At 38.6% G+C, this 72,089-nt stretch overlaps 3 protein-coding genes across 7 annotated transcripts in view; 2 read left to right on the top strand and 1 right to left on the bottom strand.

The window, feature by feature from the left end:
* Positions 1-18,815: 18,815 nt before the first annotated feature.
* On the top strand, positions 18,816-20,180 carry LOC127652360 (uncharacterized). Its single transcript, XM_052138470.1, has 6 exons — positions 18,816-19,083; positions 19,164-19,282; positions 19,383-19,505; positions 19,585-19,650; positions 19,878-19,964; positions 20,097-20,180. Exons 1-6 carry the CDS (start codon positions 18,816-18,818, stop codon positions 20,178-20,180), a joined length of 747 nt encoding a protein of 248 aa, XP_051994430.1.
* A 16,588-nt stretch (positions 20,181-36,768) lies between these two features.
* Positions 36,769-55,411, top strand: LOC127652599 (cytokine receptor common subunit beta-like). 5 transcript variants are annotated; one of them, XM_052138837.1, is made up of 14 exons: positions 36,769-36,841; positions 38,446-38,619; positions 41,414-41,552; positions 43,587-43,759; positions 43,846-43,994; positions 46,087-46,234; positions 46,363-46,489; positions 46,605-46,756; positions 48,515-48,642; positions 48,762-48,936; positions 51,768-51,864; positions 51,948-52,017; positions 52,359-52,456; positions 54,096-55,411. In XM_052138837.1, the coding sequence occupies exons 2-14, from the start codon at positions 38,520-38,522 to the stop codon at positions 54,622-54,624; spliced, it is 2,085 nt and encodes a 694-aa protein (XP_051994797.1). In that variant the 5' UTR covers positions 36,769-36,841; positions 38,446-38,519; the 3' UTR covers positions 54,625-55,411. The 5 variants fall into 5 exon arrangements, with proteins under 5 accessions (XP_051994797.1, XP_051994796.1, XP_051994794.1 ...); XM_052138836.1 differs by lacking the exon at positions 36,769-36,841 and adding an exon at positions 37,854-38,066; XM_052138834.1 differs by lacking the exon at positions 36,769-36,841 and having other exon boundaries at positions 38,394-38,619; positions 52,362-52,456.
* A 14,592-nt stretch (positions 55,412-70,003) lies between these two features.
* LOC127652609 (platelet-derived growth factor subunit B-like) overlaps positions 70,004-72,089 on the bottom strand; it is a 24,552-nt gene continuing 22,466 nt past the window's right edge. The window contains exons 6-7 of the mRNA XM_052138852.1: positions 71,414-71,559; positions 70,004-71,241 (exon numbers count right to left, since the gene is read on the bottom strand). The gene's annotated coding sequence lies outside the window, so the exon portion shown is untranslated. The remainder of the gene's footprint in view (positions 71,242-71,413; positions 71,560-72,089) is intronic.

Raw genomic sequence — 72,089 nt, 5'->3', positions numbered from 1 at the left:
ACTGTAGAGGGTGAAATGCCCCAAATCTTGCAATTTGTCTTTGGAGAACATTGTTCTCCAAGTGCTGGTTTATAAGTCTTGAACGATCCTTGCTCTTGAAGGTCTAGGCTTTTTGGAGGTTCCTTATACAATATTATGACACAATTGCCTCACCTGATTAACATCTGTTTCACATCACCTTGTTATTTCAACTCGTCAAAGTGTCATTAGTCTTAAATTGCCCGTCTCAACTTTTTTGGAGCGTGTTGCAATCATCTGATTTTACATTTCTGTACATTAAAAAAACAACAACAATGAAATTCACAAGATAAAAACGTCCTATAATGTGTAGTTGTAGAGCTTTCAATATAGCAAAGGGTGAATATAATTTACAAATCACTCCTTTTTATTTTTATTAGCATTCTTCATACTGCCTCAACTTTTTTCGGAATTGGGGTTGTAAATGTAGTTGATTATAAAATGCAAATGTTACCCGCCGGCGGGAATGCTATATTGCTGAAGAAGTTTATGATTAAAACATTAAAGTCTGCATATACATGTAAGGCATATGAGGCATCATTTGAAAGCTTAGATTCTGAACTTTTCAGAAATAACCATCAATTCTTTATGTTACTTAAAATAACAAAATAAGGCCTCAAAACAATTGCGTTGAAAATTAGCACCCCCTAGAGGTAATGGGGTAGAAATATTTATATGAAAATATATCTGCTGCACATATGTTAATAATGATTCCACTGTAACAGTTTACAGATCTTAGCATGTTAAGCCATAGTTCATACAATATAATGTAATTACATTACCTGCCGACTTTAGCATAGATATTGTTATGCAATGTAATAACGATGGATTGCATTAATCCATATGTTTAAATATGTTCTCATAAACAAGAGTAAAAGCTGTATACAAACACACTGTGACGTGCCATGTACTGTATTATTATGCTTAAGGTAGTCACATGAAACCACCACATCGATAGTAACCTGTTACGTCACCGTTCGTCTCTCAGGTCAGTGGAAAAGCGTGGCCGGTTTACGATCCAGATCACTGCAGATTGCTCGGCTGTGAACCAGCAGAGCACAGGCTCAGCACGAGAAACATTGCAATTTCGGTGGTAATTGGCTATCAGAGGCAGAGATATTCGATGAAACAATGGGGGTAATTTATTTTAAAGAATTAAAAGAACTGTTTCATGTCTATCCTTGCATTTTTTTATCTGGTCGAGGTTGATAAAGGTTTTAGAAAGTAATTAATAATAAGTAATGCAATTACTTTTCAGACAGAGTCATTAGTACAGTAATCTAATTACACTGTAATTAGAAGATGTAATTAGTAGTTAGTAATTACTTACTTTTTAATTTGAAAGTTCTGTTGCTTTGAACAGCAAAAACAGAAGTTCAAAACTGTTTTAGAAGTACAAAATAAACTTTTTGCATATCAATCATCATGTTATATAACTTTGTTTTATATCTTTTTATTTTCTATTTATCTGTCATTGTGGCTCTCTTTAAAATTTTTGACCTGTCATTTGTTCAACAGATCCAATGTTCTATGGAAATTACTTATTGTTAGAACAGAACAAAAAATTGCTTTTGTATCTCTTTGTACATTTTTTCATAAAACATGGCAGTGGCAGACTGGGACTAAAACGTGGCCCTGGACTTTCTGGACCATAGTGGCCCACCAAACCCAGCCCACAAAACACCACACCATAACACAACAGTTCATTGATTTCATTTTACGGCTCAATTTCAAATTTTATTTTGAAAAAATTAATCACCTTTGAACTTTTTTTAGAAGTGCAAATAAACTATTGTCTTAGCTAATATGAGGTTGTGGAAACAACAAGTATAAATACAGCTGCAAGCAGTGATGATGGGCATAAGCACCATGGGTCCATTTCCACCTGATGGCTTTCAGAAAGCAATACAAGGTTGACACATGCATTTGGCATTTGACATTATTCTAAACAATTTTGAAGCAATTTGGGTAAATATAAGAGTAATATTTTAAAGTCTGTTGTAAGAGCTACACTTCCTTCTGCCAGGTGGTGGCACTATGACCCAAAATAGTCACATCCATGTGATTAGCCACCAAGACTAAACATACATATACATTTTAATCTAAATCACACATTGCACATAGAAGATATAAGACACTTCCTATTTCCCATTTTTCACCATTAATTTAATACCTCCCCATGGCAACACCATTCGATATATAAAAATGATAATAAATTTTTTTTTTCACTAATTAACATCTTAAATTTCTGCCATTATGTTGTCTAAATGTTGTGACAATCTCATGAATCCCATAGGAGGAGTATTTAAAAGTTCAGGGACTGCAATATTAAAAAACAACTAAATGGACAACTTCCTGTTGGGCGGAGATAATAAATGTATTATGAAAGTTGTTATGTTGCTTGATGATAACTAAAAATGTACCAATTGTGGTGACGGTAGGTGAAAATGGGGGTGCTACAGAGGCTGTCATACAAGCCAATTTTAAACGGGGTGCTTGGGCCTTAATAATCCTTAGAAGAACAACAGTGACTCTGTACTTTCAGTGCTTGAGCCCTAATAACAATATATTATTATAATAACAATATATTATTATATATGTATATATAGCAATACAAGATCATAAAATGTGGTTTAAAATAATTAGATGAAGTAACTGTCACACCATCTGTGCAACATCTGTGAAATAAAATGTTCCTAAGTGTCTCAACAGGGACATTACAATTATGCATTCATAAAAATACATGCATGAAAAGACAAGAAAAAGTAACTGAACGAGGAACATGTCTAGTAGAGCAAGGATTAAGGAGCCTGAACATTTTCCCACTTTCAGTATTAAACAGCTACTTAACATAAAACAAAAAATGATCATGAAATTAATTATCATGAAATATTTATTTGAGTTGAAGTAATTATATTATGTGAGCAGAAAAATACCACAGATTTATATGAGACAAAGGAAATTGGTTGCTTAGGACAATAGTCGATTATACAGTTTCATGGTAATTATACAAAATTATGATTCATTATATAAATGTTATTTAACCACATTATGATACGATTGATCATATCAAGCATTCTAGAAAGCCATGTAGAAAATAAATAATAAATGATTGTATCTCTGTGTGTGTGTGTGTGTGTGTGTGTGTGTGTGTGTGTGTGTGTGTGTGTGTGTGTGTGTGTGTGTGTGTGTGTGTGTGTGTGTGTGTGTGTGTGTGTGTGTGTGTGTAGCAGTTAGCGTGCTGGCGCTTATGAACCTGGCGACCCGAAGTTCGATTCCCGCTCATGGCTAACACCAATGACGATTATCTGAACCGGTCCCGGGCCTCCCCTAGGTCGACTCAGCCTAAAATGAGTACCTGGTGCGGTGTGTAAAACATCGCCACTGGGGAGACAAAGGCGGTCGGGCGTGGTGCTGGCCACCCACCCCCTCGTGTACCGTTCCAGCCTTCAGAGGTGCTCGCTAACAGCACTTGCCCCTACAGTCTGTTCAGGCTAAATGGGGGATCTTTGTCTTGTGTGTCTGTGTGTCGAATGGTTTGTGATGGGCCACAACTGTGTCTAAGCAAAAATGCTTTTAGGCTGATGGCCAACAGGTCCCAGATCAGCTAAACTTCCGTTCAAAATCACATCAACCTGTCGATGTTTCACAATCAAATATATTGTGGGAAGTACCACAATAAACCACATTACCAAATTACACTGAAATCACAGCTAAAGATCAAATCAGATATTTGGCAACATGCCCTCTTTTGCTTGAAACCACCATTGCACAAACTTGCGAGCAATGCCTGGTTTAGTGGTTTAGCAATTACAGTAGCCTACCCAAGAAGATATTATTCAGCTTAAAAAAAATACAGAAAATGAAATACACATTTTTATTTAAAGTGATTCAAAAACATCTAAAGAATAAAGTAGATTTTTTTATTTAAAAATTACTTTATTTTACAGTGTCCTTGTTACTGTGTAATTACTCAAGTAAGTATAGAGTAATATTAATTAACAGCATGTCCTTTTGTACTATTGGTTTAGGTTTAGTGTAAGGGTTTGGATTAGGGTTAGTTACTTGTAATTATGCATAGTTGACTGTAATTGATATAGTCAATGCATGTAATATGTATAACAATGACACTGTAAAATAAAGTGTTACTGACCTTTGACATCATAATGTGTATTTGGTACTATGCAGCATTGTGCATATCAGAGTATGTGAGCAGAGTGGAAGTGGAGTCAGGAGTCGGCATGATTTTGCCTGGAGTTAGGAGCGTCATTGTTTTCTCTTGCTCCAAGAACGCTCCACTAATGCTCCATCACGGGCAAAACACCTGTTAACGAACCTTAATGCAATAATTCACCGCGTGTTAAGCAGTGTTAAACACTATTGGAATGAAGGAAAGATGGAATTTCTGATATACCCAGAAAGACTGTGATAATAAAAATACTAATTTAAAATGTAGCAGCACTTGGTAATGTTCGACCTCCAGCGTGAAGGTTTCTTTTATATTAATGTGTCCCCCCACTTTTCAGTTTGTTCCTACGCCCTTGGTGGGGGAATGTGCATGTACACCTCTAAGGAAATGCTCATCCTTTATTCCTGTATTTTTCCAGTATATGCAAGAAAGAGCTTACAGATTTACCAAGGAACAACCTCCTAAAACTCACTTTATCTTTTTCTCAGTATGCTTTGGGATTAAGAAGGGAATTCGTTGATTTAGTGTTACACACATTACGCTGATACACCTGATTTTCAGGTGTTGGCTTCATTAACATAATCACCGGCCAGGCAGAGGGAGACAGAGCATTCATTAGCGTAGAAAAAAATATGAGCTCCATATGACAGAGAATCAGAGAGAGAGAGTTGGTATGTCTGTCACCGCTCCATCATTCTGAATCGGCAAGTGTATCATCCCTCCGACTGAAAAGTGTGAGATCTCTGCAAAGCAGTCAGTAAGTGTGACACCCTCGGCAAAATGTTTTAGTTATTTGGAGTTGGCTAGTGACGCCAGCTAAACTTGTCTAAATAAGACTAATGTAGGCTTGTTGATTTGTGTAATTACTTTGTGTGAAAAGGAGAAAAAAAATCCCACAGACTTACACTGAAGGATGGACCAAAGTTACAGTATATGTCTAGGGTCAACAATATCACAGAGATTTGGGAATGAGCTCTTTTGACAACCTCCTAGAACACTCCAGAACACGGCAACACTTTATGTGTTTCAAACCAGCTCGTTGGGATGAATATCAAAGTATAGAGGGAATGCAGTATCCTGTAGACATCCCAAAGGATTTGTAGTCCATTTCAGCCTGCTGAAGAGTCAATTATGCAGCTCTAGCATAAAGGACATTGGCAACGTAATTCCCACTGGTTCACAACCCCCCCCCCCCACACACACGTATACACACGCATACACACACACACACTCACACACACGTATACACACACGCATACACACACACACACACACACACTCACACACACACACACACACAAACTCACACACACTCTATCTCTCTCTCTCTCTCTCTCTCTCTCTCTCTCACACACACACACACACACACACACAAACCACTCATAAAAGGATTTTTGCTGCTTGTTTAATTTACTTCATTAAAATGAAATTAAGCAACACAGTTCTAGAAATTTTTTGTCATAACTGCATTTCATTGCGTTCTATCCATTTAAATTTGTAAAATGGAAGTTTACTTAATCCATTTAAGTTGGAACTACATGAATACTTTTAATGTAGCATTGATGAAACTGGACAGGGGATTTCAATTACCCTGCAAGTTTTGAATGGGACTCGATATAAATGGAAGCGTAATTGTTACAATTAAGTGTAATTTTATACGTTATTGTGCAAGATGCATATAAATGAGGATACTTGTTAGTGTTTAATTTTTTGTTATGTTGAGATTTAGAAGAGTTTTTGTTATGCTGGCATTTTAGGGGTTACCATTACGGTGAAGAGTGGACCTTGAGATAACTATGAGGACAGGTAAATTTCAAACATAAAATGTGTTGCTTGCTTTATTAAATGCTATGCTAACCATAGCATACTTACTCAACTATGCTCAATATTGCTTTCACCCAGCATGTATTTAGCATTCTAACATTCCCTTATACTAGACAGTAAAAAATGAGATAATTTTTTGAGTTACATTGACATGTCTAATTTTGTTGGGTTAATCCAATTTAACTAGGCTTTTTCTACAGAAAGTGTTTGTGTTGAGATTACATTGTAATTTTAAGTTGAAGAAAACGAATTCCAAACACGTCCACACTTGAATCAAGTTCAGTGAAAGAGCTATTATTTGAGTGTACATCTCTCAGTTCAACATCACATTAGGGATGGGCGATACCAATATTTTCAAGTCCAATATCGTCGATACCGATTCTCTGTTTCATTCAATTGAAAACTGTTTGCAAGAATAATGTAGTCTATGAGAATGCTGCAAAGAATCTCCAATCATCTCGTGAGGTACTGCGAGTTTAGTTCGCTCTTACGCATTGTGAACGCAACTCTGCAGGTTCAGTAATATATACAGGTATCTTAATATTAAATAAACAAAGACACTTCTGTAGTAGACAGAACTGGGCCCTCATTAAATTATGGAATAATTGTTAAAAAATAAATAAAATAGGCATATTTGTGGAAAAAATATATAATATTTGAGTTACATAAAAGCTTTTTATTTGTTTTCTTCCTAATTGTCCTTGAAATAGTGGTCAAGAACCCCCGCCCACCCCCAAAACAAAAATGGTTTGGCCACTGATCAAAATTTGATGTTGTCATTTGATTTGAAGTTCAGTAGGCTAACGTTACGATCAAAATGTCCGGTCAGCACAAGTCTGGTGCTCAGAAGAGAAAAGAAAAGAGAAGAAGGGAAGAAGAAAATAGAGGCCTTCGAGATGTCCTAAACAAATATTTTAAAAAAGGTGGTGACGGAGAAGCTGGAACTAACGTTAGTAAAGTCAACGTAGAGCAAGGTAAGAAACAGCGCAGCCAACGTTTATGAGTGTTGACAAAGACCCGGTACTTCGGTACCAAGTCGGTACTAATTTTGTTTTAAACGTCACGCCACGGTACCAGGTTTTCTCAAACCCGGTGTTGTGCCTAATTCCGACTGCCCGGCTAAAGTCTACCCCCCTCAGCGTGCACGCGCACAGTACCGCTGTGCTTCCACTAGATGGCAGTAAAATGTGAGAATTTCTTCTTCCCCCAAGCCATCCGAAAGATCAGTTTGGATGATAAGTTATACATTTTCCAGTAGATGGCAGCACAGACTCTGAAATTTAATTCAAAGGATTTCAAACGTCATTGCCCTACGTCATTGCCCTACGTCCTTTTGATCCTTATGGAAATAGTGTTTCTACACAACAAGTCGATTCTAGGTCTCTTTTGTCTGCTATTTGGACGTTAAATCACTAGCCTACTGGTAGAAAGTTCTGTAATTGGCTCTTGGTGGAAATAAATAATATAGACTATTTTTATTTCTACTGCACCTTTCAGATTTTAAGCACATTTTTTTTAACAAATGAATAAGAGAAATCTACATAAATTAATAACATAAACAACATAAACATACAAGAATATCATATATAGATATAGATATACACACTGTGTACTGACACAAGCAACACTGTTTGTCTCATAACATATTCTATTTACTTAAAAAGTTTTTCTTCTTGGTTGTTTTTAAAATGTTTTAGCATACAGTAAGTGCACACACAAATCCCATGTCAGCCCAAATAATAATGCAATTTCTTTATATTATTTGAGCAGGCAAGACATAGAAACACAACAAAAGGAAAAAAGAGCATTTAACATGCACAATTAGAAAACAAACATGACAAAAAAATAAATATCTTTTTTAAAAATCATAAAGAAATTAAACCCACCTAGATTCTACCTCCCTCATTATTCTGCATGGATGACCAAATAGTCAAATAGGTACAGTGCATTGACACAAGAGAAACTCTATGTCTCAGAACACTTTTGATTCCATTGACCTAAACACCTATATTATTCAGGGGGTATTATCTAGGCAGCACTATTGTTTACATCTCTGCCTAGATTCTACCTCCCTCATTATTCTGCATGGATGCTCAAAAAGTCATACAAATAGGTACAGTGCATTGACACAAGAGGCACTTTATGTCTCATAACACTTTTGATTCTATTGACTTAAACACCTATATAATTCAGGGGTATTATCTAGGCAGCACTATTGTATACACCTCTGCCTAGATTCTACCTCCCTCATTATTCTGCATAGATGCTCAAAAAGTCATACAAATAGGTACAGTGCATTGACAAAAGAGGCACTTTATGTCTCATAACACTATTGATTCCATTGACTTAAACTCCTATATTATTCAGGGGGGTATTATCTAGGCAGCAATACTGTTTACACCTCTGCCTAGATTCTACCTCCCTCATTATTCTGCATGGATGCTCAAAAAGTCATACAAATAGGTAAAATGCATTGACACAAGAGGCACTTTATGTCTCATAACACTTTTGATTCTATTGACTTAAACACCTATATAATTCAGGGGGGTATTATTTAGGCAGGGCAATTTTTACACCTCTGCCTAGATTCCACCTCCCTTATTATTCTGCATGGATGCTCAAAAAGTCAAACAAATAGGTAAATGCATTGACACAAGAGGCACTTTATGTCTCATAACACTTTTGATTCTATTGACTTAAACACCTATATAATACAGGGGGGTATTATTTAGGCAGGGCAATTTTTACACCTCTGCCTAGATTCTACCTCCCTCATTATTCTGCATGGATGCTCAAAAAGTCATACAAATAGGTAAAATGCATTGACACAAGAGGCACTTTATGTCTCATAACACTTTTGATTCTATTGACTTAAACACCTATACTATTCAGGGGGGTATTATCTAGGCAGCACTATTGTTTACACCTCTGCCTGGATTCTATCTCCCTCATTATTCTGCATGGATGCTCAAATAGGTAAAATGCATTGACACAAGAGGCACTTTATGTCTCATAACACTTTTGATTCTATTGACTTAAACACCTATATAATTCAGTGGGGTATTATTTAGGCAGGGCAATTTTTACACCTCTGCCTAGATTCTACCTCCCTCATTATTCTGCATGGATGCTCAAAAAGTCATACAAATAGGTAAAATGCATTGACACAAGAGGCACTCTATGTCTCATAACACTATTGATTCCGTTGACTTAAACACCTAGATTATTCAGGGGGGTATTATCTAGGCAGCACTATTGTATACACCTCTGCCTAGATTCTACCTCCCTCATTATTCTGCATGGATGCTCAAAAAGTCATACAAATAAGAGGCACTCTATGTCTCATAACACTACTGATTCCATTGACTTAAACACCTATATTATTCAGGGGGGTATTATCTAGGCAGCACTATTGTATACACCTCTGCCTAGATTCTACCTCCCTCATTATTCTGCATGGATGCTCAAAAAGTCAAACAAATAGGTAAAATGCATTGACACAAGAGGCACTTTATGTCTCATAACACTTTTGATTCTATTGACTTAAACACCTATATAATTCAGGGGGGTATTATTTAGGCAGGGCAAATTTTACACCTCTGCCTAGATTCTACCTCCCTCATTATTCTGCATGGATGCTCAAAAAGTCATACAAATAGGTAAAATGCATTGACACAAGAGGCACTTTATGTCTCATAACACTTTTGATTCTATTGACTTAAACACCTATATAATTCAGGGGGGTATTATTTAGGCAGGGCAATTTTTACACCTCTGCCTAGATTCTACCTCCCTCATTATTCTGCATGGATGCTCAAAAAGCCATACAAATAGGTTAAATGCATTGACACAAGAGGCACTTTATGTCTCATAACACTTTTGATTCTATTGACTTAAACACCTATATAATACAGGGGGGTATTATTTAGGCAGGGCAATTTTTACACCTCTGCCTAGATTCTACCTCCCTCATTATTCTGCATGGATGCTCAAAAAGTCATACAAATAGGTAAAATGCATTGACACAAGAGGCACTTTATGTCTCATAACACTTTTGATTCTATTGACTTAAACACCTATACTATTCAGGGGGGTATTAGCTAGGCAGCACTATTGTTTACACCTCTGCCTGGATTCTACCTCCCTCATTATTCTGCATAGATGCTCAAAAAGTCAAACAAATAGGTAAAATGCACTGACACAAGAGGCACTCTATGTCTCATAACACTATTGATTCCATTGACTTAAAAACCCATATTATTCAGGGGGGTATTATCTAGGCAGCACTATTGTATACACCTCTGCCTAGATTCTACCTCCCTCATTATTCTGCATGGATGCTCAAAAAGTCATACAAATAGGTAAAATGCATTGACACAAGAGGCACTTTTTGTCTCATAACACTTTTGATTCTATTGACTTAAAAACCTATATTATTCAGGGGGGTATTATCTAGGCAGCACTATTGTGTACATCTCTGCCTAGATTCTACCTCCCTCATTATTCTGCATGGATGCTCAAAAAGTCATACAAATAGGTAAAATGCATTGACACAAGAAGCACTTTATGTCTCATAACACTTTTGATTCTATTGACTTAAACACCTATATAATTCAGGGGGGTATTATTTAGGTAGGGCAATTTTTACACCTCTGCCTAGATTCTACCTCCCTCATTATTCTGCATGGATGCTCAAAAAGTCATACAAATAGGTAAAATGCATTGACACAAGAGGCACTTTATGTCTCATAACACTATTGATTCCATTGACTTAAACACCTATATTATTCAGGGGGGTATTTTCTAGGCAGCACTATTGTATACACCTCTGCCTAGATTCTACCTCCCTCATTATTCTGCATGGATGCTCAAAAAGTCATACAAATAGGTAAAATGCATTGACACAAGAGGCACTCTATGTCTCATAACACTATTGATTCCATTGACTTAAACACCTATATTATTCAGGGGGGTATTATCTAGGCAGCACTATTGTATACACCTCTGCCTAGATTCTACCTCCCTCATTATTCTGCATGGATGCTCAAAAAGTCATACAAATAAGAGGCACTCTATGTCTCATAACACTATTGATTCCATTGACTTAAACACCTATATTATTCAGGGGGGTATTATCTAGGCAGCACTATTGTATACACCTCTGCCTAGATTCTACCTCCCTCATTATTCTGCATGGATGCTCAAAAAGTCAAACAAATAGGTAAAATGCATTGACACAAGAGGCACTTTATGTCTCATAACACTTTTGATTCTATTGACTTAAACACCTATATAATTCAGGGGGGTATTATTTAGGCAGGGCAATTTTTACACCTCTGCCTAGATTCTACCTCCCTCATTATTCTGCATGGATGCTCAAAAAGTCATACAAATAGGTTAAATGCATTGACACAAGAGGCACTTTATGTCTCATAACACTTTTGATTCTATTGACTTAAACACCTATATAATACAGGGGGGTATTATTTAGGCAGGGCAATTTTACACCTCTGCCTAGATTCTACCTCCCTCATTATTCTGCATGGATGCTCAAAAAGTCATACAAATAGGTAAAATGCATTGACACAAGAGGCACTTTATGTCTCATAACACTTTTGATTCTATTGACTTAAACACCTATATTATTCAGGGGGTATTATCTAGGCAGCACTATTGTTTACACCTCTGCCTGGATTCTACCTCCCTCATTATTCTGCATAGATGCTCAAAAAGTCAAACAAATAGGTAAAATGCATTGACACAAGAGGCACTCTATGTCTCATAACACTATTGATTCCATTGACTTAAAAACCCATATTATTCAGGGGGGTATTATCTAGGCAGCACTATTGTATACACCTCTGCCTAGATTCTACCTCCCTCATTATTCTGCATGGATGCTCAAAAAGTCATACAAATAGGTAAAATGCATTGACACAAGAGGCACTTTTTGTCTCATAACACTATTGATTCCATTGACTTAAACACCTATATTATTCAGGGGGGTATTTTCTAGGCAGCACTATTGTATACACCTCTGCCTAGATTCTACCTCCCTCATTATTCTGCATGTATGCTCAAAAAGTCATACAAATAGGTAAAATGCATTGACACAAGAGGCACTCTATGTCTCATAACACTATTGATTCCATTGACTTAAACACCTATATTATTCAGGGGGGTATTATCTAGGCAGCACTATTGTATACACCTCTGCCTAGATTCTACCTCCCTCATTATTCTGCATGGATGCTCAAAAAGTCATACAAATAAGAGGCACTCTATGTCTCATAACAGTATTGATTCCATTGACTTAAACACCTATATTATTCAGGGGGGTATTATCTAGGCAGCACTATTGTATACACCTCTGCCTAGATTCTACCTCCCTCATTATTCTGCATGGATGCTCAAAAAGTCATACAAATAGGTAAAATGCATTGACACAAGAGGCACTTTATGTCTCATAACACTTTTGATTCTATTGACTTAAACACCTATACTATTCAGGGGGGTATTATCTAGGCAGCACTATTGTTTACACCTCTGCCTGGATTCTACCTCCCTCATTATTCTGCATAGATGCTCAAAAAGTCAAACAAATAGGTAAAATGCATTGACACAAGAGGCACTCTATGTCTCATAACACTATTGATTCCATTGACTTAAACACCCATATTATTCAGGGGGGTATTATCTAGGCAGCACTATTGTATACACCTCTGCCTAGATTCTACCTCCCTCATTATTCTGCATGGATGCTCAAAAGTCATACAAATAGGTAAAATGCATTGACACAAGAGGCACTTTTTGTCTCATAACACTTTTGATTCTATTGACTTAAAAACCTATATTATTCAGGGGGTATTATCTAGGCAGCACTATTGTTTACTTCTCTGCCTAGATTCTACCTCCCTCATTATTCTGCATGGATGCTCAAAAAGTCATACAAATAGGTAAAATGCATTGACACAAGAGGCACTTTATGTCTCATAACACTATTGATTCCATTGACTTAAACACCCATATTATTCAGGGGGGTATTATCTAGGCAGCACTATTGTATACACCTCTGCCTAGATTCTACCTCCCTCATTATTCTGCATGGATGCTCAAAAAGTCATACAAATAGGTACAGTGCATTGACACAAGAGGCACTTTATGTCTCATAACACTTTTGATTCTATTGACTTAAACACCTATACTATTCAGGGGGGTATTATCTAGGCAGCACTATTGTTTACACCTCTGCCTGGATTCTACCTCCCTCATTATTCTGCATAGATGCTCAAAAAGTCAAACAAATAGGTAAAATGCATTGACACAAGAGGCACTCTATGTCTCATAACACTATTGATTCCATTGACTTAAACACCCATATTATTCAGGGGGGTATTATCTAGGCAGCACTATTGTATACACCTCTGCCTAGATTCTACCTCCCTCATTATTCTGCATAGATGCTCAAAAAGTCATACAAATAGGTACAGTGCATTGACACAAGAAGCACTGTATGTCCCATAACAAATGTGATTCTATTGACTTAAACACCTACATTATTCAGGGGGCAATAATCTAGGCAGGAACATTTAATAATTAGAAGGGTATTTTGATATAAAGGGATTTATGATGACATTTCTATTGTCCCCATAATTTAAATTGCTTAAACATACTAAATTATGTTTGATTGAAAATGTCAAAAATGCAGAAAGTTTCTTGTGAGGGTTATGGTATAGAATCTAGAGTTTGTACAGTATAAAAATCATTAAGTCAATGGAAATTCCACATAATGATAGGTAGACTAACGTTTGTTTGTTTGTTTGTTTGTTTGTTTGTTTGTTTGTTTGTGTGTGTGTGTGTGTGTGTGTGTGTGTGTGCTTGTGTGTGTGTGTGTTTATATGCATTTTATGTGCGTACACTGTTCATGAAAACCTACATGTTAATTGAATTTTATAATTTAATCTCTATATTTATTTTTTATCATCCCTCTAATAATTTAAACTCATGTATGAGCTTTTATTATACACCGTTTAGTTACGTTTAAAATTACTAGCCTTTTTAGCTGAGATTTTTAAATTTGATGTTTATTTTGTATTTTAATTAAGATATTAAATTATTACTCTTCATTGTGAAATTATATCACTACATAAATGTATTATGTAGAGATAAACAATAAATAAGAAAATACATTGGTAGTGATATAATATTTGATACTATTAACGTGTGTTCAATCTTTTTATTTTGTCCAATAATAGCAACATTAAAGTAATTCTCATAATTATGTATTGGATGATGATTCTGCATACTACACTTTTATTTCAATAACACTTGAAAGGCAAATTATGTCATTTTATTTTTCAACAACTAGCCTACAGCAAAACAATTGCTTAATCTGCAGAATTGGAAGCCTCATGTTTTGTCCATGTGCCGATGAAGTAGAAAATCGGCCAATCAGGACTCGTTTTAGGGTGCGAATAGCCGTGTGCAGAAGAGGGGGTGCTGAGTGGCAAAAAAAAAAAGATAATCTTGTAGCAGAGCACAAGTATTGTCCATGCCCCGATCATGCAGGAGATCGGCCAATCAGTACTCGGCATCAGGTGCGATGACGTGTGCAAAAGAGGAGGTGCTATTCGGTACACTGAAGAATCCCATGAAGGTAATCATACAGTTGAATAATTAGGCTAATATCTTTAAGAATGACAAATTGTGAACGAAATTCCAGAAATGTACTTCAGATGTAACATATTTCGTTTTAGAAACAAGTGTTTTTTCTCTCTCTTTTAATCGCAGGTTAATGTTCATGTGTAGAACGAGAAGAAATCGAATACCCCTCGAAATTGTCACTTTTTGAGGTAAAAAAAGTTTGAGGTAAATATTTTTCAATTGTCACTTATTTATATTCAAATATGTTCCTAATCAAACTGATGAGGGTTTCTTCAAACACATAATTGAATAAAGCTAAAGTTATTTGGTAAAAATACATTTAATGAAACATTTGTGCATGTACAGGTAGGCATTTTGTAAACGGTGTGTTTGAAGGTTATTAAATGTTAAGTAATCTGTCTTATCAAAAACTTTGTCAACCAACCCTAATCATACGTTTTCTGCACATGATATTAGTCCACTATTATTTGTAAATCTTATATCTAAATAATAATTATACCAATAACTTTTAACTAAAATTTAAATTGTTATAATCTTTCTCTGGTTTGTTATATTCACCTTAATAGATTTTAATATTTAAATACCCTGACAGAATCACTGTAGAGCAAGAAACTGAGCATTTATTTAGATGTTACATTTCTGTAAAATTAAATAGAAAATAACAAAGAATTAAATCTGTTCCAACCAACCTCAATCTCTCTTACTCAGTCAATTTAAATGTTTTTGTCTATAGAATATGGATCCCGCATCATACCATGGTATTGTGACCTACAAAACAGGTGGTGGTTACCCTCAGGCATTGTCCAAGGATCAAAAGTCAAATTTTCGAAAAAAAGTTGCTCTTTATGGCATTGAAGGTGAGTAAACAACTCTGTTAAAACTGTATTATTATTTTCTAAACTATTTACAGAATAACAATATAGCAACATATTGGGATAACATTTTTATTAAAGGCTACATTAGTCTTTCATGAAGGCCTACTATTTTAATATAATCAATCAATTTACCAGGTTTATTCAAAGGACCTGATGGAGATGTTAAGTTTACCATCGCACTAATGCAAAATTTAGCATGATTATTTATAAAATTGATTGTGGTACTAATTCTAGATTGTACAGTACAATCAAACATATTTAACAATTTAGGGAATCTAGTTTCATGACTCTTGGGGGGAAAAAAACATTATTTTTTACTTACAAAAACAGGATAAAAAGAAAAGAGTATTACATAAACTTTTAACATTATATAGCATAAAGTTACACTTTAAGATTATTTTTATTCATAAAAAATTAATTTATAGGTAAATATTGAATTGCACAGATTCAATATTTTGTCATTAGAAATTAAGTTATAATTGCAATTGGTCATAAAATTAGCCACTTTTTCTTAAACATAGCTAAATATTATATGTAGATGTCTGGAATCAGCACTGCCGTCTCCCAATTTGTTCATAAATATGACCTGCCAAACAGAGTATACTGAGTAGTGTTGTATTGGAGTAAAGTGGTAACACAGCGAACAGTGCCCAACTCATGCAAGTTTAAACCGTTATTATCAGTTTAATATGTGAAAAAGAATTTCAAAAACAAAAATGTATGTAAAATAAGTGACCATAATAAAGGCTTCTTCTTCACATACTACTACTAATAATAATATTTAATTTATTACACTTATCTTGCAGATGGAGAGCTCTACTATACTACATATAAAGGCACTTCACGTAAACTCAAAGTGAAGGTTGTTTGTGGTGCAGAGGATGCAAACAATCTTTCTTTGGAGTTCCATGCAAGCAACATTTGTGCACACTGTGGACAGAAAAAAACCAAAGATGCCATATCAAAAAGATCTTACTGGCCAGGGATGTCAATAGATCTTGACAAATGGGTAAATACACTATTAATTCGTTTTATAAAAATTAATAACATTTTTATTCTATCTTGTAAATGTAAACTGTTCTCCTTTTTATTCAGGTGGCTGAATGTGTGTCATGTCAGACTGCCAAAGCATCAATTAAAGAAGAAGTACAATTTACACCTATACATGTAAACTGTCTCTCTCTGTTTCTTTCTTTCTGTCTGCACCACCAGCAATTGCCATTCATAATGCTCTAATAAATGATATATACATTTCATATTCCTTTCAAGGTTACACAGCCCTTTGAACTTTTGGGTATGGATCTGATTGGGAAACTCTCACTCACAGACAGTGGCCATCAGTACATATGTGTAATGATTGATTACTTGACCAAATGGCCACAGGCATATCCACTTCAATCTAAGTCGGAAGAGGAGGTCACAAACTGCATTATTAAGTTTTTTTATCAGTTTGAGGCACCAAAACGTGTGCTCACAGATCAAGGGAGGGAGTTTGTTAATCAGGTAAGTTGAACTTGTACACTGCTCTACAATAACAGCATATAAAAGTGGTAAATGCAACTACAAATTGTTTTTTATTTTTAAATAATTGTACCAGAATTAATCATACTATTTTGTTTGTAATGACAGATCAACAAAAATGTGTCCAGAATTCTCGGAATCAAAAGGAGTTTGTGTTCACCTTATCATCCGCAGACAAATGGTCTTGTTGAAAGAATGAATGGGACAATACAGAGGTACTGTACTGTAATAATACATCCGATTTTATACATCGGTACTTTGCTGTATTTGTCATTTGAACCAAAATGAAACTAATGTTATATTTACACTATGGATGTAAAATAATTGTAATGTATTAAAAATGTTATAGGGCTCTCTGTAAATTAGTTTCAAAAAAACCAAAGCAATGGGATAAACATCTTGATGCTGTAATGTTCGGATTGAGGACCAAAAATCAGATGACCACAAAGTTTTCCCCCTTTTATATGATGTTTGGTCGTGAGGCACGATACCCATCTGAGGTCCCTGAATATTATAAGGTGGGCATGTGTTGTTTTTGTTGTTTTGTTTCTTTGTCTTGCATTCAGTGTGAAATTATCTACATGAACTTGAAATGCAGATATTTAAAATTAGAAATCAAGTAAATAAATGTACTATTTTCAGATCGACAACACTGTTGAAGCTGTCATGGGGATTGAAGAAATGACTGAGAGTGTCCTAAAACTTGATGAAGTTATTCAAACTGCCCTGACCCACACTGCTCAGGTCCAGAAACAAATGAACAAAAAAGACAAAAAATCACAAAAAATTAAATTCTCTGTGGGTGACAGGGTGTGGAGGTTGAATGTTCGAAGCCAGCAGAGAAAAGGAGGAAAACTGGATCCAGATTTTCTAGGCCCTTACACCGTTAAAACTATAGAAGGGAAGAGTGCTGATCTGGCAGATGAGAGAGGGTCATTTTTAAAAAAATAAATATTGACCACATGAGGCTGTATATTGAGGAGACTCCACGCATTCCTCACAAGATTGTCTCTGGGATGTCCACAGCAACACCTGCATCACAAAACATCTCTGCTGCATCACCTGCAAATGTGTTATCACCCACCACCTCAGCATCATCAGTGCCATCACCCACCACAGCAGCATTATCAGTGCCATCACCCACCACCATAGCATCATCAGTGCCGTCACCCACCACAGCAGCATCATCAATGCCATCACCCACCACCACAGCATCATCAGTGCCATCACCCACCACCTCAGCATCATCAGTGCCATTACCCACCACCACAGCATTATCAGTGCCATCACCCACCACCACAGCATTATCAGTGCCATCACCCACCACCACAGCATTATCAGTGCCATCACCCACCATCACAGCATCATCAGTGCCAACACCCACCACCACAGCATTATCAGTGCCATCACCCACCACCACAGCATCATCAGTGCTATCACCCACCACCTCAGCATCATCAGTGCCATCACCCACCACCACAGCATTATCAGTGCCATCACCCACCACCACACCATTATCAGTGCCATCACCCACCACCACAGCATTATCAGTGCCATCACACACCACCACAGCATCATCAGTGCCATCACCCACCATCACAGCATCATCAGTGCCAACACCCACCACCACAGCATTATCAGTGCCATCACCCACCACCACAGCATCATCAGTGCCATCACCCTCCACCACAGCATTATCAGTGCCATCACCCACCACCTCTGACATGGCTGCAATATCTTTCACCACTGCTGCATCTGTGTCATCCCCTACCAACTCTGTAGCATCTGCAACACCTGTACATTCAGTTGCAACCTTGCCATCACCCACCATCTCTGCCACAGCACAATCACCTATAACCTTAGCAAAATCTGTGCCTTCTCACTTCAGCTTAAAAGCAGTTGTGGTATCAACCACCACCACCACAGCAACAGCAGTACAGGACAACCTCAACAACAGTACCTCAGCAACAGGGTTAACAGTTGTTAACCAATGTAAGTTAGAAATCTTATTTGGTCACATATGCTGACTGATAGTGCTTTAAAATGTTTATTTTTGACATCCATCATTACAGGTATCCAAGAGGCTTGGTCAGGAAAAAATGTCTATGTGTTGCTGTCCAGAATTGGACCATACAAAATCTTCTTTGCAGACATTAATAAAACTGCTCCAAATAATGAGCTTGAAAGTGAGGTAAAAGTTTCTTAAATGTCAGTGATTTAAATCATAGACAAGGATCATCATAGTATCAAATGTTGGCTTTAACTGTAAATCTCTCATTGTCTTTCTTAAGGTCATAAATGCATACATGTCTCTTCTTGTAAAGAGATTCAATACACATTCAGAAGTACAAGCATTCCAAATTGACACATTTGAAATGACAAAAATCTGGAATGGAAAAAGATCAAAACTAAAGGTTAGTTTATTCAGGTTAATGTATGTTGCAATTTTGAAATGTAGTACAGAAATGTTATAATACTCTTTCTGAATTTCAGGTTGATCCCACAATGTACAAATATCTCATTGGCATTGTGAATGACCATCACCACTGGACAGTTGTGGTAAAAACAAAACATTTGTCTTTACATGTAAATAAGACACTTGCAAGATTTCATATTATAATACAGATATTGAATTATTAATAAGATTATATAACCTTTTATAGTTTTTCTAAAACCATGTGATGTACATTGAATTTACTTTTAATGAATATAATTTTTTTCTTTAACATAATATAAGTGTAACAAAGTATCCTTATCTCCTACATTTTTTTTTCTACATTTAAAAGATTATGCTACCATCCCAAAGGAGGGCTTTGTTCCTTGATCCCATGGGAGAAATTTCTAAATCTAAAAAGGTGTCAGGATGTATCAAGGTATCAGAAGTTGTTAGACTACAAAATGTGCTTTTAATGTGCTCAATTGATTTAAAATAAATAAATAAGTTGTGTTTCAATGACAGAATAATGATGATTATTATTTGTTAAGGGCTTTTTTGCAACACAAAGGATGCCATGTGTCAAGGTGGTCTTGCCGAACGCTGTCTCACCCAAAGCAAAAAGATGGCACATCATGTGGTGTCTTTGCTTTGAAAGTAAGTGATGTAAAATATATTTTTATGCTATCCTACTAAACTGACAATGTCCTCAAGCATGATCTTGGAAAACACAATGAAGACGATTTATGGAAAATATGGTTGATGTGTAACATATGTTTGATTTCTCTATATTATAAAATATATTTATTGCTTATTTTATTGCTTTGCTCTTTTTCAGTTTGCAGAATGTGTACTCAGAGAGGAGCCAATTGTTTTTCTTAATACAGCAGAGGGAGTGGAAGAATTGAGGAAAGCAATAGCTGTCACTCTTCTACAAAACAGTGGTATGTTTAAAGTAATGCATTTACATAATATTTGTTATAACACTTTGATTTTCAAGTCTGCATAGGATTCTTTAGAAAACATAACTTGCAAATTGTAATTTTAAAAGGATGCAAAATTTAAATTCAAAATTTTTTTTAGATGACCTGAGCCAGCTGTGCCATGCCTGTGGAGAAGAAAGTGGAGATTATAACTGGGTAAGTAGTTACAAACTCTTCAGTGTTTATCTTTAGGTCTCAATCACTGAAGGTCTGGTGGTCCCTTATTTTTGATGGGATTATATTTTATTATTAACAGTATTATTGTTATTATTAGGGTTTATTAATTAATTTTTATTTTCATAGTTTTGGGTGCTTAGCATGCTTAAAGAATTAAGAAAGTTGGAACACATATCTAGTTAACACATTGGGGGTGGGGGGCTTTTCAGTGCCACTTTTTAACTAAAGTAGTGGGGTCAGTTTCACTTACTTTGTACATAGATTGTTCTCATCAAGCTGGACAACATTCAACAGGATTCATGTGACTGGCAACACATTTCGGCAACATTATGCCAATACATTGTAGATGCTAAATTGTGAACAGATATTTGATATATTGAAAAGTGCTGCGATGGCAAGGCAAAATACCTTAATAGCTTAGAATATATACCTTAATAGCTTAGAATATATATGCTATATATATATATATATATATATATATATATATATATATATATATATATATATATATATATGTATATATATAAGCATCCCAGGGTGATACCGCAATAAGTTGTTTGAGAAAATGTCAAGAGTACATTTCTGCAAATTCTAGGCAAAGGGTGGCCACTTTGAAGATGCTAAAATATAACACCACTTTTATTTTGTTTGGATTTTGTTTAGTCACAACATAATTCCCATAGTTCTATTTATGTTATTCCATAGTTTTGATGACTTACTATTATTCTAAAATGTGAAAAATTATAGTAAGTGTTTCAAAACTTAAAAAGAACCCATGGTGCTTGGGACCATCACAGCTGTATTTCAGTATTGTTCACTCATTTCATCTAGAGCAATTTTACCAACTCTGTCCTTTTTATTGCTGAAAGATAATAAGTTCTTGCTTAATTTTAGATTGCCTGTGACTCATGCAACCGTTGGTACCACCAATCATGCGTCGAGGGGAAATCAAATGTGAATTTTCTGTGTCCTGCCTGTTAAAATTCTGATGACATGAGGAACACATACAAAGAGGCTTGTGTAAATTACATTAAAAAAAATACTTTTTTTTTGGTTGTTTCTTGTTAATTTAATTCCCTTGTTTTTTATGTAAAATAAACATATCTATTTATTTAATAAGTTACATTGTACATTGTTCAAACACTGGCTGCTAATTGTAAATTAGGATATTTATACATATTTTGTTTCTTCTGATGTTTATTTAATTGGAATGCTTGGGTAGAAAATACCCTCTACAGGGCCATTGGCTAAATTTGTTTGTTTGTATTTCTCTCTCTCTGTCACTTTTCCTCTAACTCTCGTGCCATGCTCACTCTACTTCCTTTACAACCCTATTCTCTCTCTCTCTCTCTCTCTTCAATATATTTATCTGTGAAATTTGTTTATTATTTATTTGTATATTGTTAATATTTATTATGTTATTTCCTTCAAACACTGAATGCTATTGTTAATTAAATAATTCTACGTGTTGATAAGTATTCTGTTTCTCCTGAAAGTGGGATAATGTTAAATATTTGGGCATAAAATAAGTGTTTAAGTTAATAGAATCCAGTGTGTTATGAGACATAAAGTGCTTCTTGTGTCAATGCACTGTACCTATTTGTATGACTTTTTGAGCATCCATGCAGAATAATGAGGGAGGTAGAATCTAGGCAGAGGTGTAAACAATAGTGCTGCCTAGATAATACCCCCCTGAATAGTATAGGTGTTTAAGTCAATAGAATCAAAAGTGTTATGAGACATAGAGTGCCTCTTGTGTCAATGCACTGTACCTATTTGTATGACTTTTTGAGCATCCATGCAGAATAATGAGGGAGGTAGAATCTAGGCAGAGATGTAAACAATAGTGCTGCCTAGATAATACCCCCCTGAATAATATAGGTGTTTAGGTCAATGGAATCAAAAGTGTTCTGAGACATAGAGTTTCTCTTGTGTCAATGCACTGTACCTATTTGACTATTTGGTCATCCATGCAGAATAATGAGGGAGGTAGAATCTAGGTGGGTTTAATTTCTTTATGATTTTTAAAAAATATATTTATTTTTTTGTCATGTTTGTTTTCTAATTGTGCATGTTAAATGCTCTTTTTTCCTTTTGTTGTGTTTCTATGTCTTGCCTGCTCAAATAATATAAAGAAATTGCATTATTATTTGGGCTGACATGGGATTTGTGTGTGCACTTACTGTATGCTAAAACATTTTAAAAACAACCAAGAAGAAAAACTTTTGAAGTAAATAGAATATGTTATGAGACAAACAGTGTTGCTTGTGTCAGTACACAGTGTGTATATCTATATCTATATATGATATTCTTGTATGTTTATGTTGTTTATGTTATTAATTTATGTAGATTTCTCTTATTCATTTGTTAAAAAAATGTGCTTAAAATCTGAAAGGTGCAGTAGAAATAAAAATAGTCTATATTATTTATTTCCACCAAGAGCCAATTACAGAACTTTCTACCAGTAGGCTAGTGATTTAACGTCCAAATAGCAGACAAAAGAGACCTAGAATCGACTTGTTGTGTAGAAACACTATTTCCATAAGGATCAAAAGGACGTAGGGCAATGACGTTTGAAATCCTTTGAATTAAATTTCAGAGTCTGTGCTGCCATCTACTGGAAAATGTATAACTTATCATCCAAACTGATCTTTCGGATGGCTTGGGGGAAGACGAAATTCTCACATTTTACTGCCATCTAGTGGAAGCACAGCGGTACTGTGCGCGTGCACGCTGAGGGGGGTAGACTTTAGCCGGGCAGTCGGAATTAGGCACAACACCTGTTCTTGATGCGCGTGCATGCCCGAAGCGCGTGCAGTTGCGTCCTCTTCATAAAAGTGCTGAGACATTGCGACCGGCGGTGCTGCTGATGTGGTGCTGTAAATCCACTTGTTGATAAGAAAGGAGGAAAGAGACACATATGGAAATATTTTGGATATTAGCTCATAATAGCGACGCGGCGCGCTCGTTTTTACAGGCGCGCAAGTTCATTGTTGCATAGCAACGACAGACGCCACGGGAGAGCACGCGCTTGTGGAAAGGAGAAAGCGGTGCGAACTGCGCTCTCCATGATGACGAGGAAGTATTAGCAACGAATTAATTGATTTCTAGCCCTTGCATTAGCTTTACTACTAGATATATTTATGGAGATGAGAAATAAAAAGCCGGCTGAAATGCGTCACTGTTGGCATCGGTGAACAGATAATGGGCCAGATCCGAGTCTATTTTTGCTGCGCTGCTCATGCTTAATTAAAAGTGAAAGCACACTTTTGATGGACAAAAAATAAATATGATTTCACACAAAAAGTGCCCAAAATGCACAGATTTTGCATGTCTAGTATGTTTTAACAAGAACTGCAGTATCTGGGCATGGGGGGGCCCATCTAAGATTATCTTGTCCCGGGCCCAGGCAAGACTGTCAGCTGGCCTGCTTTCAGCATTTATGAAGGTTAAGATGAGTGGAAGAAGAAACAGTTTCCATCCTGCACAAGTATTTGCTAATATTGCCTAATCCTTTATTTTCAATTTGAAGCTTATGAATATTGTTCGTGTTAACCAAATAATAATATCCCTATTTAAAAAAAAAAAAAAAAAATCATTTAAAATCAATATTTTGGTGTGAGGATTGATATTTTGGATACAACAGTATCGGAAGTATTGATACTTTAGGATCAATCCGCCCATCCCTACATCACAGTCAGTGGCTTAGGCTACTGCAGAACAGGAAATTACATACAGCAACACAACAGACTGTTTTTGTTGAACATAAATCCTACTCACTGAAAGCTGCATATGGATATATGCGTTCCATGGCAAGCCTCAAGGGGATAAATACACAATAACACACATTCGCAAACGACTTGGTTACTAACGTAACCTCGGTTCCCTGAGAGGAGGGAACGAGTATTGCGTAAGTAGCTTACGCTATGGGAAAACTAAGTTTCTCGAGAAATATTGAAGTCTTTATGTAAAACGCATTGCAGCTGCACAGCAGACAGCAATAAGCGAGGCAGCTCGGTCATTGGCTGTGCTGCAGCAAATGACGGGGCGACTCTGAACGCGCGACCAATGGGCCCGCCAAGACTCAGAGCCCGCCAAGATGGCCGTGGCTTAGGGCTATATATTAGGCGCCCCGTCATGAGAGTTCTTTAGGTTCAATCGACTGAAGCGAACTGACCAAGCACTAGCACGGCAGCTTACGCAATACTCGCTCCCTCCTCTCAGGGAACCGAGGTTACGTTAGTAACCGAGTCGTTCCCTATCGAGAGGTCTCTCCTATTGCGTAAGTAGCTTACGCTATGGGAACACCATGCAAATGGAGAGGACGCATGTGCAACAATCCTAGCTGGAGTACAGCTGATGCCGAGGCCATGAGGCCGAGCATTCTTTGAAATCGTTTGACAGGGGCACGCGCGCCCGTCCTGAATGATGTTGCAAGGCGTCGAATAGAGAGCGTGCGCTCTGATGAGAGGCGCGCTGTCATCTGCACTGAGTCTAGCACTATTCCCAGAAAAGAGATATTCTGGCTGGGGGATAGCACGCTCTTTGCAAAATTGATTCTCAGACCCAGGCATTCTAGATGGCTGATAATCCAAAATCTGTGCGTCGTTAACTGACCCTCTGATTGTGCTATGATTAGCCAATCGTCGAGGTAATTCAGTATTCGCGACTCCCGCTGTCTCAGGGGAAAGTGCCGCGTCCATACATTTTGTGAATGTACGGGGGCCAATGATAGGCCGAATGGTAGTACTGTGTACTGGTATGACTGTCCCTCGAAAGCTTAATCTCAGAAAAGGCCTGTGATGAGGCGCTATCGAATGTGAAAGTAAGCGTCTTTCAAATCCACTGATAGAAACCAATCCCCGGGGTGAACTTGCGCGAGGATATGTTTGGTTGTTAACATTCTGAACGAGCGAATCATTAAAGCTTTGTTCAGATGTCTGAGATCTAGGATGGGGCGGAGGCCACCGTCCTTTTTCGGGAAGAGAAAATAGCGGCTATAAAAACCCGCCTCGCTCATAGAGGGAGGAACAGTTTCTATAGCGCCCTTCTCTATCAGTTTGAGCACCTCGGTGCGTAGAACATGTGACACATCTTTCCTCACTTTCATCTCGACCACCGCTGAAAAGCGGGGTGGTCTGTGAGCGAACTGAAGTGAGTAACCGTGTTTTATTATGTTCAAAACCCATTTCGGCATGTCGGGGATTTTTTCTCAGGCTTTTGCTCGCACAGATATGGGCTGAATGCTGGCTGGGGGTGTGCCGCAGTGACGTATGGGCCCCACCGGCAAATTGTCTTGTGCTAACACTGAGTTTACAGCTCTCAGAGGCGCAGGTGTGCGCTGAGCAGCCGTGTTGAGTGCCGAGTGTAGGGGTGCGTGTGAGAGTACAGGCACGCGCGCTATCTCCGAAATGCTTGCAGCATGAGTCGTAGAAATGCTTTCATAAAGCTTCCCGCTCTTAGCGGGGAGTCTCTTGGCTTGCGCATCACATCTGTGATGTTTGCGGCATGAGACAGAGAACTGTTTGAAACTGTATGGGCAGCGCTTATGGGTGGGGGTGCATATACTGTAGTAGGCACACGCGCCACTTTCATAAAGCCTTCCGCTCGCGGCGGGGGTTTTTTTGGCTATGCATACAGTGTTTGTGTGTAGGGGTGCATGCATGGCAGCAGGCACGCGCGCTACTTTTATAGTATTTCCCGCTTTTACTGGGGAAGTGTTTATAACTGTGGGAACAGTGCTTGTGTGTAGTGGTGCATACATGACAATAGGCACACGATCTACATTTATGGAGGGTCCAGCTGAGCTGGGGAAGTATTCGGCACTGTTTGGACAGTATTGATATGTGGGAATGCGCACTTTAGTGTGGACACGTGACCCCTTAGTGACACAGGCAGAAAATGTGATTTCTGTGTGTTGCTGTTAAAACGGCGTTTGATTGCAGGTGAGCGAGTTCTGTGACTGGCCCATTGACTGCTGTACAGACATTTCCAGACGCTGAAAGGGGACTGGGTAATGTTTTACACGTTTTGGAGACGGGAGGCGCCACCCTGGCTCGCTGCTGCTGCTGAGGCGGTCTCTGGCGGCTCTGTGACGAGCTGGAGCGCTTGGGCAGGAAGTGACGCATAGCCTGCGAATCCTTCCGAGCTTCAGTGAAGCGTTCAGTGAACTCTCTTACCGTTTTAAACAGGATGCGGACGATCTCTGAGTCCATGCTTGTGCCCGTGCTCGTGTCCGCTAATGTCGACGGCGCGGGGTCGAAGGCCGAGCCCGGCCAGTCGTCGGATGCAGCGTCAATGGAAAGGCTGTCATCCTTTTCACCGTCGTCCCCTGACGCGCCGAACGAGACGAGACCCACCGCTCTGTTGGAGGGTGCTGGTCCGCCTGCGTTGAAATGGACTGGCGGCGGGAGTTCTCGGTAGTGGTGAAGCACGCGGGGACTGGCCCGGCGTGACGTCACTGAAGTCCGCGTGCTCTGGCGGCCTCCGTGAGCGGCGCTTTTTCTTGCGCGGCTCGAACAGAGGGGATGGCAGCACGGTGGTAGCAGGCTCGTTCGCCGGCAAAGCGAGCGCGCAGCTCGGAGAGGCCCAGGGAGTCACATTCGGGGCATCCGCCTCAAGTGAGAGCAGCTTCTGCGTGGTCAGGTCCCAGACAGCGAGTGCAAATGATGTGACGATCCCCGTCAGGAAGAGGGCCTCTGCACGAGGCGCAGGCTGAAGGCATTTGCAACAACGCCTTGAAAAATTACTCTTTTACTCAATCAAAAAGCGTCGCAGAGGCGAGCGCTTGCAGTAAAAGGATATAGCGATGCGCGCCGGATGGCGTAGCAGAAGGCTTCGAAGGCGGCTGAAGGTGCCGGCGTCCTCTTAGCGGCCCTGCTGTAGGCTTTTCGACGGCGGGCGAAAGACTCCAACAATCCGGAGGATCCAGCGAAGAGAAGGTCTTTGCTGAAGGAGATTAAATCTAAAGAACTCTCATGACGGGGCGCTTAATATATAGCCCTAAGCCACGGCCATCTTGGCGGGCTCTGAGCGCGCGAGCTTACTTACGCAATAGGAGAGACCTCTCGATAGGGAACGACTCGGTTACTAACGTAACCTCGGTTCCCTGAGAGGAGGGAGCGAGTATTGCGTAAGCTGCCGTGCTAGTGCTTGTTCAGTTCGCTTCAGTCGATTGAACCTAAAGAACTCTCATGACGGGGCGCCTAATATATAGCCCTAAGACACGGCCATCTTGGCGGGCTCTGAGCGCGTGAGCGCTGTGCAGCTGCAATGCGTTTTACATAAAGACTTCAATATTTCTCGAGAAACTGAGTTTTCCCATAGCATAAGCTACTTACGCAATAGGAGAGACCTCTCGATAGGGAAGCAAAGTTACATAATGAATCACATCCTAAATCACTCTTACAATTGTTTATATTCACGCGGGACTCCTGTTGTTATTTCTTTGAGCTCCATATAACAGGGAATCAGAGAGAGAGAGTTGCTATGTCTGACACCCCTCCACCATTCTGAATCGGCAAGTGTATCATACCTCCGACTGAAAAGTGTGAGATCTCTGCAAAGCAGTCGGTAAAGGCACTTTTCCCCTGCACGTTACGGTTCGAATCGCCTCAACTCTACTCGCTATACTTTTCTTAAACACAAGACAAACTGACTTAAACAATAACACAACCGCTAGCTGTTAGCTACTAGCTCATTGTGCTGCATAAAGCAGTTGTTGCATGGTGATTTTACACAAGTGAAACAGTTAAATTGGCCTTTTCATTTTAGAAGCAAGCTTCCAGTAGCTGGTCAACTAAATAAAGTGAAGGTTTCAAGCAGTGTAGAGTTAACATTTCAAAATGTACCAAAATGTATGTGCTAATACTTCAATGGTCCTTTGACCAGATAATTTTCATCAGTTAATTGTGAATATAAAAAGATTAACTGAAGGAAATATGTTGTCACAGGATGTAGACTCATCTGACAGAAAGAGTATTACATCACACAGAAATTGCAATTCCAAAGAATTGGACACTGACAGGAAACTGTGAGATATGTGTGATATGCGTGTATTCACTTGTGTTTTTAGAATGTGTTGTGTGAAACTCACACAAGTGGCAGAAAGAATATGATTAAAACAAATTTTTGTGAAAAGAATTAAAACATTTAAATGTGTTTAACTAAAATACAGTTAGCTAAAATTATAGGGATAGTTCACCCAAAAATAAAAATTCTCTTATCATTTACTCACCCTCATGCCATCCAGAACACATCCGTAGATTTTTAGAAAAATATCTCATATCTGTAGGTCCATACAAAGCAAGTGAATGTTGACCAGAAATTTGAATCTCCAAAAATCACATAAAGGCAGCATAAAAGTAATCAATATGACTCCACTGGTTAAATCTATGTCTTCAGAAGCTAAATGATATGTGTGGGTTAGAAACAGATTAATGTTTATGTACTTTTATAAATCTCCACTTTCACTTTCAGAATGTGATATTGAAAGTGAAAGTGAAAGTTGAGATTTATAGTAAAAATGGGACTTAAATATTGATCTGTTTATCAACATATCACTTCTGAAGACATGGATTTGACCACTGGAGTCTTATGGATTACTTTTATGCTGCATTTATGTTATATTTAGGGATTCAAATGTCTGGTCACCATTCCCTTGCATTGTAAGGACCTCAGAGCTGAGATATTCATCTAAAAATCAGCTTTTGTGTTCTGCAGAAGAAAGAAACTCACACATCTGGGAGGGCATGATGGTGAGTTAATGATGAGTTTTTTTCATTTTTAGGTGAATTACACTTTAAAAAGTTAGTATAAAGAATATAACTCAACTTCAAAGGTGTGTATATATAAGTATCGTGCGGTGTGCCTCAGGGCTCCATTTTAGGCCCTCTTCTCTTTCCGCTATACATGCTCCCCTTGGGTGATATTTTTCTTACTATTGCTATGCTGATGACACACAATTTTATCTACCCTTAAAATGGACTGTGGTTGTCCTTTTGAAGTGCAATGTGACTGTTGTGAGGATATTAAATCTTGGATGGAAAATAACTGTTTGCAATTAAACGAAAGTGACAATAACATTTTGATTTTAGCCCTCCATCTGCCTTGCAATTGGGTTCTTTTTCCTCTAGCATTCAATCGCAAGTGAGAAATCTTGGGGTTATTTTTGATTCTTCATTCATTTTTGATAAACAAATTAGTGCAGTGGTAAAGGAAAGTTTCTTTCATCTCTGTACATCAGTCTGCCTCAAACTGCTATTTCTCATCTTCAAATTGTTCAAAATGCGGCAGCTAGACTTCTTACCGGCACAAAAAAGACTGATCATATTTCTCTCATTTTAACAACTTTACATTGGCTTCCCGTTAATTATTGAATTAATGGGAAGCCAAATGGATAAAATTGTTATCTATGTGTAAAAGGCTTTATCTGGTGTCGCACCAAAGTACATCAGTGACCTTTTGAATCCTTACTATCCCCAAAGAGCACTTAGATTGTGCAATCAGTTTCTCTTATCTGTCCCTCATTGTTGCTGTAAAACTAAGGATGGTCGGGCCTTCTCTGTAGCTCCCAAACTTTGGAATAGCCTGCCCTTACACGTGAGGTCTGATCCTTCACTCACTTGTTTTAAATCTGCTCTTAAATATTATCTGTATTCTCTATTTTTTGATAATTCTTAGCTTAAGTGTTTTATGTTTAAGTTACACAGACTTTATTCTGTTTATATTTTGTATACCCCATGTTGTTTTTTAATGTTGTCACTTTTGCAATTTGCACCTGGATTTTTTTTTCTTCTTTTATATGTTTTATAATTTACTGTACAGCACTTTGTTGCAACTCTAGAAATAATGTGCTCTAGAAATAAATCTTGACTTGACTTAATAAGTATTGTACTATACACATATTATGATAGGCCAGGCTTAAAATTCAACACATAATTATACAATACGTAACATCCCTTCTCTGTCTTTTTATCCACCCATCTATTATATGTTTTCTACATAGTCAGCTTCAAATGTTCCTTCATCAGGAAATCTGATTTTAAATTATAAATGGGGATGTCAAGGAAATATTCTCAACAGAACTCTAGGTGGCACTATAGATGCAAACTTTCATTCACCAATTATTTTCAATCAATTTCTAGTTACTTATAATTCTTGTGCAGTGGAGGTGGTGTAGTGGTCTAAGCACATAACTGGTAATCTGGTAATCAGAAGGATACTGGTTCGAACCCCACAGCCACCACCATTGTGTCCTTGAGCAAGTCACTTAACTCCAGGTTGCTCCAGGGGGATTGTCCCTGTAATAAGTGTACTGTAAGTCACTTTGGATAAAAGCGTCTGCCAAATGCATAAATGTAAATAAATGTACCTTCAATTTATGAGGCATAGTGTGATTCATACAGTGTATGTTTAGGGCTCTCTCAGAGGAAAACACATCAATTACTCCAAAAACGATTCCTGTAAAACACACAAGTGAGGTGAACGTCATTTTCATGCCAAAGCACCTTCAGCTACCAGACCATAATGAGTCACTGTCTGGTTTTAGTATTTAGAATAGCACAACTCAAAATAAGCATTATGGAAATCAAACAAAGGGCTTAGCAGTGGAAAAATTAGGTACTGAGACGAGTGAATATAAGGAAGTTCTAAGCTTGTTGTGGCTTTTCGTTTCACACTGAAAAGCACTTGTCACCAGGAAGTCGAGTTTAAAAAAAGTCACAAGAAAGTCGATTAGTGCATGCAGACATGCACAACTTCTTGTTGTAAATCTGTCTTATAAAAAAATAAAAGGCTTGAAAATGTGAAATGGGGAGTGAATGAGGCTAGATTAAACATTTAGAGCGTGTGACCTTCAACCATTTACTTCTGGACTGAGTCATACATTCAAATTTCCTCCTCTGGGGTAGTACATTTCTAACATGGTGTGAAATTCAATGGAGTCAATCTAAAAAGATAAAATTAGAAATAAGGGAACCTAGGTATCAATTGTGCGTGACTATGCAAACATTCAGACCTCGATTCTGAGAAAGTCAGACTTTTTTGATCTGTAAGTGAATTCAACATCACAGGAGTAAATAAGCAAAGGAGCAAAAGGAGTAAATAAAATAACAATTACTGTCTACATGACTAGGCTCCTGTGGCTAATGCTAACATTTAGCTAATGACCAAGCTAACCATTTGATACCTATCTTGTGGAAACATCGCCAAAACCCAAAACCAGTAAACCCTAACGTTGCAATACATCCAGTCAAAATAGAATATACCAAAAAAAAGTTTTTAAAAAACAAATATGACGGTGTCCAATCTTGGATACAAACACACACAGAATCAGCTTTATTATCAACCTTGAATATGGTATCTGGTATAAGACTTCTCCAGCTATATCAGCGATTAAAAAATACTAATTTATTTAGCTTTCAATTGCAGACTTGTAACATATGTCATCATATTATTATCAACAATTGTTATTTTTATAAATAAATTTTTACAGAGCGCATATAGTTTTACCTTATATAGCATTTTCCCATCGTTTTATCATCCACTGTTGCACAGGCAGACAATTGTGGGAACTATCACTGAATGAGAGATCAGGCCTTGAAACTGACAGTCCTCATCTCCATCTAAACCATCTTGTTTCATCTCTGCAAAACAATAAAAGCATTATTGTCTCTTTTCTTGTCAGAGAGCATTCTCTCTTTCTTAGTGGTTTATAGTAAATAGACACACAGATATCACATTCAATGTGATTCATAAAATATTATGCAGATACACAAACTGTATCGTCATGCTCTCTGTAATGTAAGAAGCAGACTTTATAACTGTCTCTTCAATACAACAAACAGCAACAAGTGAATGATCGATGTACTTTTTACTGTAAATGATCCTGCATTAGAATATTATTCTGCCCATAACACTAAATTCTGGTATTTTTCTTTACGTTAGTTACATTGCGGTCAATGACAACAAAAATGTCTTATGCCTGTAGAAAATGCAATGGTTTGCTTTCTTCCACATTGCAAAATAAGCAATATGGGCATGAACATAATTATTATATCCTTTATTTAACCAGGAAGATCCCATTGAGATAATACAATCTCTTCTTCCAGGGAGTCCTGTTGCAAAGAATAAAGGCAAATTGATCTGTTCTTTTGAACAGAGTACTGTGCATGTGCTCTGCACATCTGTTATAACCGCTTGCCCCCCTCCCCACCAACATGTCTCTTATCTTCACACAATCTTTCTTCTTCTCATCTTGTTTTCATTTCTTTCTTTTTGACAGGTGGTTTCAGCGATAGACACGCACTTAAGAACAGCTAGATCTAAATAAAGACAGACTTTAATTGGTCCAGAGTCTAGAAAATTATAAAAATTTATTAAAAAAATGAAACGTCAAAAATGAATAATTTAATAATAAGCTTTAACAGTTGACCTTACTTTACCATCCATCAATCTACAATATCCATCCATCTACAGTATCCATCCATCCATCCATCCATCCATCCATCTACAATAGCCATCCATCTACAGTATCCATCCATCCATCAACAGTATCCATCCATCCATCCACAGCATCCATCCATCTACAGTATCCATCCATCCATTCATCTACAATAGCCATCCATCTACAGTATCCATCCATCCATTCATCTACAATAGCCATCCATCTACAGTATCCATCCATCCATCCACAGCATCATCCATCCATCCACAGCATCCATCCATTCATCCATCCACAGCATCTATCATCCACAGCATCCATCCATCCATCTACAGTATCCATCCATCCATCTACAGTATCCATCTATCCATCCATTTACAATAGCCATCCATCTACAGTATCCATCCATCCATCCACAGCATCCATCCATCCATCTACAGTATCCATCCATCCATCTACAATAGCCATCCATCTACAGTATCCATCCATCCATCCACAGCATCCATCCATCCATCTACAATAGCATCCATCTACAGTATCCATCCATACATACATACATACATAATATCTGGATACATCTACATTATTCACTGTTGACTGGTGATTGACAGCATTCTGTACAGATCTACATTCCTACATTTCTCGAATTTTCATAAAACCTGAGCTCAAGCATTGAAAATTTTTTGCTCTGTGGTCAGGAAATGTTGCAGTTACATATCAGTCTAATGTAAGTGAACTCTTTATTTTGTGATCTTATTAATACATCATGCCGGAATATCAGCATGCATGATAACAGACTAACTAATGCATTGGGTGGTTTAATTAAGGTCCAGATCCATACTAATATGTATTTGTTTGAAAATGCATCTAAAATGCATTGGTTTTGGCCTTCCGTCTACACTGAGATTACATTTTTGACAGCAAAAACTGAGCTTTTCAAAAACACTCTGCCAAGTGGATGAATTTGAAAATGCAGTCTTCGCACTGTTGTGTGGACAGGGATAACAGAGATATCTGAAAACGATGATGTATTTGTTGTCATGTAACGCAGTCATGCAATCCATTCAATCCAAAATAATCAAAATGGCAGCCTGTGTTGTAGTGGTGTTGTTGTGCCTGATATTCACTTTGATAGCGTTGTTAAAGATAAATGTTACTTTGTACAGTTTTCACATTACATTCCTTCAAAGGAGAAGGAAAAGTTTACTCGGAATTGCTGTCGGCCACGGAACACAAGAACAATTGCATTTCAGACAGTACATGGAATGGCGATGTTTCTACAGAGCATGCACTGTAATTGAGATTTAAGTGTTATTATACGTTTCAGTGTGGACAAGCTTCTTTTGGATAACACTTTCAAATGTATCCGGATTAGTGTCTATGTAGCCTAAGAATCTTTATAGCTAAAACTTTATTCGCATTAAGATGATTGAAGTTGTAGCCAAATTACATGCTTGTTTCAGGTTACTAAAAAGCAGGCCTACAAGGAATCTTGCTTCTGAAAGAAAGTTCTGCAGGTTTCCACAGAGCCTGAACCTGTCATTCAGAACATTCTACAAATCCCCCGCCCCATGTATCTTGATTTGTAGAATACTGTGGCTGATTTGATTATGTATGTAGTGTTCAATAAAAGTTATCAATAAAAGTACTCTTAGCTCCCTCTACCAACATAATTTCCAACCTGCCCTCAGTTGCCAAGAGATTTCCTGTGGTTGCTGGAAATATTAGGGAAATAGTCATTTGAAAATTTTTCCATGCAACAAATAAATGTTCTATAGGAAGTTCAGTCAAGTCAACTCTTGGAAACATTTAGCATGTTAATGTAGTAATGATGGGATATTGGTCTTAGCGGTATAGATCTGCTACGCTGCTGCTGCTGCTGCTGCTGCTGCTGTAGAGCAAGTACGGAGACTTGCTACTGTTAGAAAATACACTACATACTGAGTTAAGCATGTGGACCTGCTGCTGCTGCACAATTAGACAAGCATGTAAGGCATGCTGCTGCACAAATACATTTACATTTATGCATTTGGCAGATGCTTTTATCCAAAGTGACTTACAGTGCACTTATTACAGGGACAATCCCCCCGGAGCAACCTGGAGTTAAGTGCCTTGCTCAAGGACACAATGGTAGTGGCTGTGGGGCTCGAACCAGTAACCTTCTGATTAACAGATAGACATTACAAACAATCCCCATGTAGCAGATCTAGACAATTGTAGCTGGGGTGGAGGTGGGTTTCAGAGAAAAACTGTTGCAGCGTGCTGCATAAAACTGGCTAATCTGCAAATCTGACCAATTTAAATGTTACACAAAAAGAGACGCAAGTTGATTGGCTATCCAAATACATGTCAAAGGACTAATCAGCTTACACCCACATGAGCTGATTGGCTTAACATATCACATTAACCAATTGTCTAACAGATAGCAAGTTCAAGGAACCTATTAGCTTGCGCCACATAGAGTTGCATGGCTGAACTTTGGTCATTTTTTTGGGGAGGTGCTTGTCAATTTAGTCCTGTCAATCACATTACAAGTGCATGTAGTGGCTGCTTACCTCAAATCTTCAGGCATCACCTTCATTAGTAATCTTAAGTAACTTAAATTAAGTAATCAGGAGTGCTCAAGCCCCTCCGTAACAATCTGTTTACCATGTCCACTTCAAGGACTACTGTAGGTAGACATGTGAACTTGTGAAAAAGGTAAATTACTTAAATTAATTTACATAAGAGCTGAGTATAATTCAAGCACACAAACACACACGTGACGAGCGAGATAGAGAGAGAGAGAGAGAGAGAGAGAGAGAGAGAGGGGGGGGGACAAGCAGAGAAAGAGAAAGAGAAAGAGAGAACTTTCACTCTGACACTTCCAGGTTATCCTGATATTTCCTGGAATGTACTCAGCACAGTGTTTGTGTCATTTTATGAGAGAATTCATGGGTGTGTCAAAGTGTTTATGTGGTGTTGCAAGTGAGTTTGGGTGTGTAAGTGAGTGTGATTTTGCTTGTATATGTGTAATTATTGGTGTGAATTTTTATAGAGATATGCTTGTGTCCCTTTCTGAACCAGGACTGTCAATTCTATTCTTTATATTAAAGGGATATTTCACCCAATAATGCAAACATGTCGTAATTTACTCATGATGTCCCAAACCCATATGAATTTTAGGCAGAATGTTAGTGTCAGTCAGCATTCACTTTCATTTCATCTTTTTTCCATACAATGGAAAAGTGAATGGTGTCTGAGGCTAACAATCAGCCGAACATCTCCTTTTGTGTTCCACGGAAGAAAGAATGTCATATTGCTTTGGAACAGCATAAGGGTGAGTAAGTGATTGCAAAATGATTACTATAAGGCTTGGTGATATTCATGCTAATTGTGATATTGAATACAGAATAGAAACTATGTGGCCAACAACTCTTTAACAATGGTAAACTCAATCTTAGAAAGAACGTTTTTGATGACCAAGCAACTAATGTTTTTACTCAAGTGAGAAAAAGGAACTTCTGGTTTTGAAGTTCTTCGAGTAAATGATCTCATGTGTACATGTTTACTATTTAGAACACACCCTTAATCACGCAGACACATAAATGCACACAAGGGAAGAACTGTATATTTATTTGAAGTTGATTGCTTAAGACACACAAACACACAATTTTTGTCCAAGCACAGAGGAATGGAATATTAACTAGCCTGTATTTAATGATGAAAATAAAGGTAAGGATATTTAGATACTATTTATACTTGCATATTCATATGAGGTATTATAATAACTCAAATTCCGGCTCAGCAGTGAGCTGCTGAATTTCACAAAAGATTACTAGGAAGTGGCATTCATATACAATCAAATGATCATTAAATAATCATTAAATAATGATGTGATTAAAGGAGAAAACGAATGTGTTAATAAGATAAAGTATGCAGTGTTATTAAAACAAAATTTGATTAATTTCAATGAAAAACTTTAATTAAATATATAAAGATATATATATATATATATATATATAGAAAAAAATATATATATATATATATATATATATATATATATATATATATATATATATATATATATATATATATATTTTTTATATATATATATATATCATTACACTGAGGTTAAAAACCATTGATCATACAGTGAAATAATAAGATCTACAATTTAGAAATAATCTGATCTGTATATTGATCAAAGATCATTTCAAGATCTTAACAAAGGAAAATGTAAACTGAAGATGTTAAAATTAAAACATTTTAAAATACATGTTTTTAAGACATGCACAGGTGAAGGCCACCAAGATTTGTCATGGGTAAAACATAATTTATGTCACTACCGGAAAAAATTGTAAAGTAAAAAGTATTTTAGTTTTTTTCCCTTTGAGTGAGTTCACTCACCAACAGCACGGGCACACTTTACCGCAAAACAAAATAGCAGTCCTACCTCACAAAACACTGATTGAAAGGTAAAACAATATAATCTAAAATACTAAACTCAAAATTAAAAACTAAACAAATGTTAAAGTTTGACAAGTTTAGTTTAACACTGCTCTCTCTCTCTCTCTCTCTCTCTCTCTCTCTCTCTCTCTCTCTCTCTCTCTCTCCCTTACGCCCCTCACTCTCTTTTAAGATCAGGGAAATCCCTCTCCTTACAGTTTCCTGGCAGTTACGAGAAACATAGTGCAACATTCTGTATCTGTGTTTACACTGTATAGCTCCACTAGTGGGTCACGGAAGGACAGTCAGGTTTACCCTATCGCTTCATGTATCTTTACTGTACGAGACGTACTTTCATTCTTTCAACCTATTCATGAAGATCTGGAGCCTTTATCATGATGTGCACCGGTTCCGTGACGTGTTTCTTTAATAAAAGATGGCTTTTAAACTTTTAATTCAAAGATGGATGTTTTTTCACATGGATTTGAAGGGCATGCTTTTCTCACACAAGGTAAGCAATATATGTACTTTTTGGCATTTTAAGGATTTTGTGCATATTTTTTATTTAGATGCTTTCTATTGTGTTTTCAATATTACTTTTAAGTGTTTTCTCTTATTATTAGGTTGAATATGAATTTATTTCAAATCCAAAAGTATGTGTATTGTTTTGTGCGCACGTGTGCGAAGTAAACAAAAGGAAGGAAGTTTTGTGTTTAAAAGCAGAGCAAACTTCTCATAACCACACATGTCTGAGATGCCTTTAAGTTGACTTCAGTAGGCCTATATGTGTGTTTGAGGGAGCTCCATTTTTAGCTGAATATGCTTAAATAAACTGAAAATGCATGTTATCACATTTTTTCTCAAAATGTATGTTGTTTCTAAATATTCAGATATCTTGGGGGTAACTGGAAGAACTACCAGTAAGAAGCGTTTCGCCGGTCTCCGGTCTTGTATCTCAGCCACAATGTTCTCCACCTGGACGCTTTATATGAGTGTACTTGCTCTGCTTTTCAAAATCACCAGCGCTGACCAGTGTCGTCTTCATGATGTCACATCTGGGAGTGGTAAGAGAGAAAGATAACACTCAGATATTACTGTGTTCTGTTGTACCCTGTATGAATCAGGACTGTGTCCACCAGATAAACCATTATTAGTGGTTTTTCTAATCATGTTATGGCTTTCGTCTTGTACCGACACATATAAATGTTATAATCCAACACTTTACTAAACAGACATTTGTAAATCAGGGAATGATTGTAGGTCTCATTCTCACTTCTAACTAAAATCAAGAGTCTTGCAGAGTCTGAGAATGAAACATTTTCATTTTTAACAATATTGTAAGTCTAAGTGTCTCTGGAAGTTCCTGCTTGTGGTAAGATACCTGTGTGACAGTGGTGCTCTTGGAAAAAGCTTTGAAACTAAGGCTTTTGAATCAAGTGTGTGGTTGTTGTTTTAAAGAGGACAGATTCATCATCACACATCATTTCGGTCTTTTTCTTTAGTGTAATCTACAGGCATCTGTTGCTATATTATAAAAGTTAGGCTATGTATTTAGATTTTTATGGATTGCAATTGTAGTGTTTTATTACTGTAAACAATTATTTGAGGGTGGATTTGTTTGTCTATTGCGTTGAAAATATTGGACTAGCAAGGCGAGCAGTGCAACACTGTATAATATTAATCTGCATTAGACCTTTTTTCACATGTTGTGATAACGAGATTAAAAATGCTAAATAAGGCGGAATCGCATCAGATTCCGCCTTATTTAGCATCTTAAAATAAAAATATATATATATTATAAATTTTTTAAATATTGAGTGTAAATTTATCAAATTTTTCTTTGTGTTATATTACCCTGGAATTAGATTTGAAAAACGAATTACCACAGCTGCAAGGTTTTTCTGTTACTGTGAGAGTAGGCCTACATTTGGCATCTTCTCCCATTTTACCGTCTTAATCCATCGCTCTCTATTTTTTTCCTCTTCTGGAAAGTCATTCAAACGTTTATTTTGCTCTTGAAGCAAATGGGTACGTGAAAATAATATTTGCTGTGATCTCTCATTCGCTTCCATTCACCGATGTCGAAGTTTACCCTGCAATCGTTTACTTCTGCTTAAACTGGCGTATGAAAAAGGTCTATTTAGTAAAGTCTATTAGTCTGAAATATTTAACTACAATGTCAAATGTCTTCCTCAATTTTAAGTTTTCTTTAGATCTCTCTTATCGGTTCATTGCTGTTGCATGCTTGCTGTAACAGGAAACATATTTATTAGAAGGTTTAATATTATAAAATTTAAGCTGAAGTAGGTCATTTCTGCAACACAAGGGCACCCGAATGGAATGGCAAACATTTTAACATTTTTAAAACAGATTTCCAAAAACGACCCTCGTCAGTCAAACAGTCCTGAGTCCTGACCAGATCTAAGTGGGTAGCTCAAAACAAACACAGAGACTGTGTTTACGGTTTTTGAGAGAGAAAAATTAATATATGAATAGCTTACTTATAGTTATCTCTGCATATTAAGCTGGGATAGAAGAAAGTATTTTTACACTGAAAATTCAGCTTTATTACTGAACTCCGACGAGTCCATTTTTACTAAAGTCAGTTCTGTTTTGAGTTGAGGGATGTGCCAATTCGCTTTCCAAACTTGCGTTGGTGTGAAAAGAGTGATAATTCAAAGGTTATTATCCAAAAATATTTTACACAAATCGGAATAAAGTAGTCCAGAGGGCTGTGTAATAATATGTTTATTTGCTTGAAACCATCAACATGTATCTAATGGTGCGTTGTGGACAGATCTTAAAGGGATAGTTCACCCAAAATGAAAATTCTCTCATCATTTACTCACCCTCATGCCATCCCAGATGTGTGAATGGTAAATGGTGGCCAGAACTTTGAAGCCCCAAAAAGCACATTAAGCATTAAATCAGCATAAAAGTAATCCATACGACTCCAGTGGTTAAATCCATATCTTAGGGAGGAATATGATATGTTTGGATGCGAAACAGATCAATAATTAAGTCCTTTTTTTTTATTTTTTTTTTTTTACTTTAAATCTACTTTCGAACAGTCCTCCTATGCACATTCATGATATGACCTAGTTCTTTTTCTTGTGTTTCTTGGAGAGTTGCAGTTTTCGTGCATATTGCCACTTAATGGGCAGGGAGGAAAAAGACAAAAAGGGAGGGATAAAGAACAGACAAAGAATAAATAAATTGCATTTGCAAAACCACCCAGTAGGTGGCGATATGTACGAAGAATGCAAATCATCAAAAACTAAAGAAGACCTCTTGTGAACACGCATTGAAGGGCAGGTCCAAAAAAAAGGATTTAAAATTGACATGTTTCTCACCTATACCTATCATATCTTTTCTACCTGATTTAACCACCTGAGTCTTACAGATTACATTTATGCTGCCTTTTTGTGCTATTTGGAGCTTCAAATTTCTGGCCACCATTCAATTGCATTTAATGGCCCAACAGAGCTGAGATATTCTTCTAAAAATCTTAATGTCCTGAAGAAGAAAAGTGTTCTTTAAGGGTTTCCTTTAAAGGAATAGTTCCCCCAAAAATCAACTCAAAAACTCAAGACAAATTGAGAAGTTATGTAGGATGATAGACTTAGTCACCATTCCCTTTCACTGTCTGACAACAGATCCAATGAAAGTGAATGGTGACTGAAGCAGTCATTCTGGGTAACATCTCCTTTTGTGTTAGATGGAAGAAAGTCATATGGGTTTGGAACAGCATAAAGGTGAGTAAATAATGTCACGATTTTGGTGTGAACTATCCCTTTAATTATAACTGTTAATGTCAAATATGTACCTTTGGCCTATAATACTGACCTCTTGTTTAAGGGTCTCCAGTTATGGATTCACTGCAGTGCTACAATGACTACTTGACCCATGCACGATGCACATGGGAGGAGGAAGCACATGTTCATTTACACACAGCAGGAAATACATCGTCACAGACACTGACCATCTGGGTCAACAAGTAGGTGAAATCTCAAGTGAGATTGAATTTTCTTCAGAGAAAACTCATGGGGGAAATTCTTGTTATCTGCAAAATTTTAAATAAATATGTATTTCTGACTTTTCTTTTTTTATTTTTTTTTATTGCAAATTAACAAAAGAGTAACACATACAAGGGAGTGAGATACATATACAATACAGAAGAGAGAAAAAGCACAAAAACAAAAACAACGAAATACAAAACAGCCCAACACAGTCATCGATAAAGTGGTGTATGTAGACAGATGAGATCCTTTCTGTGACGCAAGTATAGATAGGGGCAGTCCGGTAGTATCAGTATATTTTTAGTGAGGGTATTCATCACCCCAACAATCACAACAACAACAGCAATATATTAATATTAGTGGTGATAGTATCAATGATAATATTTATAATGATAATTTATGACAATAATAGGAGCATTAGCTCTAGCAATCTATAATAATAATAGTGACAATAGTACTAATAACAATACATTTAGGTCAGTCAATAATGTCACCGTACCTGCTCTAAACTCTAGGTCAGGGGGCTGATCCACAACTGCCAATGATCTCCACACAGATACCGACACCTCTCCTCTATTCAATATTCCGATTCCCCCAGCGACACCCAACCCCCGTAGTTAAGCTTCTATGCTCCATTGAGGTGTCCTCTTTAAAAAAAAAAAAAAAAAGAAAGTACGCCGGGGCACCATAACAGGCACCTCCAAACCAAGCTCCCTTAGTCTGTTTGTGACCTGACGTAACCAAATGTTATGGGTGGTTGGCCCTCTTACCCCCTTCCCTTTTTTTTTTTTTTTTCTTCTTCTTTTCTTCCTCTTTTCTTTCCTTCCTTCTCCTTTTCTCTTTATTTTCTTCTTCTCCTTTCCCCCTTTTTCTTTTTTCCCTTCCATGGCTTTGAGCAAGGTGTGCACTGGTTTGCTCCCCAGCCAGAGACACCACATCCAACCCAGGTATCAAATCAATGATTCTTTAACACGAGGGAGGGATCTGGCCAGAGGCAGTGAAAGGGAAGGGCCAGTCAGTCCAATCACTGATTCTGTAATGATTATGCCAACAGGATATGCCAGTTGCACCCACCAACAGCACCTAGAACAGACGCCCGACCCAGACCATTTATATTTTTAACAAAATTTTATACATATTTATACGTAATATTTTCTGAATTGCCATTTACATAGAAAGAGAGAGGAAGGGAAGACTAATCATTCTATAATAATAATAATAATAATAATAATAGTATCAATATCATCATCCCTACTACCACCATCTTTGATAAAAAAAAATAAATAAATAAAAAAAAAAATAGCAGTAGTATGCAGATTTTAAATAAAATAAAAGTACAGCTTATCGAACATTATACATATACATGTATACATACATACATATGCACACACATACACATACATGCATGTATACATACACACATACCTACATATACATACACACGCATACATACATCTACACACATATACAAATATACATACACACACATACATACAAATAGATACATATACATATATATATAAAGGGCATCTATACTGAATAATTGTAGTACTGTACAGTAATGATATTACTGTAATATCATCAGTAGTGTGGTTGGGAGAATGCGTTGGTCTGGTTCCAGGTTATTGATTTATATGAAGATGAGTTAGGAATGGTTTCCAGATATCAAGAAATGTAGATATAATATTCTTGTTAGTGTATGTTAGTTTTTCTAATGTGATGTACTCTATTAGAAGATTATTCCAGTGATTGATATGTATACAGTTTTTGGACTTCCAGTTTTGCAAAATTACTTTCTTGGCGATAGTTAGAGAGATGAGGAGGGGGTTTTTGTATTTGATTGGGAGATTATCAACTTCCATGCAGTTATTAAGTAAACAGAGTGACGGAGATGGAGGGATTCCACAACCCATATAACGGAGAGTTTTGTGGTCACTGATATCCAAAATGAGAAAATTTCTGACTTTTCTTATCTTTCTTTGTCTCTGTAACTTTCACTATCTCTCTCTCAGAGAGTTAGAAACACGTTGTGTCTCTGATGGACTCGGTGTGCTTTTATCCAATGGGAAGGTCTCTCACAGCTGTCGCTATAACTCCACAAGGTTTAGCAAGTCAACAAGTCACACTCTATACTTCAAAGTGCCCTGTGTGTCAAAAAACACAACTTTTAGAGTCGCCCAGCTAGGTAAGTGTGTATTTGTGAATAAATGTGTGTTCTAAAGCATTTCTAGTGTGGAAAAATCTTTCAAAGTTGTCTTTTTGCGTTTTCAGGAAAGGTTCTCTCCCCGATTGATTTGACAGAGAAAGTAGATGGTAGAGGTCATCTTCTGTCCTGGAGAAACCCATATCCACCATCCTCAAATATCACAAGAACACTCGTGTACCAGCTTCAGTATCGCAGATATGGGAGTGAATGGATTGTGAGTACACACACATACATGTTTACCTTTCTTTTTTTTTTTTTTTTTTTTACAAATACCATGAATTACTCCATATGACCTGAACTAAATGTGCCTTTTCATAAAAATATAAAAATATCTGATACTGTTTTAAAACTTTACACATAGTCATGAGGGTCTAAAAGTATCTTCTATGTTTGTTTTAATTTATTTATGTATTTTTTTTTTGTTGTGAAAATGGCAACCTACCATGTTGCTTAGACAAAATTAATTTGAGTTGGTGGCAAAAAATAAATTTGTGTATAGTATGTGCAAAGGTTTTTGAGTTGGTGGCCAAAGGTTTTTTTTTTTGTGTATAGTATGTGCAAAGGTTTTTGAGTTGCTGGCCAAACGTTTTTTTTTTGTGTATAGTATGTGCAAAGGTTTTTGAGTTGCTGGCCAAACGTTTTTTTTGTGTATAGTATGTGCAAAGGTTTTTGAGTTGCTGGCCAAACGTTTTTTTTGTGTATAGTATGTGCAAAGGTTTTTGAGTTGGTGGCCAAACGATTTGGGTAGCCTTCCACAAAGCTTCTCACAATAAGCAGCTGGAACACCAGTTCTGTTCCTCCAAACAGAACTGGTTTAACTGAGTCAGGTTTGTAGGCCTCCTTGCTCGCACACGCTTTTTCAGTTCTGCCCACAAATCAGATTGAGGTTTTGTGATGGCCACTCCAATACCTTGACTTTGTTGTCCTTAAATCATTCTGCCACAACTTTGGAGGTATGCTTGGGGTCTTGAGATTTTGCTTCCTCATGATACCATCTATTTTGTGAAGTGCACCAGTCCCTCATGTAACAAAGCACCCCCACAACATGATGCTGCCACCCCCATGCTTCACGGTTGGGATGGTGTTCTTCGGCTTGCAAGCCTCACCCCTTTGTTTCATTATATCAGAGGAGATTTCTCCAAAAAGTAAGATCTTTGTCCCCATGTGCACTTGCAAACTGTAGTCTGTCTTTTTTTATGGCGGTTTTAGAGCAGTGGCTCCTTCCTTGCTGAGCAGCCTTTCAGGTTATATCGATGTAGGACTGGTTTTACTGTGGATATAGATACTTGTCCACCTGTTTCCTCCAGCTTTTTCAGAAGGTCCTTTGCTGTTGTTCTGGGATTGATTTGCACTTTTCACACCAAACTACATTCATCTCTAGGAGACAGTATGTGTCTCCTTCCTGAGCGTTATGATGGCTGCGTGGTCCCATAGTGTTTATACTTGCATACTATTGTTTGTACAGATGAATGTAATACCTTCAGGCATTTAGAAATTGCTTCCAAGGATGAACCATACTTGTGGAGGTCCACAAATGGTTTTCTGAATTCTTGGCTGATTTATTTTGATTTTCCCATAATATCAAGCAAAGAGGCACTGAGTTTGAAGGTAGGCCTTAAAATAGATCCAAAGGTACACTTCTAATTAAGTACACTTCCTTTCAGAAGGTAATTGGCTAATTGTCTAAAGGCTTGACACGTTTTTCTGGAATTTTTCAAGCTGCTTCAAGTTTTCCCACAAAGCTCATTTGCATTTGAAAATGATCAGTGGCGAATTTGCAGCAAATTTGCCATGAACTCTCGATTTTCATAAGGGAATTCACATGTACATCTGTTAGCGTTTCTGTAACAGATCACACTAACACACAGATATCTCTACAGAATGTTTGTCTTACGCAGTACAAACTATAAACCTAAACTACTAACCAAAACAGTATCTTTTTCTCATAGGATACCTTGTGGATATCCAGCAATATCTGTGTAATAGCAGCTTTGTTTCATTATGTATTAATGCACTATAAAATTGCAATATGCCATTGTAAGGAAACAGCAATATAACCTCAAACTAGTCACAAGATTCCCACCGAAGATAAAGTCTCCACATGAAAGAGTGATGCTACATTTCTGAAACTGGAGATAGATCAGCTGTAAAGATTTGGATATGTATGTGGGTCCATGCGAAGTGCATGTCTGTGTGTGAATTTTTGCAAGTGTCAGTATTACCAATGAATGTGTGTTATCTGGCAGCATAAGTGCATGGGTGTTTGTGTTAGTGAATGCATAGTCATTTCTCTCTTTCTTTACTAGGTTGTCGACAAGATCAGTGCCTCTAAGTATATTATTGATAAGAAGTCACTGTTGCAGGGCTACAGTTACGAAGCCAGAGTTAGGGCACATGTTGCTATTGGACTCTGGAGTGACTGGAGCCCCCTAGTGTCTTGGAGGACACACAATGGTATCCATTACAAACCAATCATTTAAAATATAATTAATAGTTTAAAAAAGTGAAGGATTTTCTCTTATAGTGCAAATATGTGTTTGGGTTAGACATGTTAGTCATGTTTTATGATCTTTTGCTTTTAGATGGTTTTTTTAACCTGCAGTGTGTGATAGAGGGAGAAACCATTGTGACGTGTTCCTGGCAGATGAAGACAGAGCATTCTCACTTTATCTCATATCATCTCTGTGGCCATGAAAATAACAGCAGTCTGTGAGTGCTATTCAAAGAAAGGCCCACATGGCATCACTTACTATCGATTTTACATTGTGGTTTCATATCCCACACACTGGCAACCCTGACTCATAATGCTTTCTCTGCCCTTTAGAGCCTTTGAATGTTGTATTAATCCTCTGCTGAAGTTCAGTGATGCTGAGCTTTCAGAGTTTTCCTGTTCTTTAAAGACCTCTGACCCTCACCTGTTAACCGTGAAGATGAGTCCTGTGTACTTCAGTAGGATATTCAAAACTTCAAAACATAGTGAGTGTTTTTAAGGGGTGGTTAAAGGATCTGTTAGCATTCAACGCTTTTAAGAGGCCTTCACAAAATCAGACACTTGAAAACATCTACTATACTGTAATGACATTTTTGCATTTTAAATGTTGCATGCAAAAATTATTCTTCATTAGAATACTATTCATGGAAAAAGGTGCTTTTGGGCCTAACCAGCCAAACCTTAAAGGGATAGTTCACCCAAAAAATGTATCCCAGATGTGTTTGACTTACTTTCTTCTGCAGAGCACAAATTAAGAAGTATATTTAGAAGAATATGTAGGTGTAGGAGTATAGGTGGCGATATGCACAAAGAAATCAGCAAAAAACGGAAGGAGAAGAACTCTCATGAACGTGCTTAGGTACTCAGGCTTACAGGCTCCATATGATTAGGATTTGAGATGGGGCGGGGTTAGGACATCTGCTGCCTGCCAGGAACAAACTCAGGCACCTTTGTACTATGGGTGTGAAAGTAGTGATGGGAGAAACAAAGCTTTCCGAAACTTCAACTCAATTGAACCAGTTGCTTTGCAAAATGAATGACTGTTTTGAAGCGTTTTAAACACCGCACTCTGAGGACATCTGCTGGTCTCAGTCATGTAAATGCAGTGGTGAGACTCCAGTCAAAGGCAGCTACATTAACACAATGCATAGCAAATGAATTACTGCCCTGTATTTACATTATATTTTTCATAGTTATCTACATTATCCTGGAATACTCAGATCTGAATCTTTGCCGCATATGTAGACCTTCATAGACTATAAGTTGGCCTTTTTATGAATATTGTTTTTATATGATTTTAAATACTAAACAGTGCTTTTTTTTTTTTTCATACTAAAACAAAACTTTGTATACCCAAATTAAAACAATATATTTATTCTTATACAGTTTGTAAAATAAACATTTTTTAACTAGACAGAAAATGTATATATAATTCGCAAACAGTGAGCAGGGGACTCGACCTTAAAAATGCAATACTTCAGATGTCAAACTCTCACATTCACCACTAGGCTACAAAACATTTGAATGATTACAAATGGGGTTTACATCAAAGAATAAACATATGGGTTACTTTTATGGTGCTTTTTGGACCTTTTTGCACCCATTCACCTGCATTGTGTGGACCTACAAAGCTGAAATATATTTTGAGTACAGCAGAAGTAAGTCATACACATTTGGGATGGCAGAAAGGTGAGTAAATGATGAGAGGATGAACTATCCCTTTAACCCCTTGGTAGTTAGTGGAGTCTGTAGTCCAATAATATTTGTGTTAGTGCTGCCAATGGGTGTTTTGGAGGAACAATACAGGCTTAGTTCCACACACAATAGGCATTTTTTGCTACCTGAAATATAAAAATGTATTTGGAGAATGTCATAGATCACATGTTTATGGCAAAACAGATCGGATTCAGTGCTTCAAAGCAATGTTTTTTTTTTTTTTGTACACAAGCTTCAAAGCTTCAGTGTCAAATGTACTATACCATAACTTTATAACTTCACAAATAATTTAGTAATAAATTAATTAATTAATTAGCTACAGCGGTCTTAAGAAAGTTAAACAATGAAACTGAAACCTACCAACAATTGAGAACCACTGACATATAGAAAGATGCACAGTTAAAAGGTTGTTGTGTTAACAGGATGTAGGCAAGAAAAGTTTGATGGGTTGATGGCTAATAAGCTGTATGTCTAAAACCTAAGACTTTAAACAGGACCTATAACGGCATATTCATGTGCTCCTCTAGTTCAACTTCCGCGACCCGACCCGGTCAAGGTGGGCGTTACAGATGGCATTGTCAAACTAACATGGTCTTTGCCAAAAGTTTATCAAACTCTTAACTTCCAAATTCAGCTACAAATCTGGACCAACAAGGTGTGGTAACTATCTTTCAGTCTTAATTTATGTTGCAAAAATGCACATATTAAAACGTTAAACTGTTTAGTTGTTGCTGAGACTGATTTCATGTATTATTTCTCTCTCTTTCTTTGAAGTCTTTAGTGTCTTATAACCTTACTAATGGGGACCGCAAGTTTGAGATTCCCTCTAGGAATCTAAATCATTCAACACGTTACCAGGCACACATTAGATTACTGCATATACCAGGTGATGGATATGTTGTTCGGCCATCAGAATGGTCCCAGTCAACACCATTTATCACTGACCCAGGTAACACCTTTAATTTCAGGCATGGTCTTCTGATCTGGCCTTTTTCAGTCTTGAAATGTGATTTTCTTTCTGAAAGCTGAAGTGTGTCATTTTTATATCTCTATAGTGATACGAAAAAGAATTGCAAAAATAAACACGACACGTGGCTTATTTAAAGCAACAATACAAGTTCCGGGTTCAATACAAGTTAAGCTTAATTGACAGCATTTGTGGAATAATGTTGATTACCATAAAACATTATTTTAACTTGTCCCTCTTTTTCATTAAATAAAAAAAGAAATGAAAAAGATGCAAAAATCAAAGTTACAGTGAGGCACTTACAATGGAAGTGAATGGGGCAAATTTTGGGAGGGTTTACATTTACATTTATGCATTTGGCAGACACTTTTATCCAAAGCGACTTACAAAAGAGGAACACATAAGCGAGAATAATCTTTAGGAGACAGTGGTATGAAAAGTGCCGTATTACAACGTTTCACTAGCATCAGAATAGTCAAAACAGATTAAAAACATTTTTAGTGACTGGTCTTGGAAAAGATGTGTTTTTAGCCATATTTTGAAGACAGAAAGTGAGTCCGCTTCACGGATTGAGTTGGAATGATCATTCCACCAACGTGGTATGATGAAGCCGAAAGTCCAGGAAAGTGTTTTGGTGCCTCTTTGTGTTGGTACAACAGGGTGACGTTGCTTAGCCGACCGTAGGCTTCTGGTGGGAACGTAGCTCTGCAGAAATGATTTTAGGTATGCTGGAGCAGACCCAGTGACTGTTCTGTATGCCAGCATCAGAGCCTTGAATTTGATACGTGCAGCAACCGGCAGTGAGTGAAGAGAGACAAAGAGTGGTGTAATGTGGCAGAAATGTGAAGCTTATCATTTTATAAAAGCACTTACATCTGTTCTTCTTACAACTAATGTATTATTTAAGCTGTAAAGTTTTTCATTTTTACAGTCATTTTTAGGGTTTTATGGTTGGTGGACATTACATCGTCATGGCAACAAAGTTGTAAAATTGGCTGTAACTTTACACAGAAATGGTTCGTAAGTGACTGTATCACACTGAAATCATGTTTACACACTTATTTGTACATTTTGTGTCTATACTTTTGAAAAAGTGAGTGTTTTAACGTTTACAGAAATTGGCCCCATTATCTTCCATTGTAAGTGCCTCACAGTAACTCTATTTATTTATTTATTTATTTTAAGAAAAATGGGCCAGTGATTAGTGGTAATCAATACTATGCCACAAATGCTGTTGATTGAGCATACTTGTATTGAACCCGGAAAATTATTTTAACATCCTTAAACCATAGAGAACAGAGTAAATATTTAATATGAAGGGTGAATGGACTACTTACACTGAGCCTCGAGTACATTCCAGTTGAATGCGTTTACATGTGTCGTAGTTGCCTAGCTCCCAAAATAAGTGTTCAAAAGAGGATTTTAAAATACGGATCTTTTCAGAGATGGGAGAAGAAATATTGTGAACATAAAAATTTAGTAGAACAAAAAAATCCCATGGTTAACTGATCACAGACACTACTTTCTGTCTTGAACTTCTTTATATTTATAGCTGGATTAAACACTATGCTTCTCATCCATGGTGACCATTTTTAAATCTAAAAACGTTTAAATTATAATTTATTATTAACATAACACCTTACTCTAACACTAATTATAATATTTAATGAGCAATTTCTCGTTTTAAGCGATAACACGAACGATTCTCTCTGCATTTTTTGCTCAACATCGTAGGGATTCAAGGGAGATCTTACTGAGCCACTGTGGTGCGTCTGACTTTAACAGATACTGCTGCATTTTTTCTTTGCACTTCTGCAGACCCGAGGTACTCCCTCCACGAGAAACCGTCATCTGTTCCCTGCAATATGATGCAGCGTCACGGTCAAAGACATAATATATTTAATGATATTAGTGTTTAATTTGACAGCCACAGGAACAAACAATGGTGCTGTTTTGCTCTGTTTTTGTCTCAAAATTATTTGTGAAGGGCGGGGTTTTGGAATGAGGGGCGTGGCTAATTCACGCTAAAATCGCTTACGGCACAAGTAAAATGCAACCCCTCAGAATAAATAGTACAGCTCATTTGTGAATTTCCATTTTAACAATTTTAGAAAGACATTTTAAGATAAATAAGATACTTTCTGAAAAGGTGCCTTGAGAGGATCAAACTTATTGAGACATTTAATGTGCAAACAAATTACAATTCAATGTAATATATTTTAAGTGAGTTCTTGTAGGCTACGAGTGGGTGGGGTGGCAAGGGGCCCCATCAAGTTTTTTTTTGCAGGGGCCCACAAAATCCACTGGTGGAATATATCGTTGAATCTCAACTGGTATGAAATATCATCAGTGAATGAAATGTGTGTTAATGAGACGGCCAGACTGCTGCAGGTTATATATGTTTGATTTTAATATTTAGGAGCTGAGTTTAGCAACATTTGGAAAGGAAAAAATATATTTAGAGGCAAATTTCAGCAAATTATAAAATTGAGATGTCACATTAGCACCAAAAATTTGATTTATTGATTGAATCAACTGACAGCCTTAAAAAAAAAGAAATAATCTGCCTTCCCATGAATAAATCTCTGCATGTAGACGCACTGAACGCTGTAACCAGAAACACCTGAACCGCACTACTTAGAACTTGGAAGCAGTTGTGCAAGTAGTCCATTCAGATAAATTGGGTCACTTTTTGACATGGAAAAAGTGGTCCAGTGTGTCCAACGTGAATTCAACGAACAATATTTGCCGGTAAAAAAATGTCATAGCAAGTAAATGCAAAAAAAAACCTCTCTCTGTTTGTGTGTGTATAGCTTCATGGTCCATCACCACTATAATCTACGTATTGGTTATTGCGTTTGTGGCTGTGCTCTTCATCATCTTGTATAATGCCCTTCCAGCCTGTCACAGGTAAAACACCTTGTCATTCATCATGTGTAGTTAGTTATTGTTAGTTGTGTGTTTTGTTCATGGGTGTGCATTTCTCTACACAGAAGGATGGAGTTATGGAAGGGATCGATTCCATCACCCATAAACAGCAGAGTGATGGAGGAAATGATTAAGGTGAGTGTCTTTACTGACTGATCTTGGGAAAACATGGACATTTTTGTTCACCTTTCAACCAGTGTTTCAGTTTTGTTGTAGTCTTTCTTTTCTTTTTTCTATTTCAGTAGTTTTAAATCATAGTTTTTGTGTAGTTTTTTAGTTTAGTTTTAGATAACACTTGTGCATTACATTTAAAATCAAAGAAAGAGTTGTTCGTCTTTAAAGCAGGCTGTATAGACTGTATTTTTTGGTCTACATATCCATTAAGTATTGCTCCTGATTTTCACTGAGGACTAAATCACAAACCCTGTTAGAGGTGTTAATGAATGACATAATTCCTCTTTCTCTCTTTCTTTAAGAAGTCTTCCTCTGGATGGCCAAATCTTCAGAGTGAGAAAGAGAAAACCTCCATGTGTGTCCTCCAGATTACAGATGATATCAGTATCTGTCAAAGCAGGTTAGCTCCCACAACAAACTAATCATAACCGTTTAAACCTACAAATACTTATAGTTTAATTTGCTTATAAATAATGCACTCACAGAGAGACATTTCTAGCCGATGACATGTTTTAGAGCTATTAGCATAACTAGAAAATGTATTCTCTGTACAAATTCCCTTTTCTTTTTAAGTGAGATGATGACTTGGAAATTACAATTAAAAAATTCCCAGATTCATGAAACTTTCTTAAAGGAATATTTCGGGTTCAACAGGGTTGAGGAGTATCTAACTACATGTAGCGATGCTACTAACTTAACAAAATTTTCAGTAGCTTGACAGTAGCTCAGCTGCTTTTAAAACAGAGTAGCTTTTCCAGTAGCGAACTACTTTACATTTATTCATTTGGCAGACGCTTTTATCCAAAGCGACATACAAAGAGGAAAACATCAGCGAATCATCTTTAGGAGACAGTGGTACGTAAAGTGCCATATTACAAAGTTTCACTATCATCAGAATAGTGTACAAAACAGATTTAAGTGCAACAAGAAATGTAATTTTATTTTATTTATTTTAGTGACTGGTTAAGTGCTCTTGGAAAAGATGTGTTTTTAGCCGTTTTTTGAAGACAGAGAGTGAGTCAGCTTCACGGATTGAGTTGGGAAAGTCATTCCACCAACGTGGTATGATGAAACTGAAAGTCCGGGAAAGTGTTTTGGTGCCTTTTTGTTTTGGTACGACAAGGCGACGTTCCTTAGCCGACCGCAGGCTTCTGGTGGGAACGTAGCTCTGCATAAATGTTTTTAGGTATGCTGGAGCAGACCCAGTGACTGTTTTGTATGCCAGCATCAGGGCCTTGAATTTAGTACGTGCATGAACCGGCAGCCAGTGAAGAGAGACAAAGAGTGGTGTAACATGTGCTCTCTTAGGTTCATTAAAGACCAGACGTGCTGCTGCATTCTGGATCATTTGCAGAGGTCTAATAGCACATGCAGCAAGGCCTGCAATGAGAGCATTACAGTAGTCCAGTCTAGTTATGACAAGTGACTGAACGAGCAGTTGTGTGGCATGTACAGAGAGGAAGGGTCTTATCTTCCTGATATTGACTTTTTCCAGCAAGTAGCGGTTTAGTGTGACCAAACGCCACATCATGTTGGTCAGATTATAACTAATAGCCTTCCTTATTACGTATTCCTTATAAGCCAAACTTTTACGGGCAAAACATCCGACAATCTGGCAGCATATTTCTGTCTGCTGATCAGAATCAGGCAGCATCGTCTTCTTCATTTGTGATGGCAGATCACAAACCAAAATAGTGAATTACCGCCATCTACTGAGAGCTTATTACAGCTCACTTGGATAAGAAGAGATTATCTGATGGTTATGTAAAGCGGTATCAGACACTTTGTTCTTAATAGATCACACAACAGCATATTTACCATCATCTGTGTGTTATTGGGAGCAGCGAGTGAATTATTATTATAATATTTATAAATATACAATATATATTATTATATATATGGCTCCAGCTACAGGTTTTCCATAACTGAACCCTGATTTTTTTGTGTTTATTTAGCATTTGTGCATCCCAAATGTCCATGTTGACTAATTTTCAGAAATGTAACCCAAATATGAGTATGAATATATTTTCCTTTTACAGTGTCTCTGGGGAGCCACTTCTGTTGCACAGTGAAGACATGAGTTTAGACACTACCATTGTCACAATGGGATGGTCAGATGGATCAAACCACTTGTGCTCTTACGACGGGGAGGGTATGTGCCATGACAAATCGGGCATAAGCTTCACCGGGCCTTATATTCTGTGCTGTGAGGATGCCAGCCCCCAGGACAAAATATTTGACGTGTCCTCTGAAGGAGATGTCACATGCGTGCCTGGAAAGCCTGAGAATTCTGCTCCAATAAATGGTGGATATATTATGACTCCTCCCACCCTCATGCCTGAAAGTCAAGACTCCGCCCCCTCTAAGAACTCGACCCATAACCCTTCAGATGACCCCCCTGCATACACACCTATTGTAGATCAAGGTGGCATGGTCCTCCCTCATCCATCTGACTACTTCATGATGCCAATGGGCCATAGCGTTGGCATGGGCCAATCAGAGCCGAAAGGGTATGTGACGCTGGCACAGTCTGAACATGATCAACTGACTGATGGCTTGGCACTTTAAAAAAAATACTGTATAAGTTCAAAGCATCTTTTAATGAGAGGAACCTAGAAGCCAAAGAGAGGACCAGGGCTTAAAGGGGACATGATATTGAGTACAATGAATGTAGTTAATTAAACTGTCACTTTAAGAGCATTGTCTAGCTTATAAATTATTCATATGCTTATACTGAAAGGGATTAAAGTTTCACTGGATCTTAAAAAATCAGTAAGAGTTGAGAAATTAAAGCTATTATGCTGTTGTGCTGTGGCAGTCTGCCCAACAGATGACAGTGTTGCAAAATGAATGTAAAAATGTCTCACTAACTACATACGAACGAACAATGCATTAGTTGACAATTAATATCTGTGGATGCCTCACATGCAAAATGTGTATTATTTTAATAATTATTATGATTTTTACAGTAATAATTCAAATTACCTTTTTATTATTATAATACAAAAAGAAAAATGTTATTATAATGCATAGAGTGCATCACATATATATTGTTCTTTTCAGTTTTGAACCATATTCATACAATTATGGGAAAACTCACTTTGTAAAGTGAATTCAGATTCATTTCTTTCTATTTTTAAACATATAATACTGCCTGTGTTGATAGTTTTTTCTTTATTAGTTAATGTGATTGTTAAAATAAGGTTTTGTTGTGTTGTTGACTGCCTGTACTGTGAATTGGTTTGTATTATTTGAATATGTAATTATGAAGATATGCTTGAAAATGAAAAAGATGTTTATGTATTAATGATTATAAATGGTAGTCCTTGTGTGTTCTATTGCAAACTATCTTTACTCAAACAACAAGTATTAAAGATTTTGCTACAACTCAAGAGTGTCTTCACTGTACGCTTTGTCAACACACTCTATTTTAATGAGCCTGTTTATGTGTGTTTATCTCATTATGATGTGTTAGCTGCTGGCAGTGTTTCACATGTGTGTTATTTGGATGCTGGAGTTTTCTGAGTATGTCTGCATCATCGGTTTCACACAGAGTTAACAAGGTTGCATTAACCCATTAAATCCCAAATTTGTCCCAAAGATGTCATGGCTCTAATTTCGTGAGTGCGCAAAGCGTAGCACAACGCACTATGATCGTGCGCAATGTCTTATCCTATTTTCGTTCCAGCGCAAAGTGCAACTGGGCATGGGTGGGAGTGTTTGCACTACTTTGGATGTAGGTGCACAAACTATGGCTGTGTTGTATGTAGATGAAGTGGCACAAAGCGCAATTTTCCTAAGAATCTGGTCGTTGCGCGACAAAGATGTTTCAATACCACCTCTTAACTCAGGGTCCAAATTCAGTTCCTGAATTTACAGTTTGGAGACTTCACCAGCAGAAGGTTATAAAGTTAATGTCCAAATTCTGAAAGTGCAGAACATCAAATTATGTCCCTTCAATCGTTGTTGAAGCCGTTTGTTGAAACAAAAAACTATGAGATTTGTGTTTAACTTTCTAGAGGTCATGGTTTTTCAATTAGTATTATTATTATTATATTTATATGTATTATTATTCTTGTATATTTACAATTGTATTTATGATTTAATTTTGACTAGTAATTTTCCACCAGTTTTCGTAGAGTGGTTTTAAGTCACTGCAAAAGGGGACGGTGGAACAAGTTGGAGAGGGTAAAATGTTTGGATTTAAATCGATTTTTTGACCACTTCGTTATTTTTATTCTATTCTCGTTTCATTTGAAGTGTCAGTTGAATTTATAAGTATTTGTTAAATTGTTTCGTTTTTCACTAAATTAATATCATTTTTCAAAATCGAACAGTAGAAGTGAAGTGAGTGCCAATCACCCCAAATTTTCCAATGAATTATTTTATTTCTGGACAGGTTGTCATAAAGGATGACATAATCTGTTAAGTACCCAAGCAGCCACACAGTCACACCTAGAAAAGTGAACTAAACAAAGATAAGAAACAGGACAATATTGCTGACAACTGTGAAAAATAGATCAATATAAAGGTGTGAGGTGAGATCCTAACCGTGTAAAATATATAGGTTTTTAGATGGTAATAGGTTTTAGTTTCGTGCACAGAAAGGATGCTGCAGACTTGTTTTCTCACTTTCGTTTGGAACATGCTTTCGAGGGGTGCCCCCTTCCCGCAACAGTGCCCTTCAAGGGAGCAAAAATGCAGTTTGGAATTTGCCCCTGGAACATCGAATTGGCATTGCCTCAGAAGAGTAACAGGTCAGATAAAAAAAGTCCTCTCTATGGATTATAGTGTAAATTCATCAAAAAATAAAACTCCCTGCTTTATTTAGTCAAATAAAATTATATTAATATGAAAGTAAATTAAGAGAAAGTACTATAAAGAGGATGATGAGGTCAGCAGGAAGCAGCAAAGATGACAAGATAAAGTGAAGGAGCAGAGATTAGAGAAAGTGGAGAAGAGTGGTGAGACATGATGATAAAGACTGCGGTGTAACCAGGGTAATACCACAGCACTGAATGATATGACTGAATGATATGACTATATTCATATTTCATGATATTGTAATGGTAATGCAAGGTACTTAAAAATACCAAGGTTGTCTAAAAAAAATATTGTAATACCATGGTGCTTTTTTTGAGTGAGTTCCACTGCCGTTCCTTTCACCTCGCGATTTGTATGCTGTTTGATATACGGCACATTACAGCAGGTTCTCCCCCTCGTGCACAACTAGTGCAGAGTATGCCCCTGGGCTCTTCGACAGCTAAGAGAGTATATATTAGTACATATTCTGAGAAAAGCGTATTTTTTCTTCTAAAAGAGTGGCACTGATGGAGAGCGTCTTTTTAAAGATGCCTTTCCATCTGTGTATAGTTCCTGGTTAAGGTCGTTACCTCTCCACTCCAGTGGGGATTTCTTTAAGACTGCAAAATGGTCAAATATGTACTATTGTGTAAACAATTTATTGACTAAAAATGCGTTAGTGATGATTGGAGGATCTGTCGAAAGACTGCATCTCCTTTTGATTGACAGTGAATCTGTACTATAAGAAGTCACTGAAGCTATTTCGCGCTCAGTCCCATCGCGGATTTCTCAAGTGTAGTCGAAAGACAAACTGCTGCAACCTATTTCTTTATATTTGTTTGGCGAAATTGCTAGTCAATTTGCATAATACATTTCACACAATTATACACCACATTCCTTGTTTCAGTTTTACCAAGTTTAATATATTTTGTTTTAGAGCGTTCGTTCGTTCGTTTGTTCGTTCATTCATTCATACAGTAGGCTAGGCTAGCGTCGTACGGGTGAAACTGTGCACGATGGCAGACGGTGCTAATATTGTCGACCTGATTTTGGCGAAGCCATTTGAAAGTCTTCCTTACGAGGAAAAAATTAGAATTAAACAGCAGGGCAGATCAACACCTAAGATTGATTTAGTGCAAAAAATAGGGAAAAATAACAGGTCTTTTCAGCTCTCCTGGTATGACAGGGAAGTGCTGTGACAAATAAAATGTACTGCTGGCCATGCCTCTTGATGAAACCATCTCACGGATGTGTTGTTTGGTCAAAAGTGGGGTTTGGAGATCTGTCTAACTTTGACAGGGCATATAAAAGACATGAAAAGAGCAATGAACATGTGAGTGCATGTGCAAGATTAAGTTGCATGGGCAGGATCAGGGTTGAGCATGCAATCAATGAAGGTGCTCGCATTCAAGTGACTAAACATAATGAAACAGTCAAACAAAACAGGGCCTTCCTAAACCGCCTTATTGATGTAACATCCTTGCTTGGCCGACAGGAGCTGTCATTTAGGGGACATGATGAGAGTAGTGAATCATCCAACAAGGGAAATTACAGGGAGTTCACAGAAACATTATCTAAATATGACTCTGTACTGTCCACACAATTAGAGTCCTCAACTGTGTTTTCTGGTATGTCCCATACTATTCAAAATGACTTGATCTCTGCTCTTGCAGCCACCATTTCTGATCAGATCAGAGATGAAATTCAGGATGCTCCCTTTTTTGGATGGCAGGTGGATGAAACAACTGATATATCCTGCCGTGCCCAACTCTCTGTCATTGTTCGCTATGTGGATAGTGCAGGTAAAATTCAGGAGCGCTTTATTGGATTTTTTAATGTTTCTGGAGGGCGAGATGCTCAGTCCGTTTTTGATGTTTTAAATGAGAACATGCAAGCCAACAATTTTAAGGATAAGCTTGTGGCACAGACCTATGATGGGGCTGCTGTCATGGCTTCAGCACTCAATGGTCTGCAGGCCAAAGTGAAAGCAATAGCCCCAAGTGCAATGTTTGTGCATTGCTATGCACACAGACTGAATCTGGTGCTGTCACAGGGGGCTAAATGCTTGCCTGAGTGCAGAAATTTTTTTGCATCACTCTCTGGGTTTGGCACATTTTTTTCAAAATCCACAAAGAGGACGTCTTTTCTGGAGTCTGCAGGCTGTTCAAGGTTGCCCAGAAACGCTCCTACTCGATGGAATTTCACATCACGGATAGTGAGCACTGTGGCAAACAATTATGATGGCCTCCTGCAGACATTTGAAAACATCATTGCAGACACGACAATTGATGATGATACACTGGATTGTGCCAAAGGCTTTCTGAGGAAACTGGAGGATTTTGAGTTTGTGTTCATGTTGTACACATATGAACAAATCTTCACTGAGACTGATGTGGTCTTTGATGTTGTCCAGCAGAGGGTGATGGATGTTTTTACTGCAAGAAAAGAATTGAATCTCTTCTTGCATTTGTCAAAGAGAAAAGGTCAGAGGGGCTTTCCAAGCTGTTTATGCCAAAACAGCAGATCTCACATCAGACCCACGAGATGAGCCCATGAGAAAGCCTGCCTGACCCAATTGCAGGATCCCCAAGAGCACTACAGAAATCTCTACATGGCCATCCTTGATAACATCTTGGAGCAGATTCCTCAACGTTTTTCAAATTTGGAAAGTATGCTCTTCTTCGAATTAGTCAATCCAGGGAAATTTGATGACATGAGACAAGAATTTCCAGAGGAGGCCTTCCAAAGTGTCCTGAAAAGTTATGGCCATCACTTTGATTCAGGGAGACTGAGGTCTGAACTTCAAGTCCTGTATTCAGATCAGGACTTGCAGGGTAACAGGGGAAAGCTGTGTGATTACTTGGTGTTCCTCAAAGACATGGAGTTGGACAGTGCAATGCCTCAGCTTTACAAACTGTTCTCATTAGTGGCAACAATTGGAGCTACATCTGCAGGTGTAGAAAGGAGCTTCTCCTGTTTAAAGCGTCTCAAGTCCTACACCCGTAACACAATGGGCCAAGGTCGTTTAAGCAGCCTAGCTCTGCTGGCCATTGAGAAGACACTGGTCAAGTCACTGGAAAAGATGCCTAGTTGGTACGACAGAGTCACAGTGCATTTTCTCGAAAAGGAACGTAGGGTCTCCCAAGGCAAAGTGGTCTCAGGTGAAGGGCCAGACTAAGAATGGTTCACAATGACTCCATGGAAAAAACGGAAGGAGGAGGAGTTACCCTGCCTGGAGGAAGCCCGGGGCCCCCGTCTGGAGCCAGGCCCAGATGGAGGGCTCATCGGCGAGCGCCTGGTGGCCGGGCTTGTCACGGAGCCCGGCTGGGCACAGCCCAAAGAAGTGACGTGAAACCCCCCTCTACATCCCTTGGGCCCACCACCCATTGGAGAAACCGCAGGAGTCGGGTGCGCTGCCATATGGGCGGCAGTGAAGGCCGTGGGCCTCGACGGACCAGACCCCGGCAGCAAAGGCTTGCTCTGGGGACGTGGAATGTCACCTCACTGGGGGGGAAGGAGCCGGAACTAGTGAGGGAGGTGGAGCTTTACCAGTTGGATCTGGTGGGGCTTACATCGACGCACAGTTTTGGCTCTGGATCCGTACTCCTGGATAGGGGATGGACTCTATTCTTCTCTGGAGTTTCCCAGGGTGTGAGGCGATGGGCGGGTGTGGGGATACTCACGAGTCCCCGGCTGAGCGCCACTACATTGGAGTTTACCCCGGTGGACGAGAGGGTCGCCTCCCTACGCCTATGGATTGTGGGGGGGAAACTATGACTGTTGTCTGTGCATATGCACCAAACAGCAGTTCAGAGTATTCGGCCTTCTTGGAGACCCTGAATGGAGTCCTGAATAGGGCCCCAGTAGGGGATTCCATAGTGATGCTGGGTGACTTCAACGCACACGTGGGAAATGACAGGGACACCTGGAAAGGCGTGATTGGGAGGAACGGCCTCCCTGATCTGAACTCAAGTGGATGTTTGTTATTAGACTTCTGTGCTAGTCATGGATTATCTATAACAGACACCATGTTCGAACATAAGGATGCTCATAAGTGTACGTGGTACCAGAGCACCCTAGGCCGAAGGTCGATGATCGATTTTGTAATCGTGTCATCGGATCTGATGCCATATGTTTTGGACACTCGGGTGAAGAGAGGGGCAGAGCTGTCAACCGATCACCATCTGGTGGTGAGTTGGGTCAGGGGGTGGGGAAAGACTCTGGGCAGACCTGGGAAGCCCAAGCGAGTAGTGCGGGTGAACTGGGAACGTTTGGAGGAGGTCCCTGTCCGTGAGATCTTCAACTCACACCTCCGGCGGAGCTTTTCAGGCATCCCTGTGGAGGTTGGGGACATTGAACCAGAGTGGGCAATGTTCAAAGCTTCCATTGCCGAAGCCGCGGTGGAGAGCTGCGGCCTCAAGGTTTTAGGTGCCGCAAGGGGTGGTAACCCTCGAACAGTGTGGTGGACACTGGTGGTCAGGGAAGCCGTCCGACTGAAGAAAGAGGCCTTCTGGGATTTGTTGTCCCGGAGGTCTCCGGAGGCAGTTGCAAGGTACCGACAGGCCCGAAGGGCTGCAGCCTCGGCCGTGAGGGAGGCAAAGCAGTGGGTGTGGGAAAAGTTTGGAGAAGCCATGGAGAAGGACTTTCGGTCCGCCAACTTAGGAGGGGGAAACGGGGAACCATCCAAGCTGTATACAGCAAAATGGGACGCTGTTGACCTCAACCGAGGAGGTTATTGGGCGGTGGAAGGAACACTTTGAAGAACTCCTAAATCCCAACATGCCCTCTATGGTAGAGGCAGAGCCTGAGGCTGATGGGGGATCAGATTCTATTTCCCTGGGGGAGGTCACTGAGGTAGTCAAACAACTCCGCAGTGGCAAAGCCCCGGGGATTGATGAGATCCGACCAGAAATGCTGAAAGCTTTGGATGTGGAGGGGTGTCATGGATGACAAGCCTCTTCAACATTAGCGTGGAAATCTGGGACAGTGCCTAAGGAGTGGCAGAACGGGGTGGTGGTTCCCTCTTCAAAAGGGGATCAGAGAGTGTGTGCCAACTACAGGGGTATCACACTTCTCAGCCTCCCTGGTAAAGTTTACTCCAAGGTGCTGAAGAGGAGGGTTCGGCCGATTGTCGAACCTCGGATTGAAGAGGAACAATGTGGTTTTCGGCCCTGGCCGTGGAACGACGGACCAGATCTTTACTCTGCAAGGATCCTGGAGGGGAGTATGCCCATCCGGTCTACATGTGTTTTGTGGATCTGGAGAAGGCGTATGACCGGGTCCCCCGGAGAGACTGTGGGAGGTGCTGCGGGAGTACGGGGTGGGGGGTCCCTTCTTAGGGCTGATTCAATCCCTGTACATCCAAAGCGAGAGCTGTGTCCGGGTCCTCGCACGAAGTCGAGTTCATTCCATGTGGGGTTGGTCTCCGCCAAGGCTGCGCTTTGTCACCAATCCTGTTTGTGATATTCATGGATAGGATATCGAGGCGTAGTCGGGGTGGGGAAGGTGTGCGGTTCGGTGGGCTGGGGATCTCATCGCTGCTTTTTGCAGATGATGTTGTTTTCATGTCATCATTGGTCCGTGACCTTCAGCTCTCACTGGATCGCTTGACAGTCGAGTGTGAAGCAGCTGGGATGAGGATTAGCACCTCTAAATCTGAGTCCATGGTTCTCAGCAGGAAACCGATGGAGTGCGTACTCCAGGTAGGGAAGGAGGTTTTGCCCCAAGTGAAGGAGTTCAAGTACCTCGGGGTCTTGTTCAGGAGTGAGGGGACAATAGAGCGGGAGGTTGGCCGGAGAATCGGGGCAGCGGGGGCGGTATTGCACTCGCTCTATCGCACCGTTGTCACGAAAAGAGAGCTGAGCCGAAAGGCAAAGCTCTCGATCTACCGGTCAGTTTTTGTTCCTACCCTCACCTATGGTCATGAAGGTTGGGTCATGACCGAAAGAACTAGGTCGCGAGTACAAGCGGCCGAAATGGGCTTCCTCAAAGGGTGGCGGGCTTCTCCCTTAGAGATAGGGTGAGGAGCTCAGTCATCCGTGAGGAGATCGGAGTAGAGCCACTGCTCCTTTGCGTTGAAAGGAGTCAGTTGAGGTGGTTTGGGCATCTGGTAAGGATGCCCCCTGGCCGCCTCCCTAGGGAGGTGTTTCAGGCACGTCCAGCTGGGAGGAGGCCTCGGGGAAGACCCAGGACTAGGTGGAGAGATTACATCTCCACACTGGCCTGGGAACGCCTCGGGGTCCCCCAGTCAGAGCTGGTTAATGTGGCTCGGGATAGGGAAGTTTGGGACTGACTTCCCCCGCGACCCGACTTCGGATAAGCGGTTGAAGATGGATGGATGGATGGATGGATGGATGGATGGATAATATATTGGTTGTATAAAAATAAGAGGTTGCACTTTATTTTACAGTACATTTACTTTCAGTATACTTACAGTGTACTTACCCAAGAAAATACTGAGTAATATAAGGTACTGAGCTAGAAGTAATAAATATATAAAAATAAAAATAATAAATAGTAATAAAAAGAGTTAAGGTTAGGTTTAGGATTAAGTTGAGGGTAAGTACCTATAAATTACTATAGCTGTTGTAATTATAAAGTATGTAAATGCAGAACAGTACTGTAAAATAAATTGCTACCCAATAAGACAAATTTGTTAGGTAGATGCAATATAGCATTTCTCAATCACTGCAGGTGCAACACAGTAAGCTGCCATTGACAATTACTTTGAAAATAAAAATGCTGTGCAATACAGAACACTAACAGCCAATTAGAACATATTGGATTTTTACTATACAGCTATGAGGAGCGGGACTTGAACCAGTGAGATTTCACTGTGACTGGGGAAACCTAGAGCAAAGCCACATAAATAGAAACTACACAACTGAATTTGTTTTGGGCTTGTTAGGCAAAATCTTTTATATCTATGGAAGAAATAGGATTTATAATATGGTGAAAGGTGTAGTGTCTTGAAAAATGTTTAATTTGTACTGTGACAAAACCTACCTGAAACCAAAATATAACTGAAATGTAATATTGTGAAAATGTTTGTGCTTGCCATGCAGATCATTTATTTAAGTAAAAACTGAATCATGCGAGTGATTAAGAGCAAATGTCAGTTGATGCACATCAGGGTAACAGCTGCACATGCACTGCTTTGAAACTGGGTGCAGTGTGTAAGAGTGTGCAACACATACCATCAGTCTCAGAAGCACAGGCGGAAATCGCGGGGAGTCGGGGGGATCAGGACCCCCCATCTGAGGGTTGTCCCCCCCCCTAAAACATCCTTAAAATATGTGTATTGTAAATAATATAATGATATATTCTTAAAATAATTGTTTAAGAAATAAAATAATACAAATGCAAATGGAGCAACAACAAAAAAACCTTGGTGTCCCCTTCAAAAATTGCTCTTGAGAATTGTTATGTTTATTGTCCCCCCCAACATTTTGATAACATTTTCGCCCCTGCTCAGAAGGTCTGGGACAGGAGGTCATTATTTGTGGCTCAGTGTCACACAAATATGTGCAGATATAAACATATACACACTTACAATCACATACAGAGACACACAAGCATCCGCGGAAGCACACACATATTCACAAACCCAAACCACACACAAGCTTGCACACAATAGATCAGATCTTTTTCTATACTGGCTGTACACACCGTCTTCCTGTTATCTTATTTAAGGTCCTGTGTTGTGTGCTTGTGCGTCTGCAGTCATGTGCACATGTCTATGTGAAACCACATTTGTACACAATTAAACAGCTCAGGCTGTGACTGTATGTGTCTCTTTAGATGACTTTCATCTTTCAGTAATGTCCAAAAGTTTATATTTTGCAACCTGTACTTGATTTCAAACATTTCCTTAGCACAGGCCAGTTGTTAGTATGGATTTGGGGGATTAGGGTGTAAGACTAAGGTTATAATTAGCTTTCATTTTAGAAGGAAATTTAGAACAATATTAGTCTAATGGAGGTCGTAATAAGGCCTAGGTTATAAATAGGCCTAGGTGAAAAGATTTGTTATTGTGTGTACATGGTTTGTTTGAATTTTGACATAAGTTCTACATCCTGCACTTGTTTTCAACACATTTTCTTAGCCCAGGCCAGCTGTTAGCATGATTTCGGATTTAGCAATTAGAGCTTAGCTGGGCATCAATCCATTAAACTAAATTCACACATTTACAACACCAACTGGGCTAGACAGAGGAAAACATTGTCCAGATGATGCCCTATTTCCAATGAAAAGTGCTGTTGGTTTATAGACAACATGTCTGTTTGTATGTGTGTGTGTCTGTAATGCTAGCTGGCTAATAGAGGCTAAATCATAGCAAGGGAGGGAAACTCTTCTCTCTGTTAGCAAATACGAGATTTATCGGCTCTTAGTGCTTTAACTCTTTTAAATATGAATGCTGAGCAGCTTTATATCAAGTTTGTGCAGCAATAATAATAACAAACTTTCTGGGTTCTTTTGGCAAAATAGCTGAAAATTATCAAACAACTAGCAGAGAGAGGAATATTCATCCTCTGTCTTGTTTTGTGATCATTCAGTATGTGATCTTATATGGTTGCCAAATATTAGAGTGATTCTTTTTTCAACTATATTTGCTTTTGCTTTAGTAGCAGATGTTGCTAAAAAGTTGTTTGTGTAATATTTAAGCACATAATATTTCAGTGATGCCCTGTTGGAGAAAATACATCTTACCATTGGAGTACTAATGCAAGATGGATGAAATCGTTGGAATCAGGGGAGGAAATGTGTTAAATAATTTATAATATGCATTGAAATATTTCTTGTCTAAACACCACAGAAACGTCATGGTTACTGTTGTAACCTCCATTCCCTGATGGAGGGAACGAGATGTTGTGTCGAATGTAGTGACTCAAAGGGTCTTTCTTGAGAGCCTTGCGTACCTCTGAACTTGAGAAAAGGTCAATGTGAAATTGGCAGACAGAATTTGAATGTCCCTCTGCCGGACATAAGGGTAGAAAGGGAAGCGGGCGTGCGTCTGTCAGTCAGGTTTTTGCACTGAGGAGCCGAGAATAAGGTAAGTCCATTTACAGTGCTAGGTCTAGTGTCATGGCAAGGGGGACAAAACGTCTCGTTCCCTCCATCAGGACAACAGCAACCATGACATTCCCCTTCTGTCACTCACTCAACGTTGTGTTGAATGTAGTGACATAAGGTGTCCCATTTAAAAGCGCCATGCACTAGACCGTGTTATGTGAACTGCTGACACAGGTGCAAGCAGGTTGCTGCGTGCTAGAAGCAACTGTATCGGCTGCATGTAACCCTCCCCAATACCCCCAGAAAAAGGTGTCATATGCAGACCTTAGGTTCCCAGCACCCCTAAGGGGGAACAGGCGAAATGACCAAAATGGGAGCAAGCCACCCAGCCGTGGCCTATTCTATCTCTATGTTTCTCGCATAGAGCGTAAAGCGACTGGGGCTTAACACTTAACACTATGAAATGTGTTGGGGAAGGCGATCTTTCCCGATCCTATTCTTTCTGGGGGAAAAGACCTTGTGGAGACCACATCCTGCCCAGACTAGGGGTAGGATGATATGTGGCCAATACACCACATGGGTTGTCAAGCCACACGTGGGAGTGGCACGGTGGTAGGTCCTACCTGATGAGGGAGGAGCTCTACAAACACAGCGACCGGTGACAGAGGGACTGCCCAAGGGAGACACGGGTCTGCCAACAGGGGGACAGTACTATGGAAAATACATCACAGGGAGTTGCTTGAAGAGGGAATTAAGTCTGTGGAGCCCTAAACCAGTACAGAGCACTTGCGGCTCGTAGTGGGTCTGGTCGCAAATTCCTCCGCTGAATTCGCGTGCCAGAAGGCTAGGGAGGAATAACATCCAGGAAGCGATAGCTTAGTGGCTAACCTGAGAGAGAATGCACACTGGATCAGCTTGGTAAAGGGGGCTAGGTGCAAGCGGAACACCCGGTTGGCTGTTCTGTATTACAAAGATCTACTGGCTCGGACCTGACAAAACACGGGACGAGACAAACTCAACCCTGAGATTGTAGAATCTCACAAAGATGTTGGATGTTGCCCAGCCCGCGGCTCTGCAGATGTCTGCTAGGGAGGTGCCGTTGGCCAGTGCTCATGAGGATGCCACACTTCTTGTCGAGTGTGCTCAAACCTGCAAGTTTGCGGGCACGGCCTGGGTAGGCCAGAGAAATAGCATCAACGATCCAGTGAGCTAACCTCTGTTTGGAGACAGCGTTCCCTTTACACCATCCGCCGAAGCAGACAAAGAGCTGCTCAAAACATCTAAAGCTCTGCGTGTGGTCCAAATAAATACGTAAAGCACGTACCGGACACAGCAATGAAAAGGCTTGGTCTGCCTCCTCCCGGGACAGCCCTTGTAGGTTCATGACCTGATCCCTGAAGGGGTCATAGGAACCTTGGGCACGTAGCCCGGTCGTGGGTGTATCTGCCGGACCGAACTCCAGGCAAGTGTCACTGACCAGGAACGCTTGCAGGTCCCCAACCCTCTTGATGGAAGCAAGCGCTATCAGGAGGGCTGTCTTCAAGGAGAGGGCCTTGAGCTCAACTGAGTCACGGCTCGAAGGGGGGTCTCTGAGGGGCCGAGAGGACCACTGAGAGATCCCAGGAGAGATCCCAGGAGGGATCCCAGGCCGTTGAACGTGAACGGTAGGAAGGGTCGGTGTCGAGGCAAGATGGAGACGTGGAAGTAAGCGTCCTTCAGTTCTACCAACGCGAACAAATCTTGATGCCGAACGTAGGTTCGAATCTGTTTCTTCGTGAGCATTTTGAACGGGAGTTTGTGTAAAGCCCGGTTGAGAACTCGCAAGTCCATGATTGGCCGCAACCCACCGCCTTTTTTGGGTATGATGAAGTAAGGGCTGTAGAGATCGTTCTTCATCTCGGCTGGAGGGACAGGCTCTATTGCGTACTTGAGTAGCAGAGTTGTTATCTCTGCCCGTAAGGCGCTTGCGTTTTCGGCGTGCATCAAGTTGGAGCAAATACTCTTTCACTGAAGCACCCAGGGCGTGGACTGCACAGCGTGCAGAGAGGGAGAAAGCCGCTGGTAATGTGCCGTAGATCCAACAGCAGTTGCCAAAAGAGGTGAGTGGAACAGTAGTGAACTTCAGCTTGCTGCTGCACAACCGCTCGGCTCCGAAGAACAAATCTGACTGACAGACGCATGCCCGCTGCCCTTTATACCCGTATCTCTGAGGGCGGGACATGTAAATTCTGTCTGCCACTATCTCATTGGCCTTTTCTCAAGTTCAGAGGTATGCAAGGCTCTCAAGAAAGACCCCTTGTGTCACTACATTCTACACAATGTCGAGTGAGTGACAGAAGAGGAACTATGTTTTTCCATTTCATTTACATTTACATTTTACATTTATGCATTTGGCAGACGCTTTTATCCAAAGCGACTTACAGTGCAATTATTACAGGGACAAGCCCCCTGGAACAACCTGGAGTTAAGTGCCTTGCTCAAGGACACAATGGTGGTGGCTGTGGGATTAGAACCAGTGACCATCTGATTAACAGCCCTGTGCTTTTAGCCACTACGCGAGAGAATTAGACACGATTGTAGTCGTTGCATCAAAATGAAACATGATTGTTTTTGTATCAAGAATAATTGGTGTTTAAATGCAATCTTATGCACCTAAGATATTTCAGACTGAATTCAACACCAATACCTCTTCTCACCTACATGTGTAGCAGCAATATTAGTCAGCCATAAACAGGCCTTGACGTATCTCAGATCTTTTGTTCTGGTTTTTTGGGGATATTGAGAATCCATTCTATAATATGTTAAAATGTGTTAAATTGAGTTTATTGGCAGCTGAAAAGATAATCCAATTAGCCAAAATATTTATTAAACACACTTTTTGAATGATGTTCCAAATCTGCGGAAATCTGTAGGGAATTCTGCTTAGTTCTATATGATTAACACAGACAACTTTATATCCTTTCCATATTTTCATTTGAAAGTAGTGTTTTTTCTGTTGGCACTTTTTGGTTTTGTATATTCCCTATGTATACAAAATTGTAAATGTACATACACATTTAATATCCTTTGCCAGAGTCAGCTACTACAAAGGATTCTCTGTGTTTTAATGGGCATTTAGAATGAAATTTATTCTATGATTAAGTTAAAATCCCATCCAGAAATTCATACATAAAAATATCAAATTGTATGAAGCTCATCTGAACATCTTCAAGTATGAGATTGGGAATTAGGCAACAGTACCAACTCGGAGTTCATTATCTGACTCTCACTGTCTCTCTTCTTCAGAAGGAATGCAGGGAATGCATAAATAATGCCATTAATTGAGCACATAAATTCCTGTTATCAAGGGAGCAAGTCAGATATGAAATGAAGGAGTGGGTCTATCTGTCCGGGTGGGCTGCAGAAAAGCAGGATACCCTCACAATCATTCATATGCAGACCAAACAAAAACAAACAGCATGATGGGTAATATTTTGCATTGCATATATGCTGGTAAAGCGTGATGTACTGTTATCAACATTAATGTATTGTTTATCACAGCTAGATGTCAGGGATCCTAAAAAATACAATAAACATAAGACTTATTACCCTTAAACCCACAGTTTGTTTCAAGAAAACTCAACTTAAGACTGTAAATCTGTCACTGCCCTTGAGAAAAAGCTTCTTGGCCGCATTACACTCAGCCAACAGGGGAATTTTAATCAGGATCCTTTAGTGCAGGAACATATTTGTCACCTTCCCAAATACAAATACAAACAACATGACTCCCTGGAGTAACAACGCAATAAACGTTTCTGCTAAAGACCTCTGACTGCCAGTGGAACTTCATTTAGTGATAGACAATAAATATTCTAGACACAGCATGCAGCACCAAAAACTTCTGGGCCATCCCATTTTAGCATTTATATGGCCATGGGATTCTACCAGGGTTTTGTAAAATGGTTTGAATGTGTTAAAGAATAGTTTGTGTAAAAATGCAAATACTGTAATTTATGGACACATAAGGGTGTGTAAATGATAACAGAATTGTCTTTTTTGGGTGATCTATGCCAATGTGCTGAAATGTAATCAGATCCCTCTGTCAAATCAACAAACGCAATAAGGAGAGCATCAGTTACACCTTGATGGTTAGTGTTTCAGTTTTATTCAATGCATTAAAATGAGTGCAAAGTCTGCACCATCTGAATTTTTAGTAAAGATCCAACATAGACATTGACCTGAACATTAACATACTCCAAAAATCCACATTTTGTTCTTTTGGTGAGTGATTTGTAAGACTAAGACAAAACACTGTGTCTGCTGTGAACAGAATAGAAGATTTACACAGAATAAATAATATTAATGATAAAACTCTTAATGCTTTTTGTGTTATAATGTAGCACCTTTACACTCTTAGAGGTATGAAGAATTATTAGAGATAGAAACAGTCTCTTTCTTTATCCTGTGTGAATTTCCAGTGTTAAAAATCGCATAAATATTCATTAAAAAAATTATTCAACAAACAATTTATAGAAAAGTAGTTTGGGGTTTTGGCTGGTAATGTATTAAAATAAAGTTTCTGTTTGTCAAGTTGATCAAGCTTTCTGTCTGTCTGTCTGTTTTAGGTAAAACCACATAATTTGAATAAATATGACATAACAAATTGTTTTGTCACCTTTGACACTTCCTAAAAGATTTCTTTCTGGTCGTCTCTGATGATAATACCATTACTGCCAAAAAAAAACAATTGTCATTTATCAAATGCTTCTTGAAATGACCATCAATCCTAGTGTTTTTTTTTTTTTTTTCTATTCAAGGCTTGATTATCATTGGTTCCAAAATAAAATAAAAAAGTCAACTGCTTTCATATGGAGTGGCTAAATAAAAAAATAATAAAACAAATTGAGATGGAGCATAGGTTTAAACTTTTATGGTGATAGATAGTAGTTATGAGGAAAATGGTGGTTATGGGTTTTGTCAGGCCATTCTTTTCCATATTTTACCCAGAGAGGAACAGACTCTGGTCTGCTGCAGTTACCCAGCATTATATTTTTCATTCCAATATTCTTCTCCAATGTTCTCAACCTCCTTACTTCCAATGTTCTTCCAAACTTTCTAATTAACATGCTCCTTAAGTCCCAGTCTTGGTTCCATTTCTCAGCTTGAATGTCCATTCTAAAGGATCCAGCTCGAGCATTGAGAGAGAATCTTCATTTGATGAAATGTGAAAAAGAACCTGCAAGAATGGTCCAATTTAGTGAGAACAGCAGTTTGTAGGAGGCTGTTTTTGGACAGCATACTTCCTTGTGGCTTTCTTTCTTCCGTGAATCACAAAACGAGATGTTAGGCCGAATTTTAGGGAGGCGAGATAGCACCCATCTGAACATCTGTCTGCAATCAAGAGAAAGAAACAGACATTGTTTCTTTATTGTCATTGAAAAACATCATCACCTGTGCAAAGTGGTGCGTTGGTATTGTTAAACACATTCCAAGTCATTTTCAGAGGCAGATTTTAGATTGTACTGAATTCCTTCAAGTTGTTCATCTCATCTCAGATGCTCACCTGTGTGTGTTTGTGCTACATGAGCAGTGCTCTCATGGCAGATTTGCTGATGCGTTTGCGCTGTTTTCTCCTCCGTTTTGTGGGGTGAGGAGTTGGTTTGGGAGGTGTGCGTGGAGGGGACCGTTGTGGAGGAGGAGATGTGGTTCCTGTTTGCAACAAAGAGAGGGATTGAAAATTGGACATTATATTACAGTAAATATGTCATATAATACTCACATATAATACATATTAGGGATATGCCACTGTGGTCGATTAATCGACTAGTCGTCCAACAATTAAGTCGATTAGTTTGTAATGGGAGGCGCATTTATCAAATTAATTCTGCTTAGAGAGTGTTTTTGCATGATGATAGCATGCTGTGCTGAACAGGGAATTTAGCATGGTAAAACCCTCTGCATGAAGTTTTTGTTTAGTCTTTTTATGCCCTACTTTTACAGCAAAGTTCCGTATCAACAATACAATCACTGTGAGTGGGGCTGTCAATTGGGCAGAGAAAATAAATTCATATTTTTTATATAAAAAATCTAATAATTTTCACACACAAATAAATGGGTGAGACTAAAACAGCCAGGAAATTTAGAAATAAAGGTGTGCAGAATGTCTCAAAAGAATACCATCATAACTACACACTGCCATGTTCAGATATCCCACAGACTGGTCGATTTTGAACATTGGA

This window comes from Xyrauchen texanus, chromosome 12 (assembly GCF_025860055.1).
Source record: "Xyrauchen texanus isolate HMW12.3.18 chromosome 12, RBS_HiC_50CHRs, whole genome shotgun sequence".
NCBI lineage: Eukaryota > Metazoa > Chordata > Actinopteri > Cypriniformes > Catostomidae > Xyrauchen > Xyrauchen texanus.
Note: the sequence above shows the minus strand (reverse complement) of the source record. Positions and strands in the feature narration are given on the sequence as shown.

What these genes read in the sequence shown, in the direction of transcription:
- LOC127652599 (XM_052138833.1), top strand. Translation starts at nt 38,394, where the DNA reads ATGCATGTTATCACATTTTTTCTCAAAATGTATGTTGTTTCTAAATAT. An exon ending in CTGACCATCTGGGTCAACAA is followed by an intron (nt 41,553 to 43,586) that starts GTAGGTGAAATC and finishes TCTCTCTCTCAG; the next exon opens with AGAGTTAGAAACACGTTGTG. An exon ending in CATGAAAATAACAGCAGTCT is followed by an intron (nt 46,490 to 46,604) that starts GTGAGTGCTATT and finishes TCTGCCCTTTAG; the next exon opens with AGCCTTTGAATGTTGTATTA.
- LOC127652360 (XM_052138470.1), top strand. Translation starts at nt 18,816, where the DNA reads ATGGCTGCAATATCTTTCACCACTGCTGCATCTGTGTCATCCCCTACC. An exon ending in GTTAACAGTTGTTAACCAAT is followed by an intron (nt 19,084 to 19,163) that starts GTAAGTTAGAAA and finishes CCATCATTACAG; the next exon opens with GTATCCAAGAGGCTTGGTCA. An exon ending in GAAAAAGATCAAAACTAAAG is followed by an intron (nt 19,506 to 19,584) that starts GTTAGTTTATTC and finishes TCTGAATTTCAG; the next exon opens with GTTGATCCCACAATGTACAA.